This window comes from Phocoena phocoena, chromosome 14 (genome assembly GCF_963924675.1).
Source record: "Phocoena phocoena chromosome 14, mPhoPho1.1, whole genome shotgun sequence".
NCBI lineage: Eukaryota > Metazoa > Chordata > Mammalia > Artiodactyla > Phocoenidae > Phocoena > Phocoena phocoena.
The window spans coordinates 26,549,231-26,621,319 of NC_089232.1; the positions used below are offsets into that span (position 1 = coordinate 26,549,231).

The 72,089-nt window shown below is 39.3% G+C and overlaps 1 protein-coding gene and 1 pseudogene across 1 annotated transcript; both read left to right on the forward strand.

Moving 5' to 3' along the window:
• The first annotated feature begins 19,789 nt into the window (after positions 1–19,789).
• LOC136133539 (uncharacterized) lies at positions 19,790–26,636 on the forward strand. Its single transcript, XM_065890802.1, is given in 6 exon segments — positions 19,790–20,301; positions 20,349–23,341; positions 23,344–23,779; positions 23,781–24,234; positions 25,792–26,058; positions 26,550–26,636. Coding segments are annotated over 6 exon segments (4,749 nt in total).
• A 3,977-nt stretch (positions 26,637–30,613) lies between these two features.
• On the forward strand, positions 30,614–33,753 carry LOC136133993 (UDP-N-acetylglucosamine--peptide N-acetylglucosaminyltransferase 110 kDa subunit pseudogene; annotated as a pseudogene).
• The last annotated feature ends 38,336 nt before the right edge of the window (positions 33,754–72,089 follow it).

Consider the following 72,089-nt stretch of genomic DNA (forward strand, 5'->3'; position numbering starts at 1 on the left):
AAAAAATTGCTAGAAAATGGAAAATTGTAAAATTCTTAGTGGATTCAGGATGCCTTCACCTACATACCTACTCACTTTTAAACCAACCTCTATGTGTGCTTTGCACCTAACACTTCAAATGACTTCGCTTTGCTAAGATCTGATATCTAAATTTATTTGATCTAGCAACAACATTCAATACAGTTGAACTCTTTTTCCTTTTTTTTTTTTTTTTTTTGCGGTACGCGGGCCTCTCACTGCTGTGGCCCCTCCCGTTGCAGAGCACAGGCTCCGGACGCGCAGGCTCAGCGGCCATGGCTCACAGGCCCAGCCACTCTGCGGCATGTGGGATCTTCCCGGACCAGGGCACGAACCCGTGTCCCCTGCATCGGCAGGCGGACTCTCAACCACTGCGCCACCAGGGAAGCCCCTTTTTCCTTTTTAAAATACATTTCTTGACTGGCCTCCAAGTTTGTACATTTTTTTCACAGTCCTCCTACATCCTTGTCTGCTCCATCACTATCTTCTATGAAAATACGGCCGCCTTTCCAATGATCCCAAATACTGAATTTGGGGGTCTTCAGTGTATAGGTGGTATAGTTTACTTAGTTCTTGGAAAAAAGTGTGAATTGAGAACAGTTGTATATATCTATATCCAGACCAACATCTATATCCAGACCAAATTTAATATTCAGAATTGCTTAGAATGGAAGATTCTATCTTTCTCTACTATAATGCTGGCTGCTTGAATCAGTAAGAATAGCCATCCATCTCCATGGCTTCCTCTTTCCCATGGTAGGGAGAATAATCATGAGTTACTCTTTCTGTAGTCTCCAACCCAGCCCTTACTAAAGTGTTCTAAATAATCCATATGTATTTTCCCTAGAACTCCTTAGCCCTAAGCTTCTTGCATTATTCTTTTCAGGCCATCGACCTCATGGCAGAGTTCTCTACCACAGCACAGAATTTAGAGTATTTCCACACATCAGACATACATATTGGATAACTAAGTGTATTGCTTGTATCTTTGCCTATTCGGAATATTTCCCATCACCAAAACCCTGGTCATCCCAGGGAGAGAGGGGGCACTGCAATGAGATAGTAGTTAATTTTCCATAGTGGCGCTAGACCATGTCAAACTTTCAACCAGGCCTTTGTCTTTTCCACCTCTATCTATACAACTTCTGCGTGTAGAGAATCCCTTAAAACTCTGCCTAGCATCCTTACCTAGCTCAGATATATTTATTACCATCAGATCTGCTGGATTATATACCTAAGTGGTAGGCTGCAATATCATGTAGCACCCTCTCTATGCTTCACTCAAATCAAGTTATCTTCTAAAATACCACATAAAAACACCAGAACAGTAACCACAAGCCCTCTAAAATTCAAGTGGTCCACTAAAAACCACACCTCATTTATTATAGGCTGGAAGTTCAAAGTATAACAAGTATTATAAATTAGGAGAATTTCCTCTAATGTCACAGAGCCCTAGACTCACAAAAACGTCACAAATAACTGCAGATGGATGAATCTTTGAAACTTTATCTCTCACCCTCTGGTTTGCCTGTGTCTTAGTAGAGAAGACCGCATGCTACTTACTGCTTCCCTGGTCTAATGAGTATATCACTAATATAGTGAATCAGCATGTTGTTTTCTGGAACATCAAAATGGTCTAGGTCCTAGTGAACTACAGAGCAAGAGACTTAACAGGGTCTGGTGAAAGTTAAAGGTTTGAAAACTGAGTGGTAGAAGTAGGAAAATTCTTATCAACAGTCTTATGCCTCAAGAGATGAAATTCTCATCACTCCATCAGACAAATGAATGAGAATAAAAATGTTGTCCAAAGGTGACTGAAATCTAGAATGAATGGTAAAGGAAGTATAAGATAAATATCAACTTTGATTCCAGGATCACCTGTAACATCAAGGACTATATTGAAGGATATTGACATTGACCTCTACTCTGAGGGATTGTAGTTGCTCCTTCTTTCTTGAGATAGAATTCAGGGCCTCTTTTACTAATAACAGATTTGTATATCATAAGAGTGTATGCTATTTAATTGGCATGAAGGGTAAACTGTTACAGACTGTCAATACACCACTCATAGTTACTTGGGTCTCATTCATTTCCCTCACTTCCAGAGTGAAGGCAATGATTTTAAAATCCTGGCTTCAGTGACTGCCTCTCATCTCTGAACACCGTAAGTTGTCCCAGGGTGCCAAAGGACCAGGGATGGATATTAGACATGAGCACCTCTGTGCCCTCCAAGGCATGAGCTACAGCAGCTCCAGCATCCAGTCCACCTGAGCTGGACTCATGTCCAACTGAAAATTCCTGCCTTCCTAGTGGTCCAGTTTAGGTGAATTAATGCCTCACAAAGATTTTGATTACAAGAGACAGGAGGTGGAAAGCAACTAACAGAAATGTCTTTCCTTTCTTCCTTCAAGGAACTGCTCTATGTGGTGCTGTGTAATCTCAAGGAGATGTTCCATAACTGAGCAATCGTACTTGTTTTTTTGAAACTATGTTCAGTTTGAGAAAACATGACATTTTATTTCCTATCCCTCTTTTTCTACACTTTTGCTTTCAGTTGATTACCACTCCTCCAACAATAATTGAATATGTAAGATTTTCCTCATGTCCTGATTTCTAGGAAACCAAGGCTAAAACATGATGCTTATCAGACAGCTAGGTGAGATAAAATTGAGGGCAAAGTAGAAACTATTTAAGCATTTTATAATCGTATGATTATCTGAGGCACAGAATTTGTGCCTTTAGTTACACTTACATTCCAAGCCCCACAATATTATTGAGACTATAGGCCATACCTAAAACAGCAGAACTATGAGTCTTTACTACAGGAAAGACTTTTACAATTATGTTTTCCAAAAACAGTTTTTCTAGTGTGAACAGATGCAACAATTTAATTTTTCTTCTTGTAAATCTATAAAAATATTGCAAATAACCTGTCAGTTATGACCTTTAGAATGGTATTGACCTTTTCATCTCATAATGGTGAAAAAGTGATAAAGTATAGCTGCACATAAATTGTATTTCAACCCTACCCACCCATGAGAATTGATAAAACAATAAGCAGAAAAATACAGAGTTGTTCAGTACAATCACATACCAGGAGTAATGGACACTGAGAGTGTTTAATGGGCAGTTAATTATTTTTCACATCCAGAAAAGAAACATGTGTGTGAGAATCTTGTTGCTCTCGTCTGTATATAAACTAGGTTTTTGCACAATGTTCGGCAACACACAGACCTAAGTTCAAGAGGCCTGTACTACGGTTAGAATGAATGTGAAGAAGACAGTGTTAGAATGAAAAATATATGAAACAGTGAAAAGTTCATGCCTACTTAAAGGCAACCTTATATTACATTGAAGTTTATGTACCAGTACTAATGAAAAGGGGCAATAAAAGAGGTTCTTTTATGCTAAATTGAAGAATAGATGTATATCAGAGACTCTTTCTTGTTAATGCTTTAGCAGAGGATCACCAAAATGATCTCTCTTTCAAGAGAATACCTGCATTACACATAGTCAGCAACTGGATACCTGTATAACTATGCTAAAGCTCCAGACATGTTTCCCTCAAGTTCTCTGACAAGGATAGAGGCTCTAAAGCCACCTGTTTGAGCTACTAAACCTCCTTTATGTCGCACCAGGTTCAAGGCTCTTGATCAAGTAGCCAGTTACTTCTGGAAGGTAAAGGAATTGTGCAACGATGTAAAGGGTGCTTATACCTTTCTGCTCCCAGCCTCTTAAACTTCAGAATTTTTTTTTTTTTTGCCACACCGCGTAGCATATGGGATCTTCCCCAACCAGGGATCAAACTCGTGCCCCCTGTAGTAGAAGTGTGGAGTCTCAACCACTAGACAACCAGGGAAGTCCCCAATTTCAGAATTAAAGCCTTGTTCCAACCCACAGTCCTGTTTCTAGCATCGTTGACTTAATTCATAGATATTTTAACCAGTGAGTCAGGGAATTTTTAAGAAATAGCCTTATAGACTTTGGGGTAAAAGACCTGGAATCAATGAGATATGTGGTGTTAAGTCTTTTCTGGATGGAAAAGTAGGTAGGGGCAACTCAGTTTGAACTCTTGGCCATGTTTGAGTGTGATACGGAAATAGATGAGCCAGACAACATTCAGGGGTTACCAACTAGTAAGGAGCCCTGTAATATAAATAAAATAATCTAATGTGATATCAGTGAACTGCTTTACTCTTATAAAAATGACAAACTGTAACTTAGGCCCACTCTAACCTAAACAGAACACGTCATTAAAAACAATTAATGTTCTTTGCTAACTCCTATTTCTTCTGTTGGCCTTTCACATTTCCCAGTCTCAATCTGCATAGTCATGCAGAGCCTGATTCCTACACCAGCCACTAACAGAAAAGAGGAGCCAATGGGCACAGTCATTTTTAATTCCCAAACATGTTTAACAAGAATGAATGGTATATTTAATTATTTACCTTTAAACCATTACTATGTTTTATGAGAAAAATATATCAAATAAAATGCAAAGAAAAATTAAGAGAATATGGAAACTGCAGTCAAGTTTAAAACATTTTCCTACTGAGGTAAGTCCAATTACAGTTACAAAAGAAAAGAAAAATGGCAAAAGCAAAGTTTCAAACTTACCAGTAGAATAAAATTTGGGACCCTGCCTATGTACGTTACCTCTAACTTTAATGAGTATGGGTGTTTTCTGACTCATGCGTTACATGTATTAATAATGGATAAATACAAAATTATAAGCAGTACCAAATAAGCAAAAATGCTAAGATACACTTAAATCTCTTAAGTATTTATAAAGGAATTGTTATAGTAATTTCATTAATTGAAAGTCAATTTATCCATACTCCCACCAAATGAATTTTCAACACTATCAAAAGACTATGAGTTTGAATTAGGATTTTTAAACTATTGTGCTATGACAAAGTTAACTCATAGTATGTAATCCAGGAAGCTCATTGTTTCTATGAAATACTTCTTGCCTACAGCTCCCATATTATAATGAGAACTACAATTGCAATATTCCTCTTACTTATCCCTTGTCATCTATACATGCTTATTTTTTCCCTACGAAAGTGATGACTTCTTCTGCTGGCCTAATCTTTTAGTTTGTTTAATTTGATATGAATGTATCTTTCCTTATTAGATTGCTCTAAAAGACGATATTTTATGTTACATTTCCAAATTGTGTGTGTGTGTGTGTGTGTGTCCTCAATTATCCACATAATTTCTAAGGCCAGCAAACAAACCCTTGAGTCATCATCTGACCCAAATTCTAGAAACACCTCATTGTCATTTGATGGATCATAATATTTTATACCAATGACTATAGGTTGTTTTGTTGTGTATGTTTTATTTGTTATATACATTATGTGAAGTATGATAATGATTATAAGGCATGATAATTTTTTATTAAATGGACTTTTCCAAATGTCATCATTAATAAATCAATCTATAGATTTAACACAATCTAAATTAATACTGCAGAAAAATATTTATTATTTTTGTAGCAATTGACAAGTGATTTTAAATATTTTATGAAAATGCAGAGGACCTGGAAAAGCCCAAATGACTTTCAAAGAGAAAAAAAAAGTTGGAACACATGTACTACCTGATTCCGAGATTTACTTTAAACATACTTTATCACATTGGTATGGTAGTGGTGCAAGTATAGAAACATAGATTAATGTAACAGAGTATCAAGAAATAGATACACTCATACATGGTTAATTAATTTTCAACAAAAATGCCAGTGGAGAAAGGGATGCTTTTAGAACAAATCCTTTTGGAACAAGTAGATATCCATATGAAACAATAGGTAAATAACCTCAACTTTTACCTTAATCAAACAGAAAATTAGTTCAGAATGGATCATAGACCTAAACAGTAAACACTAGGAATAACAAGTAACTTTCTAAACTGGATAAGCTACTGCTAATATTTTATGTCATGGTGAAATTATAAAATTTACTCTTATGTTTGGGCACAGGAAGGTTTTTCCACTCTCACTAATTCTATTCAAAAATAAACTAGAAATACTAGTTGGTGGAATTAGGCAAGGGAAAGAAATAAAGGCTGTGTAGATTGGATAGAAAGAAATACAACTCTCTTCATTCACAGCTGACCTGTTTGTGTACATTGAATACCTTAAGGAATCTATTTAAAAAGCTACTAGAGCTTGCAAATTTGTTTAGCAAGGAAACAGAGTACAATATTAATATACAAAAGTCAATTGTTTTTCTATATACTAGCAAGGAAAAGTTGGAAATTGAACATTTAAAAAATACCATTTAGAGTAGCATCAACAAACATGAATACTTTGTGATACATTTGATAAAATATATCTAAGTGCTGAGGACTAGAAATTATAAAACATTGCTGAGATAAACTAGAGAAAACTAAAATAAATGGAGAAACAATATTATGAAGTTATCTCCAAGTTGCTCTATAGACTTAATGTAGTCTTTTTACAAAGAAATAATCAAACTGATTCTAAAATTTATATATAAATACAAAAGATCTAAGTTAGCTAAAACCATTTTGGAAGAGAACATACCCTACATAATTTCAAGATTTATTATAAAGCTACTATAATTAAAATAGTGTAGTAGTAGCATAAGGATAAACGAACAGAATAGGGAGTCTAGATATAAACTCATATATATATGGCCAAAAATGCTGAGATTGTTCAGGGAGCAAAAGATGATGCTCTAGCACATGTGATGATGGAAGATAGGAAAATGCAAAACACACATAAAATAGGAACTACTTTGAAGCTGGTAAGATATTAACATACATTTTCGGGAGTGAGTTTTCAGATCTTTATGTAGGTGTCAATGCGGCAGGCTGGAGGGATTCGTAGGAGGAGAAGCACATGAAGGACATGGAGTAACAGAAGAGTTAGAATAAGCTGCCTTTCAAAAAGGAACAATACTCTGTCAGACCAAAGGCACTAAAGGCATGGTTTGATTATTTCACAACTTTGCGTAGGATTGATACTCTGTAAAGGTTAAAATCTTTAGGAAGAAATCAGATAAGCAGTGTTGCAAATACCACACCAATCTACAATTTACTGACTACAAGCTCTGTGTTTGTGGAAGCGTGTGTGTGTGTGTGTGTGTGTGTGTGTGTGTGTGTGTGATTGAGAGAGAGAGACTATCAATGATATTCCCTTCTAGCTACTTAGAAGACATCTTAGAAACTTTGGGTCATCTCTTAGGAGTATATATACCGTGGCATTGGCAGCTAGAGGGTAATGTGAAAAAGAGGTGTGAAAGATGAAGCTTTCTCCTGAGAGCTAACATTTTCAGAACAAATTGGGCAGCTGAGAAATATTCACTCTCCAGACCTCAGAAGATAGTTAAAATCAGTGATCTCAGGGTGGTCAAAGAAAACAAACACCAAAGGCTGACTCAGAACCCAAACATTTGTTGTGACTCTCTTCAAAGAACTCTTGGGTGATATTTTTATTTAAATCAATGTTTACAGATTTTGTCAAGTTTTCTGAATTTGTCTGCCGAGTACACTCATGTACTTTTTCAATAAATAATTGGAAAATTATTTATTTTCAATGTAAATGAACAAAAATAGGCCAAGATAAAAATAGAAAGAATAAAGCATGATTTGAATCAAATCCATATATTCTTTAGTACCTGGCATGTATAGTATATATAGTTCAGATTGTTTATTCTTATTCATATATTTTGTTTTATTTTATTTCATTGAATTCTTGCAACAACCACTCTGCTCTTTATCAATAATTATTTTCCATTTAATAGGAGAAGGAATGATGAATTTCTAAGTATAATCTTATTTATCTGCATGTTCCCTACTCTTCAAAGAAAGGAGTTTGTCATTTTTCCACTCATGTTACCTATTCAGGTTTAAGAACACAACAGAGAGGGTACTGAGAATAAATATTTAAGCATATTTATAAGATTTCTAGTAAGTTTGATACTCTTGGAAAAATAAATTTTTATACCAAATGGCATAGCTTGAATTCATAAGTGGAAGAACAATGAGAATTTGAAGTGTTGTTATATTTGTTCAAGGACATTACTCTTAAAAATTTGAGAAACAGTATTTAGTGTAATTGTTAAGAGCACAGATTTGAGGTCAGACTGTTTGGGTAAAATAAATACATCTGCCTTTTATTGGCTCTGTTTACTTGAGCAAGCTCTTTAATGTCTCTGGGTCTTTGTTCCTCATCTGTAAAATGGAGATAATATATTCATATCTGTTGTCAAGAATAAATAAATACACGAGAAACACTTCGAATGTAACCTTATCTACATTAAAGTACTGTGTGTTAGTGATTATATTTAAGTCTATTTTCCTATCCAGTGATAAAAATTTTCATTTCACATTTAATTTCCTAGGGGCATTTTATAACAACTAGAAACCACAATAAAAACAAAAAAGTTCTCAACACAATTATTTTCACTTCCGCAACATGCTTTCCGTATGTATGTGTTTCCCCCTTGATCGATCTACATTCTATAGTTGTTTAACCTACTTTACCGAAATTTCTCCCTGATGATATTGTCCTCTCAAATTTCATTTCAGACATTCCCTCCTTCATCCTAAAGCCCAATTAAATCCCCTGATATAAATGATCACCTCTCCATCTTAAGTCCCATAATAATTATCACGTCGGTGGTAGCAAAGATTGCATTCTGCTTTGACTTGTTTTCATCCTCATCCAGATCTTAAATAACTTATCTATGAGCTTTGAGTTGAATCATTCTCCATCACATGTATAACTTGAGCTTTTTCTTTGTTATTTCATAGGTAATTTTTAAGTTATAAAAGTAATGACTTTAGAATATTCAATGTAACTTAATACTTTATATGTATATGTAATACCTTATGTAATGTATAGTTAGAATTAAGATTCAATTATTTTCCAAATGCTTTTATTTGTGGGTATCTATATAAACATTTGCCTTTGCTCTGTTTTCTAATTTTAACTTTAAGAAAAGGTAGTACTTTTCCTCTGTATTTACTAGTGGTTTTACAATATTTTAAAATGTATTTCTCTCACATAGTGCTCATCCATAATATTACAAACATTGGGTATTGCATTAATATGACTAAGTTGCTGTAACTTAGTTTGTTAACAAGAATATATTTCAAGAAGTATACCGTCCAATTAGTTTTCTATTTGAATAATTTACAAACCTTCTGAAAATGGATAATAGTGAATAATAAAAATGTCATACAAATTAGTAAGGCCTCTCTAATTATATAACTATATAATATATTCTAAACCTTTGGGCCTTAAACACAAGATAAATCTAAAAAACCTTATAATTTAGATAAAATACATAATAACAAAAACAATAGCAAAGACAAACATTCCTATAGTTCCTACTATTTATCACACAATTTAAGAACTTTACTAATGCATCTATTTGACGGCAAACAAAAGCTTAACACTGACTATTTCTAGTTCTATTACCTGTGATTATTTCTCCTTATACTTTTTTGTTTTGTGCAATAATTTTGCTAACAAATATGTTACTTTGGGGCTGAAAATTTTTGCCTTTTATGCCTTTTTTCTTTATTTTATTTTTAAGAAGTTACTTTCTGTTTTTCTAAATAATTGCGCCAGAGTGGGTTTTTCATACATTCTGATATTCAGTGGAAGAGACTCTCATACACGAATGTTTTTTAATGATTTTATCTTAAAAAATCTTCTAGGATTTTAAAAAATTTGAAATATAGTTATTTCTAAGTTAATCTCAAGAGAAAGTTAAAATAACTGCAACTATAAGATGTAAGAAATAGGTATACATGAAATGAAAGAGAAAAAGAAATTCTTAAAATGAGCAACTATCAAAAAATCTTACATATTTACTATATACCATTTTCAACATACATATAATCTATGCCTCATTTTATGGAAAAAGTTGGCAATATTATATATAGTAAAAATGTAAAAGCAGCAGCGAGTTCAATGTGAGTCTTCTTTATTTATAGAAAAATTTCAATGAAATGATTTCAATCTCATGACCTATCCCTTTAAAGAGGTTCTCTGGTACCACCTTATCCCCACCTCCATATGTATATGTGTGTGTATTTGAAAAAGTTTTAGATTTTTATTTGGAAATAATTAAAATGGTGTGATGTGTCTCTCTAATATGGGTCTCGTTTTTCAGACTTTTATATACTTCAGTTTGAATGCAAGAATTATGGTCACTGGTATTATACTTTAAGGGTTTGGGGGCTTATTTTTGGATAACCGTGAGACTGGGCCCATTTTCACATTAGCAGTGACTTGAAAATTATTCCACTGGGTAACAGACATATTCAAAAACCACAATCAATAAAATTAATATTTTAGATACGATCATAATAAAATCTTATAAATAAGTGATTAGGTGTGGGGGGAAATATTTTATGTGCATTTTGTTAATAAACAAAATATAACATGCATTCACTTTTTTTTTTTTCCTTTTTCTAATCCTTTATGTTGAATTTCTTTTTTTTTTTTATCTTTTTTTTTTTTTTAAACATCTTTATTGGGGTATAATTGCTTTACAATGGTGTGTTAGTTTCTCCTTTATAACAAAGTGAATCAGCTATACATATACGTATGCTCCCATGTGTCTTCCCTCTTGTGTCTCCCTCCCTCCCACTCTCCCCATCCCACCCCTCCAGGCTGTACCAAAGCCCCGAGCTAAAATCCCTGTGCCTTGCGGCTGCTTCCCCCTAGCTATCTACCTTACTACGTTTGTTAGTGTGTATATGTCCATGACTCTCTCTCGCCCTGTCAAAACTCACCCTTCCCCCTCCCCATATCCTCAAGTCCGTTCTCCAGTAGGTCTGCGCCTCTATTCCTGTCTTATCCCTAGGTTCTTCATGACATTTTTTTCCCTTAAATTCCATATATATGTGTTAGCATACGGTATTTGTCTTTTTCTTTCTGACTTACTTCACTCTGTATGACAGACTCTAGGTCTATCCATCTCATTACAAATAACTCAATTTCATTTCTTTTTAAGGCTGAGTAATATTCCATTGTGTATATGTGCCACATCTTCTTTATCCATTCGTCCGATGATGAGTGCATTCACTTTTAAGTGAATAGCCGATAGCTCAAAGTACGGCCAGTATTGCAGTTTTGAAAGAAGAATTTCCCTTCACCAAATAAATGTTAGTCCTGGTATATTTCCTGAAACAATCTAACTTTTTATTTTCCAAGTTAGGTTTTTAGCCTATGAACTTCAGCATATTTTTGAATGTTCCTTTCTTTTTTTTTTAAATTTTATTTATTTAATTTATTTATTTTTGGCTGCATTGGGTCTTCGTTACTGTGTGTGGGCTTTCTCCAGTTTTCAGGAGCAGGGACTACACTTCCTTGTGGTGCGCTGGCTTCTCATTGTGGTGGCTTCTCTTGTTGCGGAGCACGGGCTCTAGGCACGTGAGCTTCAGTAGTTGTGGCTCGTGGTCCCTACAGCGCAGGCTCAGTAGTTGTGGCCATGGGCTTAGTTGCTCCACGGCATGTGGGATCTTCCCGGACCAGGGCATGAACCCGTGTCCCCTGCATCGGCAGGAAGATTCTTAACCACTGCGCCACCACGAAAGCCCAAATGTTTCTAATAATGGTGTACCATGAACTAATTCAACACCGATCATCTTTACATACTGGATTTTGTTGTTTAAAGCAATGAAAGCCACTTAACCACAAGGACATCCTTTATTGAGAAATAGGATACCACTTAGAAATGCATCACAATAGTTGCAGAATATATATTATCTAATATTCACTGGGCTCACTGTGAAACAGACTTGAGCTAGCAATAAAACAACCTATTTTATTAATTTTCATTTACTTAAGGGTCATTTAGTCCAAACTAAATATAAATTATCATTAATTCATTCAACAATATTTATGGAGCACTGATTTAGGGGCAGGTCCTTCTCCAAGCTATGGAATTTCTATAAGTTTCCAGAAGACATCAGTCCTAAACTCATGGAGCTCAGTCTTATAAATCTTAATTATATTAAAAAGTCTTTTGTAAAGAACTTTTGTTGTTGTTTCTAAAACAGACTCAATTCAAAGAATTAAAGATAAATTATATACTCGTATAAAATTTCAGGTTGATTTAAGTGAAGAAAAAAAAAACAAGAGAGAGAAAGTATATCTTTGAAATTTCAAAAACAAAATTTTCCATTTCTCATTAAAGCATTTACCTTGTGTAAAATAAGGATGCTTCAGCTTTTTCTCTCACTTCCATAGGAAGGGATATTTCTTCTTTCAAGAGAGAATTTCCTGGCGTTTTCCTTTTTTTACTAAAAAGAAACTATTCTTATATGTTTTACCGGATTTTCACAGCACCAGGACCTGGGGTAATCAAAGTCATTCACCAGAATGACCGTGCATTGTAACAAGGCCTTCTACTGCTGCCGTCTGTCAAGAATGGAATCATTTTTTTAATGTAGAGAAGCCAGGAAGAAATAAAATGAACATTTTTTTATTTAACATTTTATTTAACATTTCAGAACTGTGAAACTGATTCACTCTGCCCTATTCCAGTTAAATGTAATAGATGTATTTTTGTACTTGTTCAAACCACAGAGCTTCTGATGGGCATTCTTTTAAAATACTCCTGTAGATAGAATATATTCTTCCTCTCTGTTTATTTTCTTTGGAATGGCAGCTGCCTCAACTTAATGAGACTGAGACCATTTCTCTGAGGATCAGGTGCTAGTTCAGTGAGATTAATGAACAGTATGAACGCTTAGTTTGATATTTGAAAAACTTATTTGTTTACTTATTTATGACCACTACTCATGGAATTCTGCTCCATAACCAGTGAATTCTAGTTCCTCAGGCCTGATTCAGGGTAACGTGTAGACTTTAAAATATGACCGATACTATCCTGATGATATTTTGACATCCTTGACTCTCTAGTAGAATCAGTAGATTTTTAGCAACATTTATTACTTGTTCAGAGATTTAGAGTTCATTCATTTGCATTATCTGTCTTATCACAGTGCCTGAGTGAAGAATGATGGTGATGGTTTCTATAAATACACATTCTCAGTTGAAGGAAACATTTTTCTAATCCTTTCCTATGGTCATTAAAAATATTTTGAGGGGCTTCCCTGGTGGCACAGTGGTTGAGAGTCCACCTGCCGATGCAGGGGACATGGGTTCGTGCCCCGGTCCGGGAAGATCCCACATGCCGCGGAGCGGCTCGGCCCGTGAGCCATGGCCGCTGAGCCTGCGCGTCCGGAGCCTGTGCTCTGCAACGAGAGAGGCCACAACAGTGAGAGGCCCGCGTACCGCAAAAAAATATATATATATTTTGAAAGTAAATATTAAATATTTTCAATACCAGTTAAAATTAAAGTATTATATGTCTGTGTATCTATTAATATTGTAATTGCATTGTAGTAAGCTGAAAAATGTCTCCCCCCAAAATGTTCACAACCTAATCCCTGGAACCTGTGAATGTTACCTTATATTGCAAAAAAACAGGGGTATTTGCAGATGTGATTAAATTGAGATCTTAAGACAGAAAATTATGTTGGATTATCCTAAATGCCATCACATGTATCCCTATAAAAGGGACTCAGATTTTACACAGATGGGCGAGAAGACAATGTGAAGATGGAGCAGAGAGATACTTAAAGACACTGGAATGATGGGGCCACATTTGACGGGATGCCTGCAGCCACCAGAAACTGGGAAAGTCAAGGAGAAAATTCTCCTAAGAGCCTCTGGGGGGGCCATGGCCCTGCCGCCACTATGACTCAGATTAAGTAATACTGACAGAACTGTGAGAGAATAAATGGAACACATTTTGCTTGTTTTAAGCCAAGTTATCTGCTGAATTGTTACAGAAACTTTTTATGACTTGGAAAAATTATTCTTACGTTATCTTCTTGATTGAGGGCTTAGCTAATTTATTTCTTGGTTTTTAGTTAATTCTTGAAACATCAATGTCTTTCTGAGAACTATTTTTATCATATTATATATTCATCAGCCCATAGTCCATACGGTTGCCATTTAAGCAAATTTAGTGAGATTTTTCTTAGTGCCCATATTCTATGTCTGTAAAACATTATAGATGTTTGAATAGATTGAATGTTATTCATATCGTAGACACATATATTATAGGTTAATATATAGAGGGGTATGGATAGATACTTTTTAATATCAAGTAAAACCAAGTTTTACTATGATATAATTCCTTCTTTGTTTTTACCTCTTAGTTTTTTGCTTGCTTTGCTATATTTGAACAAAACTGTTTTCTATTGACATTACTTACACATGTCATACAATTTGTAATGATTTCCTGTGAATTTAAAATATACATTGTTATATCTTTAATTAATAGACCTTTAGTTAACCAGTTTCTACCTATAGGTGATATGTTGTTTCACCTGTCATATAAGGTCTTTAAAACTGGCCTTAAAATGCCCTAAGGCCAACATTGTCACTGTTTTTTTAGCTAAAGACTTTTGTCTTGTGGTGGAAATAAAGGGGAAGCCTCAGGATGCATATACTTGTCCCACCCACATGGCTGTGTTCCCCTCTCCAGTCTGCATCACTAATAAGCATTTCTAGTTGATCTTTCAGACCTTTACTGTGAGAGACCAATGGATTTAATGAAGAAAGAGTCCTCCAGGGCATGCAGACTCCCCCAGTTTCTTCAGTGCAGGGTTGTTTCACATGGCATTCCCAGCCTGCAATTAACCTTCCTCAAATGTCTGTCCTTCTAACTAAATTCTTCTTACCAGCTTCCTGCTGTGTCTACCAATTTTGTTTACTTTTGTGTTGTTTTAAGAACTTGTTTTATCTGTATGTAACAGTACTATTGTAACAGTGAAGAGCTAAATTGGACTCCAGGTTAGATCTGTTTCTTTGAATTTAACCTTTGCTTTTCGTTGCTTTTATTATTATATCATACATAATGGCCTGCCTCAAGGAACACTGCCCCTCTGCCTGAATGTTAAACTAAGCTGCCTTTGTTCAGCTCACAGGGAGCCGATCTGACCCTGCCGACTTGTGAATGGCTGCAGATAAAGAAGAAATTAACACATCTCCTCCTATTTTGCAAGATAAATGGCCTTTTTTACTTTACTTCTTCACCTTCTCTCCCTCTCTGTTCTGTAAAAGAAACTGGCGTCCAGACCCCGATAAGATGGTTTCTTGGGAACCCTAGTCCGACATCTTCTCGGTCTGCCGGCTTTCTGAATGAAATCGCTCTTCCTTGCCTCACCACTTCCTGTCCCGATTTATTGGCCTGTCGTGCAGCGAGCAGAGCGAGCTTGGACTCGGTAACACTATTGCATTATTTGGAACATTAGTTACCTCTTAGATGTCATTTTCTACGAAAGACAGCGTCACATCTGACTCTAACAAATTGTAAATTCTTAAGTATGTCTTAACTGCTAGAATTTTCTATTTTCTATTTCTTATTCCACTATTTAGAGTATTTCCCTCATTCACAAGTGTGTTATATTGTGCAAGTTTTACACACTTGTGATGTTTCTCTGTTCTTGTTTATCATACTTTTTACTGATACAAAGCAAACCCCTTGATTTTTAAAGCATTTTTACTGTAAATTCTATTTTGACTGAGATTTACATTGAAAATCTTGCTTAAAATTTCCAGGTCTATAGATGGAGATACTTTTAAATGTCTTAAATTTTGGTTTTGATTTGTCTATTATAAATAATATAGTGATAGAATTTTAAGTAGTCAGTCTAGGAAAATTTGTCTTTTAATGCAAGCTTTATATCAATTCACAATTATTATGATCCATGATATACTTCATCTTATATCTGGTTTTCATTGAAATTCTTTTGCTTTTTCCCTTGTTTCTGCATTTTCTTGTATTCCAATTAAAAACTTTTCTAGAAATAGTTTGTATTTTATATTTGTGGTTCTTATTTTTCTCTAATACTTAAAAATGTCTATCCTCTCTTTATAAATGGCACATGTGAAACCGAGCAGGGCCCTTTTGAGGCTCCCGGGCACAGAGGTCTCTTTTTTGTCCCCTATTTCTCGTCGGCGAGACTCCAGCCTCCTTGACCTTCCCTGAGTTCCAAAGGGCAGATTCAAACAGTTGCTAATCAAGGGAGGAGGAGCCAAAAAACCACTTGAGGCAAGATTAAAGGGAGCAGAGAAGCTCATCTAGATTAGGAGACCCGCCACTGAGACCCTGCACACACCCTAATCTTGTCAGCAACCCCACCTTTGGGAAGCATTGTTATAAAACTCCTTATCAAATCCTCCTGGGTGGGGACACACAGTTTCTTGAGGCAGAAGCCCCCTGTGTCCCCCTTTGCCTGGCAAAGTTATAAAGCTATCCTCTTCTATCTCATCCAAAGCTCTGTCTCCGAGGTTCGATTCGGCACTGGTGTACAGAGAAGCTGAGCTTTCGACATCACAGGTAACTGAAATGACCGTATCTAAATGTAAAACAACTTTAACTGCAACATAAACATCTATGTATATATCCCTAGTAAAACAAACAAATAACAAAAATATCACTATGCATAACTTCTCCTATAACATAGCAATACATTTTGCATGGAATTTCTTGATCCTTCTCCCCTCCCTACCTCTAAACCCAAGGGTTGGTCCTACCATCTAAAATATCTCTTCTTGTTTATAAGTTTTTATATATACAGACAAAAACAGCAAACAACATGAACGTTCTTAAATGGTAAAAATGCTGAATAAATGATAGTACATATAAATACAGAAATATTACCGTTTTTATATGTGACTTGTATGTCTGTCCTCACATGATATCTTGATTGATGTTTAAGTGGGAAATGCGGGTTTCAGAGTACTGTGCATAGTTTGCTTCTATTCTTTATAGAAGTAAACAGCAAACACATCTACATATGTGTTTGTGTGTATGTATGTTTTCGTATGGGTGCGTGGTATTGAAGCCGAATCCAGCCTCTGTACCCTGACACCGAATTGAATCTCAGAGACAGAGTTTTGGGTGAAGTAGAAAAGAATAGCTTTATTACTTTGCCAGGCAAAGGGGGACACAGCGGTATAATGTCCTCAAAACTGTGTGTCCAAAAAGGGAGGGGGGGTTGTGAAGAGTCTTATAGTCAAGGAGGCAGGGTTGCTGATAAGGATCGGGCTGCGCATTCCTTCAATCCAAATATCATCTGGCGTCAGGTGGTGATGGGCAAACTGTTACCTTCTCTGGAATGAAGAGTGCTTGGTCAAGTAGTTAACATCTTCCATTTGGTGAGGGTTTTAGTTCTGCAGAAGAGCTCAAAGATATTGTTATGAATATCCTTTGCGGGGGTGGGGGGTTGGGGGGGGACCAGGACCCTGCCCTCAAGGCTGTACTATTGTTTCTAGACGGCTCCTCCCTTGTCTCTGCGTCCCCCACCCCCTCTCTTGATTAGCAACTGTTTGAACCTGGCCTTTGGAACTCAGAGAGGGGGATACAGAAAGGCTTTTGTGCCCAGGAGCCGCATAGGGTCCTGCTGGGTTTCAGTATCTTTTTAAATTCATGAGGAAAGATGTAATGTCTATAAAAAACTCATTGCTTGAAGGAGCTAGAAAATGTTTCATGTCTGTGATTGCATTGAACTTGTATTATTTTGCAATACAAATATTTAGTACTTAAATCGCATTACATTCCAAAGTAGTGTTGCCAAAAAGTATTTATGTTTTAGTCAGTTTTCTCCAGAAAAACAGAGCCTGCAGCAGATATAAAGATATGCAGAGAGAATTTTTTTATGAAGGTGACGTGATTATGGAGGCTGAGAAGTTCCGCGATCTGCAGTTGGCTTGCTGGAGGCCCAGAACACTGGTGACGTAGTTCCTCTTCAAACCCAAAGGCTAAGTGGAGGGGAGCCAATGGCGTAGGTCCCAGTCTGAGTCTGAAGGCCTGAGAACCGAAATCATTGATATCTAAGGGCAGAAGAGGTTGCATATGCACTTATTTTAAATTCCTACGCTCCCTTAAAGAAAAGTTTCATATTCATATTTTGCAGGAATGCTATCTTCTCAAACATTACTAAGCATATTTATTAAGTTATTTGTGTTTATTTTTCCATTAATTTCTTTCCTTAATAGATAGTTCTTTCATTAGCTCCAGCCGGTGTTCCTCTTCTATGTTCCCCTCAGATATTTGGTCATCACGGATTTTCCTGTGTAAATTTATAACAGTAGTTAGCATTGATCAATAGTAGTTGTTGAAGTGGCTTCTTTTTATTCACTCAGCACAACACTAAATATTTTTCTTTTCCAAACAGCAGATGCACTTTTACTTTATGTGATTTCTAGCTGTGGTTGTAATTATGAACTTGAGTCTGGTCTGGTTTTTCTGTTGAACAGGAAGAAATAGCCTTTTCTATGGTGATGACCAGAAGTTTTCCTCAGCACACCTCTCAGCTTCTCCTTCCAGCTTCAACACTCTGGGAACCTGCCATACTTGATCTCTTTGGAGAGGTATTCTGGGACAAATCCTCTAGATACAGCAAATGTTAAGAGGTAACTGGCGCAGAATTAACAGCTTTCATACTTGGCTACAAGACAGTCTTCTCTAGTTTCCCATATATTTCTTGACCTGATGCATTTAAGGACGTTTGAAATCACATTATTTTGAAGTGTCTTAATTTTGCTTATATTGGGTTGTGGAAGTTTCAGATTAGGTTTATCCTCTCAAGGCAATCTGATCTTATTGGCTCTGTATCCTTCAGAAATAACTGAATAATTGATTCTTACTAGGGACTTCTCTTGGTTTTTCAGGACCTCCAAGTCTTTAACTGTTTATTTACTATATTTTGTGATTTCTATAATCTCAATGGGCTTTTTGAAGGAAGAAGAGATTAAAACATGCCCTTAGTCAGCCATTTTGAAACCCCAAGTCTCTTTTTTTTTTTTAGGTAATATCACAGTGTGAAGGGCCGCAACTATATCCACACCCCTATTTCCCTATCAATACCCAAACCTTTCTGGACTTTCCAGCTGGTGAGTAAGATACTGAAATATCCCTTTGGGCAAAAACAGTTCCGAGAAAAAGGGGGCTCAAGAAATAATAGTTCCGAGAAATAGGCTTGAAATACAGGACATGCCCTAACCGCAAACTGATGAACAAACAAGTACAGCTGAGGCAAGAATGCATAAGCCAATAAGCTTAAACGTCACCCTATTTACCCAATCATTATGAAATATACCCGCCCAATGAGTGCATAAACCTATAAAAAGTATGTGATTCCGCTTTTAGGGGTTCTCCATCGGCCTCCTGCGTGAGGTTCAGGGAACCCCGGTGCATCGGCTCCTAATAAACCTCTTGCGTGTTGCAACGGCTCTCGACTCTTGGCGGTTCTTGGGCGAGTTGGAATCCCTCGGAGACCGTTTGGGTCTAACATCTGGGGGCTCGTCCGGGATCCCCAACTCGCCCCCGGGTCACAAGAACATCGGGAGTCGGAGGTATCAGGTAGGCTTGAGCCTAATTGTCTGTTTGTTTGTCGCCCGTTCTTTGCTAGCCGCCGTTAGGAAGAAGCCGTGTGAATCGGTTTGCTGTGAAATCTGTATTGGACTCCTGGCTAGGCAGACGTGCCGATAGCTGGTGTCCACGGACCCCGGGGGACGCCCTGGTGGTCCATCTGGAAGGAGAAACAAATCTTGTCTCCCCTTCATCTGGTTCTGGCAGGTTATACAAGCTGCCATCTGAATTTGAGTTGGTTTCAGTTTTAAGCTTGCGGCGGCAGTATCAATGTGTGTCTTCTGAAAGTTTATTGTTTTTCTGTACTATTATCTTTCTTTCGACGGACGACAATGTGACAAACTATGACGACTCCTCTTTCTCTCACCCTAAGCCACTGGACCGAAGTTAGGGCTAGGGCCCACAACCTTTCAGTAGAAGTAAGGAGAGGAAAATGGCAAACGCTGTGTACCTCTGAGTGGCCTACATTTCAGACAGGGTGGCCACCCGAGGGATCTTTTTTGTTAGATAAGGTCAGGCTAGTCAAGTCTAGGGTCTTTAACGCAGGACCCCACGGACACCCAGACCAGATACCATATATCCTGGTCTGGGAAGATCTGGTTCTCTCCCCGCCTCCGTGGGTCCGGCCCTTTGTTTCCTCAACAGGCACGTCTGCATGCGCTCCAGCACGGTCGGAAATACTGGCCCTAAAAAAAGCCCCAGACGCCGAAAAGCCATTTGCAGCCCCGGACCCACCAAAGGCGATATATCCAGACTTGCAGTCCGATCTGCTTCTTTTCGATCCCCCACCACCTTACCCTCCAGCCCTAAACCCCGTACCGCCTCCCAATCCCCCAGCTCCACAACCCTCCGCACCAGTAGGGCCACATGTTATAGCAGAAATGGGGGGGGGGGTCCCTCGGCGGGCACCAGAAGCCGGAGGGCTGTTTCCCCGGACTCTACCGCTTTACCCCTTAGAGAATATGGCCCCCCCGATGACCACGGGAATAGGCCCCTTCAATACTGGCCCTTTTCCTCTGCAGATCTTTATAACTGGAAGATGCATAACCCTACTTTCTCTGAAAATCCACAGGCTCTTACTGCTCTAATAGAGTCTCTTGTCTTCTCCCACCAACCCACCTGGGATGATTGTCAACAGCTCCTCCAGACTCTCCTCACAACTGAAGAGAGGCAACGGGTTCTCCTGGAGGCTAGAAAGAATGTGTTAGGCGCCAATGGGCAACCTACCCAGTTGCCCAACGAGATTGATGCTGGTTTTCCACTCGTCAGGCCGAATTGGGACTTTAATACCCCAGAAGGTAAGGAGCGCCTAAAAATGTATCGCCAGGCTCTGGTGGCGGGTCTCCATGGAGCGGCCAGATGCCCCACGAATTTGGCTAAGGTAAGAGAAGTAATTCAGGGGCCCCAGGAATCGCCAACCGTGTTCCTAGAACGCTTAATGGAGGCTTTTAGACGATTCACTCCTTATGATCCAACTTCTGAGGAACATAAGGCCACCATAGCAATGGCCTTTATTGACCAGGCGGCCCCAGATATTAGAAAAAAATTACAAAGGCTGGATGGCCTGCAAGGTTTTTCCCTCCAAGATTTAGCAAAAGAGGCAGATAAAGTATATAATAAGAGGGAAACGGAAGAAGAAAAGGAAGAAAGAAAGCAGAAGGAACAGGAGGCCCGTGAATTAAGGCAGGACAGGCGGCAAGAGAAAAATTTGAGTAAGATATTGGCCACTGTAGTCAGAGGAGAAAATATTAGAGACAGAAATAGACAGGAAGGATGGGCAATGAACAGACGGCGACCATTAGGCAAGGATCAATGTGCTTATTGTAAAGAAAAATGTCATTGGGCAAGAGAATGCCCTAAAAAGAAAAACGGGGGAAAGCCAATCAGAGAAAAAATTTTTACCCTGGAAGAGGAAGATTAGGGAAGTCAGGGCTCGAACCCTCTCCCCGAGCCCAGGGTAACTCTTAAAGTGGAGGGGGAACCTGTCCAGTTCTTGGTGGACACCGGAGCTCAGCACTCAGTCCTCCTCCACTCAAAAGGCCCCCTTTCAACTAAAAGGTCATGGGTCCAGGGGGCTACAGGAAATAAGCAGTACTCATGGACCACACGAAGGACAGTAGACCTTGGGGTGGGACAAGTAACCCACTCATTCTTGGTCATACCTGAGTGCCCATACCCTCTACTAGGCAGAGACTTACTCTCTAAGGTGGGAGCCCAAATCCACTTTCAGCCAGAAGGGCCCACCATAACTGACAACCAAGGGAGAATACTTCAAATTTTGACCATGAAGCTGGAAGATGAACATAGGATATATGAAGCACCCTCGCCTCCACAAGTTGACATGCAGGATTGGATGACCAGGTTTCCACAGGCTTGGGCAGAAACTGCCGGTATGGGAATGGCAAAATATCGGCCCCCCGTGGTGGTAGAACTCAAAGCAACCGCCACCCCGGTGACGGTCCGCCAGTACCCCATGAGTAAAGAAGCCCGAGATGGCATCCGTCCTCAAATACAAAAGTTGCTGGAATTAGGGATCCTGGCAAGGTGCCAATCTGCATGGAATACCCCTCTTTTGCCAGTTAAAAAGCCAGGAACTAATAATTACTGACCGGTACAAGATCTAAGGGAGGTAAATAAGCGGGTAATGGACCTCCACCCCACAGTACCCAACCCCTATAATCTTTTAAGTACTGTTCCACCTCAGCACACTTGGTACACTGTTTTGGATCTTAAAGATGCTTTTTTTTGCCTGAGACTCTCCTCTCTCAGTCAGCCCTACTTTGCTTTCGAGTGGAAGGATCCAGCCTCGGGGATGTCAGGCCAGCTGACTTGGACTCGCCTGCCACAAGGATTCAAGAACTCCCCCACCATTTTTGACGAGGCTCTCCACCAGGATTTGGCATCTTATAGAGAATCCAATCCCCAGGTAACTCTACTTCAATATGTTGATGATATTCTTTTAGCTGCTGAAACCCAAGAGGACTGCATCAAGGGAACTGAGAGGCTGTTAACAGAACTGGGAACATTGGGATATCGAGCTTCAGCAAAGAAAGCACAAATATGTCAACGACAGGTTAGTTACCTGGGGTACTTGTTAAAAGGAGGACAGAGATGGCTTTCGGAAAGCAGGAAAGACACCGTTGCCTGGATACCGGCCCCCAAGAGTCCCAAACAAGTTAGGGAATTTTGGGGGACGGCCGGATTTTGTAGGCTATGGATTCCGGGGTTTGCTGAATTAGCAGCCCCTTTATATCCCCTGACCAAAAATGGCATCCCTTTTGCTTGGGGTGATAAAGAACAACGGGCTTTTGACCGAATTAAATGAGCCCTACTATCAGCCCCGGCTCTGGGGCTACCAGATGTTACTAAGCCTTTTCATCTGTACGTGGCCGAGAATAAAGGCATCGCAAAGGGAGTACTAACTCAGAAACTGGGCCCCTGGAATCGCCCGGTTGTGTACCTATCAAAGAAATTGGATCCTGTGGCAGCAGGATGGCCCGCCTGTTTAAAAATAATCGCCGCGGTGGCCGCTTTGGTCAAAGATGCTGACAAACTGACTTTGGGGCAGAACTTAATGATAACAGCCCCCCATGCATTAGAAAGTGTGATTCGCCAGCCACCCGACAGATGGCTAACAAATGCCAGGATGACTCATTACCAAGCCCTGCTGTTAAACTCAGATCGTATTAAGTTTACCTCAGCCACAGGACTCAACCCGGCCACCTTGCTACCCGACCCCGACTTGGAAAGCACTACCGTCATCCATGATTGTCAAGAAGTACTGGCTGCAGCACACGGTAGTAGACCAGACTTGATGGATCAGTCCCTCCCCAATGCCGACGTTACCTGGTTTACTGATGGAAGCAGTTTCCTAGAAGAAGGTAAGCAGCCGTAGTAGACGGGAAAAAAGTCATCTGGGCAGCCGCATTACCGCAAGGGACATCGGCCCAGCGGGCTGAACTAATCACCATGACCAAGGCATTGGAACTAGCAGAAAACAAAAAGGTAAACATCTATACAGACAGTAGGTACGCATTTGCTACTGCCCACATTCATGGGGCCATCTACCAACAAAGAGGGTTGCTCACCTCGGCGGGCAAAGAAATTAAAAACAAGGAAGAAATAGTGGCCCTGCTAGCTGCCCTCATGCTCCCCACTAAAGTCAGCATCATTCATTGCCCCGGGCACCAGAAGGACAATACCCCGGTGACAAGAGGCAACAACATGGCAGATAGGGTGGCACGAGAAGTGGCTCTACGGGAAATCATACTAGAACTGTCAGACAAGAGTCCTGGGAAACCAAATGATAGGGGAGCAATTACCCCAGCCATAACCAAAAGGAACATTATCTCCTCAACAAGCAAAATCCATGCTACAACAGATTCACAGATGGACACACTTGGGAACCAAGAAGATGGTATCCCTATTACATAAGACAGGTTATGATACCTCTGGATTAACCAAAATAGCTGAGCAGATTGCACGAGAGTGCATTCCATGCCAACAGGTAAACTCCCATAAAGGAAAACTTGAGGTCGGAAAAAGGCTCAGAGGAGACCGCCCAGGAGCCTATTGGGAGGTCGACTTCACTGAAATACGCCCTGGAAGGTACGGTAACAGGTATCTTCTAGTTTTTATAGATACCTTCTCAGGATGGGTAGAAGCTTTCCCGACGAAGAAGGAGACAGCTAGTGTGGTGGCCAAAAAGATCTTAGAAGAAAATTTCCCCCGGTTCGGGGCACCAAAGGTAATAGGATCAGATAATGGTCCCGCCTTCGTCGCCCAGGCTGTTGGGACTCCAGTTGGTCCAAAAGGAGGTGTGGTCCCAGCTGGCAGAGGCTTACCGACCAGGAACACCAGCAGAGGCTCATCCCTTCCAAGTCGGAGATTCCGTGTACGTCCGTCGGCACCGAACCCAGACTCTAGAGCCTCGGTGGAAAGGACCATACATCGTCCTGCTCACCACCCCCACGGCTATAAAGGTAGACGGCATCACTGCGTGGATCCACGCTTCACACGTGAAGGCCGCGCCAGCATCTGCATCATCGGAATGGCGAACCCAAAAGACCAGCAACCCGTTCAAGCTCAAGCTCCTGCGATCATCAGACTTATAACTTTAACTTTGTTACCCCTACTGACTGTGAGTAATTTTAGTCCTCACCTGCCCCAGCGTTTAACCTGGCAGGTAATTTCCCAAATTGGAGATGTAATATGGTCTGTTAGCCATACCGCTGCCCCTTGGACCTGGTGGCCAGACCTTTTTCCCGATGTTTGTAAATTGGCCCTGGGAGCCCCCTCTAACTGGGATCTAGAAGGATACTATAATCAACACGCTGTCCCGGCCCAACCTTCCCCGCCCGGGCGCCAAGGATTAGACCCTTGGGGGGGTTGTTCCACCAAAGATCGGAGAAGCATGCTCAGGGCCCTTTCCTTTTATGTATGCCCTGGGTTCCATCGTCACCGATCTCTAAATTATCAATGCGGGGGAAAGGAACATTTCTATTGCAAAAGCTGGGGATGTGAAACCACAGGAGACACCTACTGGAAACCCACTTCTGGCTGGGACTTTATCAAGGTAATGGCCAACTACACTCATCAGAAAACCAGAAGCCAGGGAAATCCCCAATGGGCCAATGTGCCCGAATGTTCAAAATGGTGCCATTCCCTTAGAATTTCTTTTAGTGAACCAGGAAAAAAAGATAAAAACTGGATAAATGGCCATTCATGGGGTATCAGGTTTTACAAAGAACAGTATGATGATGGATTACTGATGACCATCAAATTAAAAATCGAAACCCCTACTCCAGTTCCTATAGGCCCCAATTCTGAGATAGGGCACTCTCTGCTACCTTTGGCCCCTCCCACAGTGCTACCAGGGATAAGAAACCAGACTTCTGGGCCAAAAGGAATAATAATCAAACCCAAAACCCCCCGGGACCAAATGCTCTCATTGGTCCAGGCGGCTTTTGAGGTTCTAAATGCCACAAATCCGGAGGCTACTAAATCATGTTGGCTCTGCTACGCTGCTCTTCCCCCTTATTATGATGCTATAGGATATAATTCTAATTATAGTAATGTCAACACTCCAGATCAATGTCGATGGAAACAAGAGGGAAATAGTAAATTGACCCTGGCCTCAGTATTAGGAAACGGTACATGTGTAGGAACGCTCCCCTCGTCCCATCGACATCTTTGTACCAATTTAAGCTTCCCACAGGGCTCAGGGTATCTCCTCCCTCCTCCGGATGGATGGTGGGCATGTAACACGGGATTAACCCCCTGCATTTCTTTAGAGGTCCTCAAAGCTTCAACCGATTTTTGTGTGTTAGTTCAGCTGGTCCCCAGACTCATTTATCATTCAGATTCATCCTTTCTAGATGAATACGAAGGCAAAAGAAGGTTTAAGAGAGAGCCCATAACCCTCACCCTGGCTGTACTCCTAGGACTAGGAATGGCAGCCGGGGTAGGAACAGGTGCAACAGCCCTCTTTCAACAACCTCACTACTATGATGCCTTGAGACAAGCTGTAGATGTCGACCTCCGGGCGTTAGAAAGTTCCATAACTCAGTTAAAAGAATCCCTCACCTCGCTTTCAGAGGTGGTAATGCAAAACAGGAGGGGATTAGATCTGCTGTTCCTTAAGGAGGGCGGACTATGTGCTGCACTAAAAGAAGAATGCTGTTTTTATATTGATCATTCTGGGGCTATCACCAAAACTATGAACAAACTCAGGGAACGCCTGGACAAAAGACAACAGGAAAGAGAAAATCAAAAAGGATGGTTCCAATTATGGTTTGATAAATCTCCCTGGCTTACTACTTTGGTTTCCAGCTTGTTAGGACCCCTTATTATTCTGTTGTTGCTCTTAACTTTTGGACCATGCATTTTGAATCGCTTGATAGTCTTTATTAGACAGCATGTCAGTTCGATACAAGTGTTAATGCTAAGACAACAATACCAAAACTCGCAGAAAGAAACTGAAATTCCATGATTGAAATTAGTTACAAAAAATAAAAGGGGGGAATGAAGGGCCCCAACTATATCCACACCCCTATTTTCCTATCAATACCCAAACCTTTCTGGACTTTCCAGCTGGTGAGTAAGATACTGAAATATCCCTTTGGGCAAAAACAGTTCCGAGAAAAAGGGGGCTCAAGAAATAATAGTTCCGAGAAATAGGCTTGAAATACTGGACATGCCCTAACTGCAAACTGATGAACAAACAAGTACAGCTGAGGCAAGAATGCATAAGCCAATAAGCTTAAACGTCACCCCATTTACCCAATCATTATGAAATATACCCGCCCAATGAGTGCATAAACCTATAAAAAGTATGTGATTCCGCTTTTAGGGGTTCCCCATCGGCCTCCTGCGTGAGGTTCAGGGAACCCCGGTGCATCGGCTCCTAATAAACCTCTTGTGTGTTGCAACGGCTCTCGACTCTTGGCGGTTCTTGGGCGAGTTGGAATCCCTCGGAGACCGTTTGGGTCTAACAAGTGAGGGAGCAGGAAAAAGAGTTAATAACAATCAGAGTTTAATACAGAGTACGGTTCTATGAGTTATACATGGACATATAAACAGCAGTTGAACTCTAATCCCTATTAGAAGGAAATGCACATTCTTAAATGTGATTATTTTAACTTCATTATGATTAATTTTAATAAAATTACATACAGTTTTCTGGAATCCAGTTTATCATTAATTAAAATGAAAGGTATGATTAATACATCCACATTAAAAGTGTTTTTTAAAATTAAGCAAGAAAAAAATACACTAATAAAGTAAATGTGAATTTTATTAGTAAATAAGGAAAGTTAATTGGTTTGAAATAATTAGAAATAGACATATCCTAGATTTAAATTGGGTGTAGAATAGAAATTCCACAGAGAATGTAACTTTAATTCAAAAGGTAATACAGTGAGTTTTACAAATCATAACTTGAGTTTGGGTGGAAAATCACCTCAGTTTCTTTTTTTGTTTTTTGTCCTTTTTTTGCGGTACACGGGCCTCTCACTGTTGTGGCCTCTCCCGTTGCGGAGCACAGGCTCTGGACGCGCAGGCTCAGCAGCCACGGCTCACGGGCCCAGCCGCTCCGCGGCATGTAGGATCTTCCCGGACCAGGGCACGAACCTGTGTCCCCTGCATCGGCAGGCGGGCTCTCAACCACTGCGCCACCAGGGAAGCCCTCGGTTTCTTTTTAAAGTGTGCATTCCTGGTCCTCATTTCCAAACATCCTAATGAGATTCACAAGAAACTAAATTCCTAACAAGAATCCTCAGGTAAGTCTAATGAGAGACACTGTTCCAAGAGAGTATGTACTCATTTTACCACTCAATAAAAGAGCTCAACAGAAATAGTTAATCAGATTTGATAATGCTGCAGCAATGCTAACTATGAGAGTAATAGTAATAATAACAATTACAAGAGCAAACAAATTAATAGCTTTATAGGTGTCAGTCTGCTATGAACTTTCTTTTAATGGTTTCTACTAATCCTTATAAAAATCTGAGTTCCTACAAATTAAGTTTATACTTCTGATAAAGAATTTAGTCTAAGAAAAGAGAAGCTATTTGTCTATGTCCTGTAAGTAGCAAGCACCAGCACTCTCTGACAGCAGAGACTTCTCCCATAATCCTCCCTGCTAGACACTTCTATTTAAAATCATAATTTTAATAGTGCAAGTTGAAAACAACATATATTTATATAATTACTATGGACCATGTTAATGTATCACATGACTAATAGAAAGACACCTTTCTGATGTTGATTCTTCCCATACAAGAACAAGGTATTTACTTCCATTAGTCATATCTTTTTTGAAGACTCTCCATAATGCTTCACTATTTTATCTATTGAATTTCTAAACTGTATTGAATGAGTTATTTCTAAATATGTAAATTTTTGTTCTATTGCAACAGAGTTTTTTTTTTTCTTTCTATGATGTTTCTTATCAATTTTTATTAGGAGAAGTAATTTTGGTATTGATTAGATCACCAATTTAACACATTGCTTATTTTAATTTTTTGTTACATTACTAAAATTTTCTAGGTAATGTATCTGTAAATTGTTAAAATTTTATACCACTTATGCCTCTCATATAATCATATGATAATTGAAAAAATGTATATTAATCAAGAACTGTGTCAAGCACTGCATTGAGTGTTGGAGTTAAAAAAACAAAAAGCAAAACCTTGCCTCATTAAACTTACAATTTACTGGTAATCTCAGGCATTTGTCAAATAATCATACAGAAATATAATTCCAAATTGGATAGGTTCCATTAAGAAAATACAGAAAGTTTTTTTTCAATAAATTTATTATTTTATTTATTTATTTTTGGCTGCGTTGGGTATTCGTTCTGTACACAGGCTTTCTCTAGTTGCACGCAGGCTTTCTGTAGTTGTGGCGAGCGGGGACTACTCTTTGTTGTGGTGCGAAGGCTTCTCATTGCAGTGGCTTCTCTTGTTGTGGAGCACAGGCTCTAGGAACGCAGGCTTCAGTAGTTGTGGCTTGCGGGCTCTAGAACGCAGGCTCAGTAGTTGTGGTCCACAGGTTTATTTGCTCCGCATGTGGGATCTTCCCGAACCAGGGCTCGAACCCTTGTCCCCTGCATTGACAGGTGGCTTCTTAACCACTGCACCATCAGGGAAGCCCCTGGAGTATATTCTTGACAGAAGAAAATTTCCGTTTTGACTAAGCATTGATGAGAACTGAATCTTTGACTTATCTTTCACATGCCTGATGATTGAAATAATTTTCCACAGAATAGTTTCTGGTTTTGTACTTTTCAGTTCTTTTTTTCTTCTTCAAACGCACATGCTTTGAGAGCTGTGAAGTGCAAGACATGGCTATATTGTAAGGTGGTTTTTGTCCTTATGCTTCTGTGTCTTGTGCTAGGTTAAGTCAGTAGAGTAGTCAGTATGAGTACTGGAAGTTATTCCTGTAATGGGATAGTATATAGTCAATTACATACGGCGGTGTCTGAAAATCACATAATAGCCTGACTTAAAACATCTCCTTAGGGCTTCCCTGCTGGCGCAGTGGTTGAGAGTCCACCTGCCGACGCAGGGGACACGGGTTCGCGTCCCGGTCCGGGAAGATCCCACATGCCACGGAGCGGCTAGGCCCGTGAGCCATGGCCGCTGAGCCTGTGCGTCGCGAAAGGCCACAACAGTGAGAGGCCCGCGTACCACAGAAAAAAGAAAATCTCCTTAGCCAGATTTCAAAAAAGCCTGTGGCCATTCCAATATGATCCAACATAGCAGAATATGATAGAAGGAAAATTGGCAAAGAAAGAGACGCTGGTCTTACCTGATGGAAGTTAAAATATCTCACTTTTGACAATTTTGCAAAAACTTATAATTCCATGAACTAATTTCTAGGGTTCTTCATAGGACCTAAAAAGGAACCCATAGAGTTGTGGAACAACAATAGAAGCTGCTGTGATGAGAAGCCCGGGCACCGCAACAAAGAGTAGCCCCCGCTCGCCGCAACTAGAGAAAGTCTGCACGCAGCATTGAAGACCCCACGCGGCCAAAATAAAAATAAATAAAGATAAATAGATTTATTTTTAAGAAAATAATACTCAGGTTTGAGGCATGAGAAATATGATGAGGAGAAATTAGCTAATCCTTTCAGAACTTTTAAAATATCAAACTCAGTCTCTAAGATTTTAGCATTATATACAACATTGGTTACTTATTAGTGGTTTGGGAAGGCCAATTTAAAATTTTCTAATCTTACTGTATTGAAATTCACGGCCGTAATGTTTTCCACATTGACTATATGAATGATGAAGTAAAGTCAATCATGTATTTCCTTTCCAACTGGACAGAAAACAAAAATTTAAAAAGTGTTTGGACTACTGACTTTTGATTTCTTCTAAGGCAAGTGTATAGGTAATTTTTATTCCCTGATCAGGAGAAAAATGGTGGAAGAGGGCAGGGTTAAGAATTAAGATTTCAAGAGCGTGAGAGGTAGATGGCCAACCAGAGTTCCTAAGGTTCGGTGCCTGTAACTGTTGCCGCCGCTTAAGCCTGCCAAAGCAGTGGTACGCCTGCTGCCCTCGTATTTGCTACCTCTAGAAACATTCTTGCCAGTAGTGGCGGCAGCGGGACTCAATTACCCCCTTTTCTCGCTCTCTCCAGAAGCTCCAGATGGCGTCTTCTGTGGGCAACGTGGCCGACAGCACAGAACCAACGAAACGTATGCTTTCCTTCCAAGGGTTAGCTGAGTTGGCACATCGAGAATATCAGGCAGGAGATTTTGAGGCAGCTGAGAGACACTGCATGCAGCTGTGGAGACAAGAGCCAGACAATACTGGAGTACTTTTATTACTTTCATCTCTACACTTCCAGTGTCGAAGGCTGGACAGATCTGCCCACTTTAGTACTCTGGCAATTAAACAGGACCCTCTTCTGGCAGAAGCCTATTCGAATTTGGGGAATGTGTACAAGGAAAGAGGGCAGTTGCGGGAAGCAATGGAGCATTACCGGCATGCATTGCATCTCAAACCAGATTTCATCGATGGTTATATTAACCTGGCAGCCGCTTTGGTAGCAGCAGGCGACATGCAAGGGGCAGTACAAGCTTACGTCTCTGCTCTTCAGTGCAATACTGATTTGTACTGTGCTCGCAGTGACCTGGGGAACCTGCTCAAAGCCCTGGGTCGCTTGGAAGGAGCCAAGTCATGTTATTTGAAAGCAGTGGAGACGCAACCGAACTTTGCAGTAGCTTGGAGTAATCTTGGCTGTGTTTTCAATGCACAAGGGGAGATTTGGCTTGCAATTCATCACTTTGAAAAGGCTGTCACCCTTGACCCCAATTTTCTGGATGCTTATATCAATTTAGGAAATGTCTTGAAAGAGGCACGGATTTTTGACAGAGCTGTGGCAGCTTACCTTTGTGCCCTGAGCTTGAGCCCAAATCATGCAGTGGTGTGTGCCAACCTGGCTGGTGTATACTATGAGCAAGGCCTGATGGATCTGGCAATAGACACCTACAGGCGAGCTATTGAATTGCAACCACATTTCCCTGATGCTTACAGCAACCTAGCCAACGCTCTGGAAGAGAAGGGCCGTGTTGCTGAAGCAGAAGATTGTTATAACACAGCTCTGCGGCTGTGCCCCACCCATGCAGACTCTCTGAATAACCTAGCCAATATCAAAGGAGACCAGGGAAATATTGAAGAGGCAGTTCGCTTGTATCGTAAAGCATTAGAAGTCTTCCCAGAGTTTGCTGTTGCCCATTCAAATTTAGCAAGTGTATTGCAGCAGCAGGAAAACTGCAGGAAGCTCTGATGCATTATAAGGAGGCTGTTCGAATCAGTCCTACCTTTGCTGATGCCTACTGTAACATGGGAAACACTCTAAAGGAGATGCAGGATGTTCGGGGAGCCTTGCAGTGTTATACTCGTGCCATTCAGATTAACCCTGCACTTGCGGATGCCCACCGCAATCTGGCTTCCATTCACAAGTATTCAGGGAATATTCCAGAAGCAATTGCTTCTTATCGCACTGCTCTGAAGCTTGAACCTGACTCTCCTGACGCTTATTGTGATTTGGCTCATTGCCTGCAGATTGTCTGTGATTGGACAGACTATGATGAGCGAATGAAGAAGTTGGTCAGCATTGTGGCTGACCAGCTGGAGAAGAATAGGTTGCCTTCTGTGCAGCCTCATCATAGTATGCTCTATCCTCTTTCTCATGGCTTCAGGAAGGCTATTGCTGAGAGCCATGGGAACCTCTGCTTGGACGAGATCAGTGTCCTTCATAAACCACCGTACGAACATCCAAAAGACTTGAAGCTCAGTGATGGTCGACTGCGTGTAGGATACGTGAGTTCTGACTTTGGGAATCATCCTACTTCTCATCTTATGCAGTCTATTCCAGGCATGCACAATCCTGATAAATTTGAGGTCTTCTGTTATGCCCTGAGCCCAGATGACGGCACAAACTTCCGAGCGAAGGTGATGGCAGAAGCCCATCATTTCATTGATCTTTCTCAGATTCCATGCAATGGGAAAGCAGCTGATCGCATCCATCAACATGGTATACACATCCTTGTAAATCTGAATGGTTATACCAGGGGTGCTCGAAATGAACTCTTTGCTCTCAGGCCAACTCCTATTCAGGCAATGTGGCTGGGCTACCCTGGGACCAGTGGCGTGCTTTTCATGGATTATCTCATCACTGATCAGGAAACGTCACCTGCTAAAGTTGCTGAGCAGTATTCTGAGAAACTGGCTTATATGCCCCATACTTTCTTTATTGGTGATCATGCCAATATGTTCCCTCACCTGAAGAAGAAAGCAGTCATCGATTTTAAGTCCAATGGGCACATTTATGACAATCGGATTGTGCTGAATGGCATCGACCTCAAAGCATTTCTTGATAGTCTCCCAGATGTGTAGATTGTCAAGATGAAATGTCCTGTTGGAGGAGACAGTGCAGACAGCAGTAATACAGCTCTTAATATGCCTGTCATTCCTATGAATACTATTGCAGAGGCAGTTATTGAAATGATTAACAGAGGACAAATTCAGATAACAATTAATGGATTCAGTCTTAGCAATGGACTGGCAACTACCCAGATCAACATTAAGGCTGCCACTGGAGAGGAGGTTCCCCGTACCATTATTGTAACCACACGTTCTCAGTACGGGTTACCGGAAGATGCCATCGTGTACTGTAACTTCAATCAGTTATATAAAATTGACCCATCTACTTTGCAGATGTGGGCAAATATTCTGAAGCGTGTTCCCAATAGTGTACTGTGGCTGTTGCGTTTTCCAGCAGTAGGAGAACCTAATATTCAACAGTACGCACAAAATATGGGCCTTCCCCAGAACCGTATCATTTTTTCACCTGTTGCTCCTAAAGAGGAACATGTTCGGAGAGGCCAGCTGGCTGATGTCTGCTTGGACACTCCACTCTGTAATGGACACACCACAGGGATGGATGTCCTTTGGTCAGGGACACCCATAGTGACTATGCCAGGAGAGACTCTTGCTTCCCGAGTTGCAGCTTCCCAGCTCATTTGTTTAGGCTGTCTTGAGCTTATTGCTAAAAACAGACAAGAATATGAAGACATAGCTGTGAAACTGGGAACTGATCTAGAATACTTGAAGAAAATTCGTGGCAAAGTCTGGAAGCAGAGAACATCTAGCCCTCTGTTCAACACCAAACAATACACAATGGACCTAGAGCGACTCTATCTACAGATGTGGGAGCATTACGCAGCTGGCAACAAACCTGATCACATGATTAAGCCTGTTGAAGTCACTGAGTCGGCCTAAATAATGACTGTGTGCACAGGAGAATTACCCTGTACCTGAGCCTCAACCTTCTGGGGGAAAGGCAACTACTTTCTCCTTATCTGTACAATACCACGTTGCAGATGGGTGACAGACAATGATAAGAAATAGCACAGCCAGACTTGCTTCCTGCATGATCATGATCACGATAGGGAGAGACACAAGAGATGGGCAACTGCTGTTCCACAAGGAGTCTCTGTAGAATTTTGCAGCAGCCAGGTGTCTGGAAGGTCTGGAAGGTAAGTCTGGAAGGTCTGATCTCCCTTGGTCTTCCATGGGTTGGATGGTTAGTGTGGAAGGGAGATAGAGATTGCCCAGCCGTTTTGTGATTATCATGGATTGATTGAGTCTTCTGAATTAATATTTTTCTTTATATTTTGGGTATTGGAGCTTTTAAAAATGTTTGATTTCAGGTATTTTTATTCATGTGAAGTGTATATGATTCTCTTGAGATAAGGTTTTAAGCTAAAATATTCCTTGTTTTAGTTTCTGAACTCTACAGATAAATGGGGACTTTGCTGGTGTAGTCTTTTTATAGGTTTTATAAACCACTGGAGCCTATATCAGTCATTTTAGTGTCTGACATAATGTTTGGAACTATCAGTGCTTTGTTGGTTTATAGATGATGGCTTAAATTCTTTCCCTGGTCCGTTTCCTTCTTCCCTTCCCCCCACTTAAAAATTCTCCTGTAACTTGGCTAACAAAAAACCAAGTCTGATTCAAAACCTCCCAGAGTGTTTCTCTTAAACGCATCATCTGGTGCCAAGTGAAGCTTCTTAGGAGTGATTATTAATTCTGAAGGGCACAGTTGTGGTACTGTCACTGATGATAATAATAACGGATTTTTGGCCTAGAGTTTTGACCTATTTCACCAGTGTTTTACTGTTGACTGCCCCTCTATGCTGCTTCCAAAAGTAATAGTGTGTGTTAAGATTTTTACTTTCACTTCTAAAGTTTGTTTTTTTTTTTTTTTAGTGAGTCCTGTTCTTCCTTTTTTTTCAGCAGAAATGAAATCCCAGGTAAGTATAAGTATTCAAATATTTGATCAGTAAGTCACAGTTATCTCCAGTACATTAAATAACTTTCATCAAAAAACATGTTATAGGTAAAAAGCTCTGAAGGACCAGCTATGTATATGATAATTATGTTTCACACCTTCTAGGGTATTATATATAATAACTTGTCTTCTGGACGTGGTCTTGAAGTCTTTATGGATTCAGCCTCAGTAGTAGTGAACTGCACTGCTACTTGGTTTGGAGTACAAATTAGACCTTAGCCCTCCTGGAGGTTGAGTTTTTGGTATTGAAAAGCATAGGAATGAAATGATTGTATTTCAACAAAGGATCGAGGGCTTGAGGGTTAAACAAGGCAACATATGTGTGGGAAGCAGTCAGCCTTGAGCCAGGCATGCGGCTGCTGCTCGAAGGGACTGTCCCTACTTGTTCCCCTCCTTGTTCCATTCCATGGGAGATAAATCACCAGGGCCCAGAGATCAGAAAGAATGTAAAATGAGACAAGCAAAGCTGTCTCCCCCCTGCACATGCAGGTTATTTTTGATGCTTCTGGGTTTATGGGTTTCCTCCCAGGGAAGTTAACCTTGAGCTGAGACAGTCTGTAGATAATGTAAACCACCATCTGGCAGCCTTCCGATTTCTAGTCTAGATAATCAGCAACTGTAGCATAATAAAATTTGCCTTGCAACCATCAGTTGTCTTGGTCCTCCTGACTCCATTCGTCGGTGCTACTTCAGTTCCTTACCCCTTCCCTTCTGACCCAGGGCGGTGAGATCCTCTTTCTCCGGCTGGTCCGCGGCAAGGGGCACTCGAACAGGGACCTGAAGCGTGAAGGCAATTAAAAGAAAAAGAAAGTGCAGGTAAGAGAACCCTTAAGCAAAATATGTGTGGCCACCAGTAAAAGTGAAACTAATAGAGGCATAAGGCAATAGTCAGAAGTAAAATAAGATGAGGCAAAAAGGCTCAAAGGAGTGTGAATTATTTGCTCAGGTTTTACTTTCGATGCTTAAAGCTCGGGGTAATAAAGTTTCTACCTCACGGTTGACTGAAATTTTACAGCATATCCATGGTGTATCTCCCTGGTTTCCTGATGGCGGCTCTGTTGACATAGAAATCTGGCAGAAAGTTGGAGAAGATTTAAAAAATTATTATGAGTCTCGAGGGCCTACTCATACTCCTGTTGTTACATATAGTTTGTGGACTCTGATAAAAATATGTTTAGATTCTTCTCATGATAGTGTTGATTTGAATGTAAAGTCAGAAAAACATAAGCCTCTGACAGAAGGAGAGACTGTATTATCAGCTACTGTGTCGCCACTTCCTAAACTGAAAGAGCTAATTAATTTAAATATTTTAGATGAAGAGGAACATTTTGACTTAACAGATGAGGCTTGTAAACATAAAAGAGAGAAATATCCTGAGGATGACTTTCTAATGGCTATGATAGATAAGTCAGTGAAAAAGCTGCAGGTTAATAAGGACTGTCTTCGTCAAAAATCTACATCTGTAAAAATGCTCAGTCCCTTGCAGCGCGCTGTACAAGGAGCAATAAAACTAGGAGAAGATCCTATTTTCTGTTGTCCCGTCATAGAAAGACCTGATCCTAATAATCGTCAACAAGCTACTAGAGAGCATCAGGCTCTCCCTTTTAAAGTTTTGAAAGATTGAAAATCTGCCTGTGCTCAGTATGGGCCCACTGCTCCTTTTACTACTGCTATGGTTGGCAGTAGAAGCTCTTCCCCCCGCCGACTGGAAGTCTATTGCACGAGCTTGTTTAAATGGTGGAGATTACTTAATATGGAAGTTTCATTTTTATGAACGGGCTGCTGAACAAGCAGAAAAGAATGCCATGAGGAGATTTCAATGGAAAGTATTGCCTCAGGGCATGGCAAATACTCCTACATTATGCCAAAAATATGTGGCTCAGGCCTTGACTCCTGTGAGAAAAAGATTTCCATGGTTATATCTCATACATTATATGGATGATATACTTTTAGCCACTGATAATATTTCTTTATTAGAGACTGCTTTTCAATTTTTACAACAGTCCTTACAATCATTTGGCTTGGTCATTGCCTCAAAAAAAATTCAAAGACAATCTCCATTTTTATATTTGGGAAAATATATTGATAACACTACTATTAGGCCTCAAAAACTGCAAATTCGAGTTGATAATTTAAAAACATTAAATGATTTTCAAAAATTACTTGGAGATATTAATTGGCTAAGGCCTTCCTTAAAACTTACTACTGCTCAATTACAGCCTTTGTTTGATATTCTTAAAGGTGACTCAGCTCCTTCTTCTTCACGCTCTGTGACTCCAGAAGGATTTCAGGCTTTACAAATAGTCAATAGATCTATCAGTTCTACACAATTAACTAGAACTCATACTCGCCTTCCAATTTTCTTAATGATTTGTCCAACTCCTCATGTGCCTACTGCCGTCTTATGGCAAACTGTTGGAATTATTGAATAGATTCATATGAAAACTACACCCTCTAAAGTTATTAACCCTTATTATGAACTTATTAGTAATTTAATAATGCAAGGTAGAACTACATGCTTACAACCTATAAGTATAGAACCTTCTCAAATTATTATCCCTTATTCACTTAGTCAACAAAATTGGCTTTTTCAACATAGTAATGAATGCGGTCTTGCTCTTGCAGGATTTTCAGGTACCTTCGAATGTCATTACCCTGCTGATAAATTGATCCAATTCAGGAAACTTAACTCATATCTTTCCTTCTATAATTAGGCAACAGCCTGTTCCTCATGTACCTTTGGTTTTTACGGACGGTTCTTCTTCAGGAGTGGCTACTGTAATCATTGACGACGGAACAAACCTCATTAAAGAGACTTCCTTGACTTCAGCTCAACGTGTTGAACTGTATGCTGTCATTATGGCTTTTAAACATTTGCCTTCTATAGCTTTTAATTTGTTTTCTGAGAGTAAATATCTCATTAGCTTATGATTTCTTCTGGAGACTGCGACCATAGGACATACTAATGACCCTGAATTATCATCCTCTTTTCGTTTGCTTCAACAGCTTATTCATTCCCATGATGGTCCTGTTGCAGGTCTGTATATCCGTGCTCATTCTAACTTGCCTGGTCCACTGACTAAACTTAATGCAACTGCAGATGTTTTAACTCAATCTAAACGTGATCTTTACCCTGTACATTTGCCTCCCAAGAATAGAATTGAAGTTACTCTTCCTCCTCAATCTCTTTTCCCCAAAGCAGGACATGTCCCAATTTACCGTACTCCTCCTTTCCTGTCGTCATGCTGTCAAGGATGGCTAATGTACTGCATTCATTATCTTCATACTGTTGATACATGGTCCATGTCCTGGACACCCTCATATTATGGTAAGTTATGATCAAACTGCTTCACAAGCAGCACAGCCATTGCACGCTTTACACCGTCAGTCGGCGGCTACATTACACACACAATTTTCCCTTACTCGTGAAGCCACCCGACAAATTGTTAAGTAATGCCCACAATGCTTACCTCACCTTCCTGTTCCACATTACGTTGTTAATCCTCGTGGATTATTACCTAGACATTTATGGCAAATGGATGTTACTCATATCCCGTCTTTTGGGAAATTACAATTTGTTCATGTCACTATCGATACTTATTCTGGTTTCCTCTGTGCTACAGCACAGACCGGAGAAGCTACTAAACATGTTATCACTCATTTATTACACTGTTTTGCTTTCATGAACCTTCCCAAAACTATTAAAACCCATAATGGGCCCGCTGCTTTTGCAACATTTTGTAATTCATTACAAAATTACCCATATTACAGGCATTCCATATAACCCTCAAGGACAAGGTATTATAGAACGTGCAAATAGATCTTTAAAGCTAACTATTGAAAAAATAAAAAGGGGGGAATTGTCTAGAACAACGCCACATAACCTTATAAATCATGCTCTGTTTATTTTAAATGTTCTCATTGTTGACAAATTTGGCTGCTCTGCAGGGGGAAGGTTGGTGTCTGAGCCAAGATTGGCCTCTCAATCTCCGGAGGTCCTCTGGAAAGATCCGTTAACCAGCACTTGGCGTGGTCCTGATCCTGTGTTGATTTGGGGGCGTGGTCACGTGTGGATCTTCCCCAGATCAGCGCCTGGACCTTGCTGGCTTCCTGAGCGCTTAGTCAAGCAAATAGATGGCTCGCCACAGCTCACCTAGTTCAGAAGATGAAGAAACTCTGCACCTCTCCGGAAAATTTGACAGTGTTGATTCAGAAAAAGAAGAAGAGGAGAGCACTTGCCAGGACGACTCAAAGGAGTGATGTTCCAACTTGGGGACAAATTAAACAACTGGTTTCATGAGCTCAAGAGTCAGTGAAACAACAGAATAATCCTGTTACACCTGTAACTTTATTTTTGGCTATGTTGGCAACCATTTCATGTGTTCCCTCTGTTAATGCAGCAACTTACTGGGCCCATGTACCTGATCCTCCACTATTACAACCCATATCTTGGTCTGAAGCAGAGTTTCCTGTATTTTACAATGATAACTGTTTATGGGCCTCTTATTCGGAATATAAAACAAATCATTATGTCTGTAAATTATACTAACTGGTTTAGTACCTATCCTGTCTGTCTTCGCCCATTGCATCTGGAAACTGGTTGTGTAAAGGCTATTAGTTATGAGCATACAGATGTTTATGAGGGAACGGATCAATCAATTAGTTTGTCAGGCTCTCCAGGCATCCTTCGTTTTACAGGAACCAACATTACTCTTATATGCCCGGCTACCAGCCGACGAGAGGATCTTAAGGATACCATCATTTGATATAAAATGGGCAACCTATTAATATTAGAGCTCGAATCTCATACGCCTCACCACTTAGGGATTCCTAAGAGCCAAGGTTACAGGTGATTATTCAGGAAATTATTTCTGTATGAAGCGTTTACTTGGAGGACAAGTGATACTGATAGCTGTACATAAGGTTACTATTCTTAAGAGAAAATCAAAAATTCAATTTCCTCCTTTTATGACCGTTAACTTTCCTGGATCCACTTTTGAACGTTGCAATGCATCTTGGAATAATAACCAAATATGGTGTACTATAGATTATACCAAGGTGTCAATTCTTATCTCTTCTATTCCCATCTTAGATAGGTTTATCACATTTCAAAAGAACGGGGATATATGGAAACTAGCTCTAACTTATTCCAATACACCTGTTATAACTAGTGTTGCTCCTCCATATACACGTTTGTGTGGTTCTATTAACATTGGTAATTCTTCCAAAGGAGGATATAATATTAGCTGTGTTAATTGTATTTTTAGCAGTTGTATGTTCCCTTCTGCAGGAACGCAATCTGTGCTTATACTAAAGCAACCCATGTATGTTATGGTGCCTGTACATCTGCGAGAACCTTGGTATGAAGATAGTGGAGTACAGGCATGGGTGGAACTCTCTAAAGCCTTGCAGAGAAGGAGACGCTTTCTTGGGTGGCTAATAGTAAATTTACTCGCCTCAGCTGCTCTGTCTGCTACCGCGGCTACTGTCGGTCTTGCTCTTTCACAGAGTATTCATCATGCTCACTTTGCTAATCAGTCATCTCAACATACCAGTCTTGCTTTATCTTTACAAAGTCACATAGATTTACAGATTAATAACAAGTTAGGTGAATTTAAAAACGCAATTTTGGGGACTGGAGATCAGATGGCAGCATTAAAATTGAGGATGCGTTTAGCTTGTCACGCAAAGTATACACGGATGTGTGTTACTCCTTAAAAGTACAATGACTGTATTTGGGAATGGGAAAAAGTAAAAATGCATCTGCTGAGTGTTTGGTCAGATAAATATTAGTCTTGATCTTAAGAAATTAAATGCTGAAATTCAGGATATACAAAATGCACATCTTGACGATATTTCACCAGAAGATGTAATTCAAACTTTACTGGACCATTTAAAGTGGTTAAATCCTCAGTCTTGGATTACCGGAAGGTTGTCAGGATTAATTACCCTGGCCATAATTTGACTATTATTGATATTAATCTTCTCATGTCTGTTTCGTATCCTCATGCAAGAGTATACTACTCTCGGCACTAAACTTCATGGAATTATTTTGCAGCAAAAGTTAAAAAATAAAAAAGGGAGACCTGTGGGAAGCAGTCAGCCTTGAGAGCAGGTAAGGACATGCCAGGCATACCGTTGCTGCTCCAAGGGACAGTCCCTACTTGTTCCCCTCCTTGTTCCATTCCATGGGAGACAAATCACCAGGGCCCACATATCAGAAAGAATGTAAAATGAGACAAACAAAGCTGTCTCCCCCTGCACATGCAGGTTATTTTTGATGCTTCTGGGTTTATGGGTTTCCTCCCAGGGAAGTTAACCTTGAGCGGAGACAGTCTGTAGATAATGTAAACCACCATCTGGAAGCCTTCCTTTTTCTAGTCTAAATAATCTGCAACTGTAGCATAATAAGGTTTGCCTTGCAACCATCAGTTGTCTTGGTCCTTCTGACCCCATTCGTCAGTGCTACTTCAGTTCCTTACCCCTTCCCTTCTGACCCAGGGCGGTGAAATCCTCTTTCTCCGGCTGGTCCGCGGCACACATGAATATATGTTTTTGTCTTGCTGTACTGCACCTGTGCTGTCTAGTAACAGATATTTTGTCTGCTAGTAGTGTTCTAGATTATGTCTTTCCAAAGCGCTGAGGCAGTGCACCTATTCTGTAGTTGCAGCTGATGCCTGAATGTATCCTAGCTGACAAATTATTAATAAGAACTTGAATTTCTGAAAGATTTGTACTGTTAACCAAAATCTGAGCAAGGAGTCTCAAATGTAATTCTTAGCCAGAATTACATGTTAATGAACCATTTAACAGTGTGAATCAAGGAACATCAGTGTAAGGATTTCTTTTAATTTATTTTTTACCTGCTTGAAATATCAGTTAAAGTTTGCCAGCTTGGTTGCAGATGAACGGACGTTTGAAGTTCACCAAACTACTTAATGTGGGATAGGATAATAGACTTCCAGCGCCCTCAAGGCTGTGACCTTGCAGCCATTTTACATAGCACATCCTCCTCCTATAGGGATGAACCTTCCCCTGGTCCGAAAAGTAGCAGCTCTGTTGAAGCTTTGCTTATTGTAACAGGCTTTTGTTTCCAGGTTACATGTCTGTGGAAGACTCAGTTCTGAATAGAGATATAGATATTACTGGAAACTAACTGTTTTTTCTATTATACTCTGATTTATCAAAAAAGTAAAACATTTAAATTGTGCTACAGAAATTTCAGAAGTTGTCTTGCAATCTTTAAACAATAAATGAATGAGTTGCCCTTAAAATAAAAAAAAGAATTAAGCAGTTAAGCTGTTGTTGGTCCCACATCAGACAAATTATCCTTATACCTCCTGTCAATATTGTTAACAGAGACTGTTATTTTATTAATCCTTATGATCCCGTGATTCTTTCTTTCATGTTTCAGGGCACAGCAGGTGAGAGAGTGGATTTGTTAAGCTGGGTGGGTTTATCCTTCTTTTATGCGTTCATTCAATTTTATGTTCCTTTACTTATTGTACACACATGGCAATAGAAGCTGCTAAAGCAATCACTGCTATTCTGCAAAACAACAAGGCACAGAAGCAGATGTCTTATTTCTGAGATTTCTCCCCCCAGGATTATTATGATTAAAGATCCTTTCCCCCCACTCCCTGGAGAGGACAAGGGGCTGCTCGCTGGAGGTTTTTTAATGACTTGGGGAAAGGCTCAAATATCCCCCCATTATGGTAATCCACCCCAGGGGCAAACCACACAAGAATATTATGAATTTATTTTATTTTTCTATCCTTGCAAAGGTAATACTCAGCTCATTAGAATATGAAATCTATACTGTCAAATTTCAGAATTACATGGATGAAGAAAATCACCAAAGTGGCATCGCATCACGTGTGTTATCGTTGTATTTACTATATTGACTATATTAACTATGTTGTGTTAACAATACATTGTATAACTATATATTGAAAAGGCAAAATCCTGTAACTTATTTCAGAGAAAATAATTATGTTGGCAAACCCCAAATTGTACATTGTAGACAGGTCCTAGGAAAAGAAGATTTAATTCATAGTGGACAAGAGGTTGGCTTCTGTTTTCAGCCATGTGCTATTTCAAGAATTAAACGTCATGAATAATACAGGATATAAGAGGAATAGTCTAAAGACGGAAAAGCACATTTTGATTAGGAAAGAGAACTTAAGGCTTAAGTCTTTTTTTTTTGAGGAAAACTGCCTTATTACTATGAGATAATAAAATTGTTTCCTTCTTTTCTTCCTTGCTTTCTTTTTTTTTTTTTTAACCTTTTTAATTTTGGATGTTTGACCTCTAAGCTGAGATGACTGAAAATGCCTCCTCTGGGCATCAACCTTTTTGAAAGACTTTTTCCCCCTCCCTAAGGGCTATTTGTCTCTTGGAGGCATTGCCTACATTACTCACCAAGAGGCAAGCATTTGTCCTTGCACTAAATGCTGACATCTCCTGATAAGAGGGAAGCTGCAAAGTAGAAGAATTGAAGGTCAATATGTTGATATTGGTCTCAAGAGCATTGATGTACATTTGTGTATTGGGGAAGGGGAGAGAAGCTTGAGAGTGGGCCAGTGGGGAGGGGTAAATATTTTGTGATGCTGTCTACCTATGGGCTTATAAAGTTTACAGCTGCATTAGGAGGACAAGCATTACCATTAGCATGAAAAGTGGGGCAGACCTCAGTTGCAAAAGCTTCTAGCCATACACATAGGGCAATACGTAAATGATACACCTTATTGCATTCACCCATTCACCCTCCCCTGTTCATGCTAATTGGAAATTTCAATCCATTTCAGAGAAGTAACAAAACTATCGATCATTTTCCCTGGCACGAATCTTCCTAGAGCTCACACACTAGCCCATGTGTCTTAGATTTAATATCTGATCACTAGCTGGATTGAAGCCAAGAGGTGGTTCCCAAAGTTGTTGCACATTAGAATCACCTGGGGAACTCTGCGACCTCCCTGTGCCCAGGCTCCTCCCTAGACCTACTGAATCAAAATCTCTGGGGCTGGGACCCAGACACCAATGTTTTTCTTAAAAGCTCTTTAGGTAATTCAAATGAGCAGCAAAGCCTGAGAAGCAGCTCAATAACGGGAACAAACTTATTTCACACAGATAAAGTGGGGCAATTCATATGTTAAAAGAACATGAATATATGTCCATGCCTCTCTCACGCTTTGTCACAGTTTACCCTTCCCCCTCCCCATATCCTCAAGTCCATTCTCCAGTAAGTCTGTGTCTTTATTCCTGTTTTACCCCTAGATTCTTCATGACATTTTTTCCCTTAAATTCCATACATATGTGTTAGCATACGGTATTTGTCTCTCTCTGACTTACTTCTACACTGTTGGTGGGGATGTAAATTGGTGCAACCACTATGGAAAACACTCTGGCAGTTCCTCAAAAAGCTAAAAATAGAGCTACCATATGATCCAGCAATCTTACTCCTGGGCATATATCTGGACAAAACTATAATTCGAAAACATACATGCACCCCTATGTTCACAGCAGCACTATTTATAATAGCCAAGACATGAAAACAACCTAAATGTCCACTGACAGATGAATGGATAAAGAAGATGTGATATATATAAAATGGAATACTACTCAGCTATAAAAAAGAATGAAATAATGCCATTTGCAGCAACACGGCTGGACCTAGAGACTATTATACTAAATGAAGTAAGTGAGAAGGAGAAAGACAAATACCATATGATATCACTTATATGTGGAATCTAAAATATGATACAAATGAACTTATCCATGAAACAGAAACAGACTCACAGACATAGCACACAAACTTGTGGTTCCCGAGGGGAAGGGGGAGGTGGGGGAGTGATGGATTAGGAGTTTGGGATTAGCAGAGGTAACCTATTATATATATGATGGATAAACAACAAGGTCCTACTGTATAGTACAGGGAACTATATTCAATGTCCTGTAATTAACCATAATGGAAAAGAATATGAAAAATTATATATATGTATAACTGAATCGCTTTGTTGTACAGTATAAACTAACACAACATTGTATATCAACTATACTTCAGTAAAATAAATGTTTTAAAAAAGGAAAAAAAAAAAGAACATGAATACATATATATACATATATATATATATATATGTTTTTTTTTTTCCTCTTTATTCTGTGTTTCAAATAGGCTTTTTTTTTCCTTCTGCAAAAAGCGTTATTGTTTCCATTTGGTCCAAGGCTTGGGAAAGGGCTCCAGGGCGGTTACAAAACTGCCTAGTAGCTGCAGAGCAGGGCTTCAGGCAGAAGCTCTGATGCCAGAGGGGCTCCTCAGAGGCCGCTGGACTTCAGAGACTCCTGTTTGTGCTCGAGGGTGAGCCTTTCAAAGAGATACTCGCCCAGCACAGCCTGCGGACCAGCCAGCCTGCGGAGGTTGGTCAGGTGGTCGCCCATCTTCTTGATGAGTTTCACCTGCTCCTCCAGGAAGCGGCTCTCCAGGAAGTCACAGAGGTGGGAGTCTGCGCGGGCGGAACCCAGGGCGCGCAGATCTGATAGTGCCTGGTGCAGGCTCTTCTCCCTAAGAATGGCGGCTTCCACAGCGTCCTGGGTTTTACCCCACTCATCTTCAGAAGGCTTCCGCGCATCCTGGAAGAGGGCGAGGCCACAGCGCTGGTTTTGCATTTTCAAGAGACGCTGGGCGCCCTCACACTTCTCCTCAGACAGTTGGTGAAAAATGTGGCCCACACTGTCCAGAGTCCCATTGTTGCTGTCGAAATAGAAGCTCAGAGAGAGGTAAGTGTCCCCAGATTCATGTCGAACAGGCGGTGGACGGCGGCCTCCACCTCGATGGAATAATTCTGACGAACCTGGGAACTCGTGGTTGATCAGTGATAAGGATCTAAGCTCAAAAGACGGTGTTGGCCTGTCCTGGAGGCTGAGGATAGCTGAGTGGCTGATTCCAAAGGTTGCGACAGGAAGAAAGGTTGGAGGGTGGTCGGGGGCTGGAGCAAGGAGCGTCCCTGGGTCTGTTCATTCCAAACACTGTTGAAGCAAAAGACAGAACTGCAGGACTGCCGAGCGCACTGCCTCAAATAGGCTTTGATATAAATGAACAAGAAGTCCAAGCAAGGACAAAACTTACCCTTCCCCCCACCAAAATAGCTGGCGATACTAGAATCTAGACCTGGGAAGGGATTCTTCCATTACTTTCTGAACATTCCAAGCCACTAGAGCAGTGGTTCTCAAAGTATGGTCACCTTGTAACCAAGCAGTACCCTATGGGGCCTTCCTGGGACAGACCCATCCCCCATATCCTCTGCTGTAGTTCCTCTCTGAAGTACTCAGATAATAGTATCTTAGGCATATCTCTTGAGTTTTCAGATGCTAAAAACCACCACCCAGTGGAAGAAATTAACTCCTTGATGATCACGAGCACGTAGCCCCCAGACCTTCTGGCACCTAAGGATGGATAATGTCACCTGCCCCGTGGCCTCCACATCAACCAATCAGAGGATTGTGCACGAGCTGATCACATTCCCTGGGACGTCCCTCCCTCTCCTGGCCTTTAAAAATGCTTTGCTGCAATCCTTTGGAGATTTCAGGGTGTTTTGGAACACGGGCCACCCCTCTCCTTGCTCGATCCTGCAATAAACCTTTCTCTGCTCCAGACTCCAACCTTTAGTTTTGTTTGGCCTCACTGTGCTTCAGACACACGAACCTGCATTCGGTAACAACCTGACCAGTTTTACCAGCGTCCCCTGAGAATGTGTCACATATTCAAGTTTTAGGGCCCTGTCCCAGCCCTATGGAATCAGCAACTCTGGTGGGGCTCAGTGATCTCTGTTATAACAGGCCCTCCAGATGATTTTTATTCACCTTAAAGTTTGAAAATATCTGCATTGTCAGCTGGCCAAAGCGTCCACCAGCAGGTGAAGGGGAGTGGTGCCTGGAAAAGATAGGGACCAGCCAAGGCAAGTACAGCAGCATTTGCCGTGGTAGTGATGGAGAATGCCTTTTCTCCACTGGTTGGCACAGACTAGGATCTGGGAGCAGTGGCAGGGTTATTTAGGATGCTTTACATTTCAAGGTAGAGTGACCGCTGTCCTGGTTTGCCAGGGACTTCCCCTGTGTGAGCACTTAAAATCTCATCCTGGCAAACCCCTTAGCCCTGGGTTTGAAAAACGTAGGGAATAACATGAAATTTAGGGGAAACATGATCTAGGTTTTGGGCAAGTCACAAGTGCTAATTAAAGCTAAGCAAGTATGGACAGCATCTAGCGTTCTTTAGCCCTTTGCGGGGAGGTAAATCTGATTGGGTGAAAGGACTTATTGTTAAGAGATCTTTGTAGAAACATCCCCTTCTGCTCAGTCCGCTGGTTCTCAGTTCTGGCTAGACATTGGCATCGTCTGAGGAGATTTAAAATGATTTTATTGGTCTACGATGACCAGCCGTCAGTGTGAGGGTTTTAAAAAGTGCTTCAGATGATTCTAATGCGCAACGAAATTTAGGTGCCACTGCTTAAGCTTTTGAACCGCTGCTGCGTATTTTCACCTCATCTTCCTATGAGAATATCCAACTGTAGTTGAGGTTTGTTTTTTTTTCGTTTTCTAACTGTCTTATTATAAGATTTACTGTCTTAAATAAGGTTGAATGTACAGAAAATCTTGCTAGTCCATCTGGTATAGCTGGATACTTAGAATAATATCGTTAAGATATATACCATTTAAGTATTGTGACTGGCCTTTTTGAAATTAACATATGCATTGAATTAGTATGTTCTCTTTTGAAGTTGTTATGTTGGGGAGCTATACCTCTAATCTGCCATTGCTAAATATCTGGACACCTCTTATTAGGAATTGCTTTTAGAAATCTTTAGGGATTAAAACCAAGATTGCTGTATTATTTGTACTGGAACCACAAAAACCTCACAGAGTTCCCCCGCTGTACCTTCTACCCCCATCTCTAACCCTTGGCAACTTCTAATCTGTTCTCCATCTCCACAGTTTTGTTATTTTAAGAATAATATGTAAACATAATCATGAATTACTTAATCTTCGGAGATCGGCTTTTCAAAATTTTTCCCTCGGCATCATTCCCTTGAAGTTCATTTCAATTTTTGCATATATTAATAATTTGTTCCTTTTTGTTGCTCGGTAGTATTCTATCATAAGATTTTATCACACTTTGCTTCAACATTCATCCACTGAAAGACATTTGGGTAGTTGCCAGTTTTTGGCTATTATAAATAAAACTGCTATGAACATTTATGTGTAAGTTTCTGTGGGAACTTAATTAAGTTTTTGTTTCTTTTGGATAAATGCTCAAGAGTACAATTACTGCGTTGTAGGGTGAATCTACTTTTAGGATTAAAAGAGACTGTCAAGCTGTTGATCAGAGTGGCTAAACCATTTTATTTTCCCACCAGTGATGTGATATAATTTTTCTACGTACTCGCCAGCATTTGATGTTGTCACTATACTTTAATTTTAGTTACTCTCTGACATCTCATTATGGTCTTAATTTGCATTTCCCTAATGGCTAATGATGTTGAGCATCTTTTCATGTGCTCCTTTGCCATGTGTATATTCTCTTCCATGAAATGTCTGTTCCTGTCTTCTGCCTATTTTCTAGTTGGATTTTTTTAAGTTGTTTGGAGAGTTCTTTGTATATTATAGATACAAGTCATTTGTCTCATATGGGATTTTCAAATATGTTTTCCTACTGTGTAATTTGAGTTTTCATCCACTTAAAAGGATCTTCTATGAAGCATTTTTAACTCACTTTGATGAGATCCAATTTATCAGTTTTTGCCTTTATTGATCATACTTTTGGTGTCAAGTCTAAGAATTATTCCCCTAGTTCTAGATGCCAAACATTTTCTCCTATTTTTTTTCTAAAAATGTCCTGCTTTTACATTTAAGATTATGATCCACTTTGATTTAATTTTTGTGTAAGGTGTGGAGGTTAAGGTTCATTTTTTTTTTTTTTTTTTTTTTTTGTGGTACGTGGGCCTCTCACTGTTGCGGCCTCTCCCGCCGCGGAGCACAGGCTCCGGACGCGCAGGCTCAGCGGCCATGGCTCACGGGCCCAGCCGCTCCACGGCATGTGGGATCCTCCCGGACCGGGGCACGAACCCGCGTCCCCTGCATCGGCAGGCGGACTCCCAACCACTGCGCCACCAGGGAAGCCCAAGGTTCATTTTTTGTTTGTTTGTTTTTGTCGAGGGATGTCCAACTGTTTCAGTACCATTTTTTGAAAAGTCTATTCTTCCTTGATAGCTTTTGCACTGTTGTCAAAAACAAGTTATATGTATTTATGTCAGTCTATTTCTGGGTTCTCTATTCCATTCCATTGATCTATGTATCTACCCTCCATCATTACTGCAAAATCTTGAAATTGGGTAGATTAATTCCTCCCATTTTCATCTTCCTTTACAAGTTGTTTTAGCTATTCTTCAGCCTCTTCTTACCATATAAATCTTAGAATAAGCTTGTCTATATCCACAAAAACCTTGAGGGCATTTTAAGAGTAATTGTGTTAAGCCTCTTAACTTGGGGAGAATTGACATCTTTATCATGTTGTGTTTTCTAATCCATGAACAAGGTATGTCTCCCTATTTGTTTGGGACTTAAAATTTTTTCTTCATCGTCATTTTGTAATTTTCAGTATAGAGGTCCTATAAATGTCTTATTGGGCTTATATTTAAGTATTTATTTAGGTCAGTTGTAAATGGCATCACATATTTTTAGTTAAGCTTCTACACATTTGTTATTAATATATAATTTGATAAAATTGTGGTGATCTTGTACTCTAAATCATTTACAAACTAATATTATTTCTCAAGCTTTTTGTGGATTCCTTGGTATTTTCTCCATTTAGATTATCATCTCATCTTCAGGTACAGTTTTACTTTTCCTTATTCAGTATAATAGGATATATTACTATTCAACATTCAGTAGGATATGTTCCTTCCTATGCAACGTAGTAGGAATAGTCCTTTTATCTTTTAAACTTTTTAAAAATTTAACTTTTAAATTTATGTATTTATTTATTTTTGCTTTATTTTCTTACTAGAACCTCCAGTGATATATTTAATAAAAGTGGTGAGAGCAGATATTGGTGCCTTGTTTCTGATCTTACAGAGAAAGCATCCAGTCTTTGACAGTTAAATATAATGTCGGTATAGGTTGTTTGTAGGTCATCTTTATGAGTTTCAGTATGTTCCTTTTCTATTCCTAGTTTGCTTGGAGTTGTTTTCTTCTTTTTTTAAAATCATGAATGGGACTGGATTTTGTCAAATGCTTTCTCTGCATTAATGGATAGGATCACATGACTTTTCCCCCTTAATCTATTGGATATGGTGGATTACACTGTTTCATTTTCAAATATTGAACCAACTTTGCATAACTGGAATAAATACCACTTGGTCATGGTATATTATTCTTTTCATATATTTCTGGATTTAATTTGCTAATATTTGGCTGAGGGTTTTTCAGCCAATTTCATAAAAAATATTGGTCTGTAGGTTTCTTCCTTTTATACTATCCCTGTCTGGTTTTGGTATCAAGGTAATACTGGCTTCATAAAATTAATTAGAAACTGTTCCCTCTACTTCTGTTTCTTATCAAATCATGTAAAATTGGTGTTAATTCTTTAAGTCTTGGGTAAAAGTGAAACATCTAAGCCTGAATATTTCTTTTGGGAGTTTTTAAATGAAAAACCAGTGTTTCTAATGGCTACAGGAAAATTGAGATTATCTATTTCATCTTGGCTGAGTTTTGGGTGTAGAAACATTGGCCCATTTCATCTACATTTTTGAATTTATAGTGTAGACTTGTTCATAGTAACTTGTCCCTCATTAACCTGCAGGATATGTCATGGTATCCCTGGTTGCATTTCTGATATCTGTGATTTGTGCCATCTCTCTGTTTATCTTTATCAGTCTTGCTAGATCTTTATTGGTTAGATTGTTTATTTCAAAGAACCAGCCTTTTGTTTCATTGATTTTCCCCTCTATTTTCCTGTTTTCAGTTTCATGGATTTCTGTTTCATCTTTATTATTTCCTTCTTTCTGCTTGTTTAGTGTTTTTTCCTCTTCCTTTTTTACTATTTTAATATAGAAAATTAGATTATTGCTTTGAAATATTTTCTTTCCCAATTTAGTGCTATAAACTTCCCTTTCAGCATTGCTTTCACTTCATTCCGCAAACTTTGATCTGTTATATCTCCATTTTCTTTTATTCTATGCATTTAAAAATGTTTCCTTGATGCTGTCTTTTTTACCCATGAGTTATTTGGAATTGTGATGTTTAATTTTCATGTGATTGAAGATTTTCCTGTTGTCTTTCTCTTATTGATTTCTAGTCTGATTCCATTATGGCTAGAGAACATACTCTCTATGATTTTAATTCTTTTAAATCTGCTAATGTTTTTTTATCACCCAGTATATGGTATATGAGTGAATGTTCCATGGACACTTGAATATGTATTCTGCTCTTACTGAGTGTGTTCTTTAAATGTCAGTTATATCCTGTTGATTGATGATGTTTTCAGTTCTTCCATATCCTTGCTGATTTTTCTCTCTGGTAGTTGTATAAATTGCTGTGTTGAAGTCTCAAATAATAATTGTGGATTTAAAACTTTCTCCTTTTACCTTTTTCAGTGTTTGCTTCATGTGTTTTGAAGTTCTGTTGTTTGGTGCACACACATTTACTATCACTAGGTCATCTAGGTGGATTATTCCTGTTATCTTTATGTAATGACCCTCTTTGCCCCTAATAATTTCCTTTGTTCTGAAGTCTACTTTATCTGATATTAATATAGCCATTCCTGCTTTTTCTGATTAGTGTTCACATGATATATCATTTTCATCCTTTTACTTTGAACTACCTATACCATGATGTTTAAAGTAAGCTTCTTATAGACAGTATATAGTTGGATCATGCTTGCGAGTTTTTAATCTACTCTTCCAATCTCTGTCTTTGACTTGGTTATTTAGATCATTTACCGTTAATGTAATTATTGCCATGTCAAAGATTTGGTCTACCATGTTATTTTTTGTTTTGTCTTTTACCTTAGTTTCTCAATCCTGTGTTTCTCTTATTTTGCCTTCTTGTGGGTTACTTAAACATTTTTTAATAAGTCCATTTTAATTTAATTCATTTATAATCATTTGTGCATACTGTTTGTATAGTTTTCTTAGTGGTTGCTTTTGGCATTACAGTATACATATGTAACTTATCATAGCCTACTGGAATCAGTGTTTTATTACTTCAAGTGTAGTTTCAAAATTTTACTTCCATTTAGGTCTCTTAATATTCCCCAGTTTTAAAGTATGATTTTCTGTAGTATTTCCTTTCTCTACATTGAGAACCCCATCAGACGGTGTCATCATTTTTGCTTTGACCATCATATAGAATTTAAGAAACTCATGAGGCTAATGATAGTCTCTTATATTTACCCCATTTGTTTTCACCCATTCCATTGTTCCCCTTTTCTTTCTGAAGTTCCCAGTCTTCTGTTATTGTTTATGTTTTCAAAACAGTAGGTGATATCTTGGATTTCCAGTGCAACTGGATATGAGTTTCAGGAAACACTGAGCCTGGCTCACTTAATGCTACTGAGTTGGAGGGTTTGTATATGTTGGGCCTGTTGGCACAGCAGATGCTAGCAGATTAGACTAATGTTGATGGGACTAGTGCCACAGGAGGATGGGTTCCCATTCAGGCTATGCTGCTGCTACAGTAGATCAAGTCCCCCTCTACCCCAAGTGTGGGGCAGTGACCTGCTGCTGTCACTGCTTTGTATTAGGCTCCTTTTGCCTCAGGTGTGTGGTGGGATCCCTTGGAAGCTGCTGCTGCTGCTGCTGCTGTCAATCACAAGGTTAAATTCATTTCAGAAATACTTAAGTATAAATATATAGCCTGGCTCTTGTAGGACCTCTGTATTTTTTTTTAATTGCTTTCATACAAATTATCCCAAATTTAGTGACTCAAAACAACGTAAATTTATTACCTTACAAGTCTGACATTGGTCTCAATTGAGTAAAGTAAAAGTGTTGGCAGGATCGACAGATGAATGGATAAAGATGTGGCACATATATGCAATGGAATATTACTCAGCCATAAAAAGAAATGGAATTGAGTTATTTGTAGTGAGGTGGATGGACCTAGAGTCTGTCATACAGAGTGAAGTAAGTCAGAAAGAGAAAAACAAATACTATATGCTAACACATATATGTGGAATCTAAAAAAAAGAAAAAATGGTTATGAAGAACCTAGGGGCACGGCAGGAATAAAGACGCAGCCATAGAGAGTGGACTTGAGGACACAGGGAGGGGGAAGGGTAATCTGGGATGAAGTGAGAGAGTGGCATGGACATATATACACTACCAAATGTAAAATAGCTAGCTAGTGGGAAGCAGCCACAAAGCACAGGGAGATCAGCTCTGTGCTTTGTGTCCACCTAGATGTGTGGGATAGGGAAGGGAGGGTGGGAGGGAGATGCAAGAGGGAGGAGATATGGGGATATATGTATATGTATAGCTGATTCACTCTGTTATGAAGCAGAAACTAACACACCATTGTAAAGCAATTATACTCCAATAAAGATGGTTAAAAAAGAAACAAAAGTGTTGGCAGAGCTACATTCTTTTCTGGAGGCTCTTAGGGGTGTTTCTGTTCCCTGGACTTTATCCACTTCCAGCGGTCACTTGTAGTCCTTGACTCAGAGTCCCCTTTCTCCACCTACAAAACCCGAAATGTTGCAACTCTCTGATTCTGCTTCTATTAGGACATCTCTCTCTTTCTCTTTCTACAGTTGGGAATGGTTTTCTGCTTTTAAGGACTCATGCAATTAGATTTGTTCCATGAGGTAATCCAGGATAATCTTTCTATCTCAAGGCCTATAACTTCAGTCATATCTGCAAAGTCCTCTTTACCATGTAAGGTAACATATTATTAGGTTCTAGGGATTAGGGTGAGGGCATTTTTAGGAGCCATTATGCTGCCTACCACACCCTTAACAAGTGACCTTGAGCAAATTACTGTGATTTTTAAAGCCTTACTTTCCTCAAACATAAAATGGAAAGAAAGATAACTAGTTAATGTCATGAAAGTGAAACAGTATATATGAAATCAACTAATTCAAAAAATAAGATTTCTTCTTTTTCTTTATGATTTGCATGATTCTCAGAGTTCAGTTACTTGAAGAGTTACTTTTTTTTAAACAGAACTAAGGAATTTCAGGGTTCAGGTGCTGTAAGATTGTCTGAATTATCTGAGTAACAATTAGCTAAGCACAGGTGTAAAGCATTTGATTTACTCCCTGGTGTCCGTTATCTTCTCATCCCACTAAATCCATATCCCTTGTCTAGCTCCAGCCAGTAGAGTCAGAGCTTGTTTTACTGTTTAACTAAAGTTCAATTTAAATTTGCTCTACATCTCCAGATTCTCAGCCCTGGTTGCATATTATAATCACCTGGGGAGATTTCAAGACCTACTGATGCCAAAGTTTTACCTATCATGGATATTTGAGGAGGGACCTGGAATGAAATGCTCTAGCTCATGGTTTGGGGAGCCAAATCATAGTCTACACTGAGCCAAATCATTTGTGAGATCAGCTCTAAAAAGGAATTTATCTGTGGTGACTAATGCTCTTCCTTTGTCAGTATGCTTGTCCCTCTTTGGGGGAAAAGAAGAAGGGGAAAAAAATCCCAGTGGCTGGGCTCCCTGAATTATAACCTGATGCTGTGGAATTAGTGTTGGCTCAGAGCGCACATCTTCAGATACCCATTCTCTCTCCTGCTTCCTTGCATGAGCTTATATCCTTGGGCAGTTTTTCATCCACCACCCTCTTTCACTTCTAATCTTAGCAAGTAAAGTCTCTCCTTAATGAAACAGCATTTCATGAGACTTACTGGGAGCATAGGTCTGTTCCAGACCTATCCTATGTTAGCTAAAGCAGATATAAGTGATGTATTTTTGGCATTCATCCTTGTGGGTTGGAGAGAGAAGACAGAATTTGATCCTTTAAGGTGTCATCTGACTGGGCAAATGGGCTCATTCCCTTTACTGCCTACCATGTAAAATACTGAGGGTGTTACCTCTAGAAAGTATCTTCTAGGTATCAAAATAGTTCAGATAAGTCATATTTCTCAGTAAAAGGTGACAAAACTATGGCTTAGGTGGTGAATTTTCCATGTCAATTTGTCTGGGCCACCATGCCCAGTTATTTGGTCAAATATTATTGTGGATATTTCTGTGATGGTGTTTTTGTGTTTTTAAAAATTTTTTATGTTTTATTTATTTATTTTTGGCTGCATTGGGTCTTCGTTGCTGCACGTGGGCTTTCTCTATTTGCAGCAAGCGAGGGCTACTCTTGTTGTGGTGTGCGGGCTTCTCATTGCGGTGGCTTCTCTTGTTGCAGAGCATGGGCGCTAGGTGCACGGGCTCAGTAGCTGTAGTGCATGGGCTTAGTTGCTCCACGGCATGTGAGATCTTCCCAGACCAGGGCTCAAACACGTGTCCCTTGCATTGGCAGGCGGATTCTTAACCACTGTGCCACCAGGGTAGTCCCTGTGATGGTGTTTTTGGATGAAATTCATAATTAGATTTGTGGTGGACTTTGAGTAAAGCAGATTATCCTCCATAATATGCATGGGCCTCATCCAATCAGGTGAAGCTCTTAATAAAACAAAGACTGACCTCCCTGTCGCAAAAAGGAATTCTGCCAGAAGACTTACAGAAATTGAACTGCAACTCTTCCGAGAGTCTCTAGACAGCCTAACCTGCTGATTTTGAATTTACCAAGCCTCTATTATTGTGTGAACTAATTGTTTAAAATCTCTCTCTCTCTTTCTTTATATAGACATGGATATAGATCTAGGTATCAATATTGATATCTAGATCTATATCTATCAGTATATATGGGCACATTGTATACACATGCTGTTGGTTCTCTTTTTCTGGAGAACCTTGACTAATACAGTGGCCCATATAAATAAAAGGATGAACCCAAGTTCACCCAGGTAGAAAGTAGTACAATGAGAACTGGAACTTAAGGCCTCATGACTCATTCAGCTGTGAACACTGACCCAGAAATGGGGTCCGCACACTCTGGCCCACTGATCAGATCTCGCTTGACTCCTGGTTTTGTACGTAATGTTTTGCTTGAACACAGCCGCATCCATTCATTAACGTATTGTGCATGGCTGTTTCTGTGCTACAGCAGCAGATGGGCAGTTGCAATGGAGACGTATGGTACAGAAAATCCAAAATATTTACTATCTGACCCTTTACAAAAAAGATCTGCTGACCCCTGCTCTAGGATGCCATCTGATTTCTGATAGCACCGAGGAGAATAATTCATGCACATCGGGATAGATCGTTAATCTCATGTCCTCCTTAGGTCAAAGATCTCTTAAATGCTCACCCTTGCAATAGCCAGCTTGGGGAGCACTGTCTGAGGATGCAGAAATATTTCTTGCCAGGTCTTTCCAATCCACACTGCTCCCTGACTATGGTTCTTAAAACCTATTTTTTTGGTAAATTTTTATTGGAGTATAGTTGATTTACAGTGTTGTGTTAGTTTCAGGTGTACAGCAAAGTGAATCAGTTATACATATACATATATCCACTTTTTTTTTTTCTTTTTTCAGTATGCGGGCCTCTCACTGTTGTGGCCTGTCCCGTTGTGGAGCACAGGCTCCAGACGCGCAGGCTCAGCGGCCATGGCTCACGGGCCCAGCCGCTCCGGGGCATGTGGGATCTTCGCGGACCGGGGCACGAACCCGTGTCCCCTGCATCAGCAGGCAGACTCTCAACCACTGTGCCACCAGGGAAGCCCCACTTTTATTTTTTTTTTTAGAGTCTTTTCCAAATAGCCCATTACAGAGTACTGAATGGAGTTCCCTGTGCTAATAAGAAGAGCAGGTTCTTATTAGTTATCTATTTTATGTATAGTAGTGTGTATATTTCAGTCCCAATCTCCCAATTTAGCCTCCCAGCCACAATCCCCTGGTAACCCTAAGTTTGTTTTCTACATCCGTGCCTCTACTTCTAAAACCTGTCTAGTGTAACCAACTACCACTCATTGCTTACTGTCTCTGGCTTCATGTACTTGATAATAAATCTACTTCTTGTTCTATCCTGGATGACATGTTCCAAGGACTGAGATAATATCTTATTCTACATAATTTGTCCTTGATATTGTCTATCTTGGGGTGTTCATCTATGTCCCAAAGAAGACAGTCACTCTGTCTTCTAGTACTACTACTAATACCACATTTTATGGCATGAATTTGACCCCATAAATTTGAACTATCCCTTTAGAAGCTGTATGCAACCTGTCACTGGGTTTTAGAACAGGGGTAGAACTCAGATTAGTGATCATATTTAAACAAATCTACTTGACCAGAAACTTTTTGTCTCACCATTTATTACACAAGTAACTTCTGTCTTTGCATCTATGATGTAAATATTTTTAATTTCCTAAATTATCTGAAAAATTATTTAGAGCTTCCGTTTCAGTAGGCATTGGAATTGCTGTGTTATGACTATTTCATTATTTTATTTCCAAATGTTAAATTAGGCTTCAAGCTTTGGCCAAGAGTAGACAGGAAAGCGTTTCAAAGAAATGAAGAGTGGGAAAGACTTCTGATGCAAGGGAGACTTAATAAAGATTTGATTTTGAATCAATAATTTATAATAAAGGTTTGAGTTTGAATCAATAATTTATGTCATTGCAAAATAGCTCCCTGGTAAAATTCCATTCATTGGTAATCATTAAGTACAGAAATTAACAATTAAAATATACAGTGATCTTCTTCATTTTCTAAAAACAAACCTATATCTAGATGAGAGGAGAATTCATCTCATAACTCAGGCTCTGGACTTACGACTCCAAGTCCTGTCTTCTTTCAACCATACCTGCTAAGTTTCTGTCTAACTTCTTGAGCATGAGGTAATGGCGTCAGCTTTCATCCCCTTCCTCAGTATAGAGCTTGGTGAGTATGAGTAAGGGATCTAAAACTTGAGAACCTGGGTTCAAATCTTGACTCAAAATTTACTTGTTGAGTACTCTTGAGCATGTTATCTGTTTTTGCCTCAGTTTTCTCATCTATAAAATAGAGATACCATTACTTCTCTCAGGGAGTTGCTATGAGGGTGAAAGAGAAAATTCATACAATGCAAGAATTTATCAGTCCTTGGAACACAATAAGTACCGAAAAATAATGTTAGCCATTATCAAGGCCCCCTCATTTTATGGATAATATAGATTAGTTTATATAGGTCTAATATTTACATATACATAAACATTTTGTACCTATGTGTGTGTGTACGTTCTTCTTAGAAATTGAGCAGTCAACATTCACATCTAAAAATCTGTGCTCTGTGAAATGTAGATCTCCTGTGTACAGACACAGTGCTACATTGCTACATAATAAAGAAGTCCAAACTTAGTGGTGAAATAAACAAAAATTTTAATATATGCCCAGATTTTGTGGGTCAGCAATTCAAACAGTACACAGAGGAGATGGCTTGTCTCTACTCCATGACTGATGTCTGAAACCTCAGCTCATGAGGATTCAGATGGCTGGGGCTGGAATCATCTAGATAATTTTAATTCACATGTCTGGCCCTTGAAGACTGGGCCCAACAAGGACTGTTGACTGGAGTGTCTATAGATGGCTGCCCATGTGGCTTGGACTTCTCATAACGTGGTAGTTAGGATTCAAGATAGAGTATCCCAAGAGAATGAGTGTCCAGGGTTGAAGCATTCCATGAGAATCATGCAAAAGCTGCATGACCTTTTATGACCTAGTCTTAGATGTTACATAGCATCACTTTCATTATATACTATTGCAGGCGTTGGAGACCTTTTTCCATAAAGTGTCAGACAGTCGATATTTTAGGCTTTACAAGCCATACAGTCTCTTTTGCAACTACTTAGCTCTGCTGCTGTGATGTGAAAACAGACACAAACAATACATATACTAAGGAACATGGCTGTGTTCCAATAAAGCTTCATTTATAAAAGCTGGTAGAGGCCTAGACTTGGCCCACCAGCCATAATTTACTGACCCCTGCTCTATTGGTTGAAGCCATGGAAAGCCTGCCTAGATTCAAGGGAAAATGCCCACATCTGGATGCGAAGAATGGCAACGAATCTGAGACCCTGTATTAAAACCACTACAAAAAAAAAAAACAAACAAAAAATCCACTACATATGGGATATTTATAAGAGGATCTGTCTGCATACCTTGTTTCTCCCATGTGTGGTGGATATGAGGTATTGGGACATCTTATATCTCTGTAAGCCTGGGTCAGGGTCAAAGTTGGAATCTGAACTCAATGACCTTGATTTCTGGAATAACTGGTAACTCTAATTATGATTTGCTTACACTCCTTACCCCAATAAATATACCACAAAAGATAGATTTCAAGTAAACAATTGCTTTATGGCAGATTTTTATTAAGTCTCCATTGACTGAATTATTCCATTTTGGTTGGAAAGCATGAGCTTTTTTCTTTCCTAAAGAGATCTGCAGCTTTTCAGATGTGGCATTTCATTCTACTGAGAGGGTGATGTAGGTTTTTATAAACGGAAAAAGCAGGGCAGTCTGAGTTCACGCAGATCATACTAATGCTTACAGGAATAACCGAAACTGGAACACAGGCTTCCAGGGTTTCCTGTCCTGTGCTCTTTCCGGTAGGTGCCATTGTCTGCTGGGTCTGGCAGTAATAATTTCTGACCTTTACTCTCTACACTGTTGTGAAGTGGTTTCGGGCTTTGTTAGCTTTCTTATGAGTTTGTACTAAATTGTGTCCATAAAGTAGGCTGAATTCCTCAGGGAAGGATGATAGCTGTTACTGTGTTATTACTGCAAATGTTGTGTTGGTTACCTTTTTTTCTTTTCTTTTGTCCAGTTGTATCCTGAACTTAAAAGTTATATTATCCGAAATGAAAGATGTGCATCTGGTAGAAAAGACTAATTTAAGGGATGAAAATTCCTGATGATTGCTTCAGTCAACCCTTAATACACACTGAGCTTCATGAGTAAACAGACAACTCTCAGACCATTCCCTTGGAAGAGGTCGCATAATCAGGCTTTGTGTTGATTTCGCATTCTGTTCCGTAGGAGGTCGCATAATCAGGCTTTGTGTTGATTTCGCATTCTGTTCCGTAGAGACAGAACAAATTAGAATAATTAGCTGGTACAGGAAAGCACAAAGAACTTTCTTCTGTGTTTGTGATGCATCCCGTAATAAGGGTTGAAAATGAGACTGGAGGTAAGAATGTGAAACTCAAAAGAGCAAAGGAGAGAGGATATTGTTTCTTTGAAAATATTCTTTTAGTGTTGGCCCAGAAGAAATATGACGCTGAGGAAATTTGTTTTTTAAATGATGATTTTTGTGTTAATGATGTGAGTTTGGAATTAGTAAGAATCAGGAAGCAAGCATCCTTTTCCACCAGGGACTTGGGAGCAAATGAAACTATAAATACTCCCGGCTCTTGGAAACCCTTTTGGAGCAGTAATCAGAGAAGGGTAAAGGCAAGGCCTCAGGGCAGAGGTATTCAGAGCAAAGGGATAGGAGGAAAACAAAAGGAGACTGGATATGTTTAGAGCTGTCATTTTGAAATTTACCTGCTTCTGATTCAGTGCTGCTTTGCTGCTGTGTTGGTCCAGTGGAAATCTTCAAAGCAGGAGCAGCCGTATTTTAAAATAATAAGGTTAGAGCAAGTGACTTTAATCCAGGTCTCTTTAGCTGAAGAGCACAGAGAAGAGTGTGAGGAAAGAGTGAGGCCACAAGGAATTGTTCACTGGGTAATTTTCCCCAAACCTCACTACCTGGGAGAAACTGACCACTGGATTATGTGCCTTGAAGGAAAGCAAAAATGTTCAAAGCAAGGAGTGTGGAGCTTGTTTAGAAAGCAAGCTGTATCATTTGGTCACCTGCTGATGATAATAGCATTGGCTGAGAGCTGACCATTTACAACGAAGGCACTTCTGTAGGTACTAAGTTCCAGGAGGGCCCGAACTGAGTATGTCTCTTTCAGCATTTAGCATGGTTTAGCATCTGAGAGGCCGGTACATTATTGGCATATAGTAGACTTAAAAATGAATATTTGTGGATTGTCTGAATGAGTGGATGTGTGTGATCCACATCCTATTTGCGTGTCCTGTGCCCTACAGTGGATTTTCAGTGTCAGGCTGTGAAAGTATTTATGACGGGGATTGGCATTGTTCCCTATCTATGGATAAAGATTACACATGAAAGGACTTTACACTGACATCCCAAAAGCCTCATAGGAATTACTTAACAAAGATATAAAATTGGATTCTGTATAATTTCTAATTTGTAAGCTGGCCAGAACACTGGTATTTCAGCCAGTCCTCTGGTAGTTCCGATGACGTCCCCATGATCACCCAGGCATAATCAGAATGGCTTTAGGATTTGGGAGCCAAAATATTCCTCAGTATTTATGGCTATGCTAGTCCATTTAAGAAAATGGACTATTGAAAAAATAGCTTCAGACACAAATATGGCATTTTATGATTTAGCATGAAATCTGAGAAATATAGAGGTTATCGGAAGCCTGCAATGGTAACGTTCCCTCTGCTATTGAAGTTATTGTCTTTAAACAAAGATTCTACATCAGTAATGCTATATATATATAGGAAATAGGAAATTAAACTGAATATCATAATATATATATATATACGTTAATTTCCTATTCTAAGGAAGTAATTGGTTGGTTGGTATGAGAGATGGTGTGGCTTCCAAAGGTGAAGAGTATTATTTTGTTGTAATTTCCAGCTACCTAAGGTAAGGATGGGAGTGGCCCAGGACACTGCAGTCAGTATATTATGTGGAGTAGGTTATATTGTGGTTTCTTTATGAACTTCTACATGTTTATTTTCTATGCAAGTTTGTGTGCTCCTTTTTGAGTTTTGGTAGATAAGTGATTTGTAACTTTGGAATACTTGGAGTTATATATATAACTTTTATATATATATATTTTTAATGTAGTAGTTAAAGCCGTGGAGAACCTAGTCTACCTAGGTTCAAATTCTGGCTTTACCCTATGACTTCCCTGTGGCTTCCTCTGCTCACCTATTAAAAAGGAGGATAATAAGACTGCTGTGGTGAGTTACATACTAAGTGCTATTTAAGCATTTGCTATAATGATCATGTATACTCGAAGGCAAGGAACTTGCCCCTTGATCGTCTCTGTATTCCTAGTGCTTAAGAATTCCTAGTGCTTTCCTAGTGCGTTGTCTTAGGATAGAGATAGCTCAGTATAGTTCTTCTCACTATAAAGTACATAAAGTACTGTTACGTTGAAAGCTTTTGCTTGTGTACTAATAATCTATGACATATCTGCTGAGGACAACGAAAGGAATGGTTTTAAAACTGCAATGGATAACAAAATATTGTATGATGTAATGCCTTTATTATGTAATTATAAAACTAACAAATGATCATGGTGAAAATTTGAAAAACTCCTAGACAAAAGAGAGATCAACAACATTTGGAGTAACTTTCAGAGTGTAGAGTTGTCCATGAATATTAGTGCTTTCATATTTTCCAGGACTTTAAGTAGACTCTGCTTCTTAAGAGTCTATTCATGATATTTTACTTTAATGATGTTTTCATCATGGGGACACACACACAGAGAAATCTGTTTAAAAAAAACAGAAAGGCATGTAAATCACTGATGTTTCAGATAGCCACATGAAATAAAGTGAGAAAGGTCAACAAGCTGAAAGAATGTGGAGTAGCATCTCCTTAATTGCTTACATAATTCTGATAATTACCAGTTTGTGGATAAAGTAATTAATGGGGAATCTAATTCAAGAAAAATGTATGAACTTCAAGCCTTCTCCAAGCCAAGTATTTCTTTCCACAAAAGGTTACTTTCCACGGCCGTGCTTCCTTATTACCTGACAGGGAAAGTGTATTGTATGGCAAAGGATCTTCCTGAAGGAGGGTGCTTCCCACACTGATTGTCATAAATGACTTCGGAATTACTGTTGCTGTATTACCAAAATCTTAAACTAGGATATTTTTGACAAATGCGGTCCTTAGTTAATTTTTAGAGCTACAAACTGTCAGATGGCTCTGAAATAACAATTGTCTGGCTATTCTTCAGGGTGATCACAATATGGTAATGACCTTGAGGTATCACTAAAAAGCAGGAAGGTGTGAGTCTTCCTTTGGTGCCAGAGTGAAATGCGAGTTGGGGTTGGAGTTGGAAAAGAGGCCCACAACCAAGTGATAGAGTAGGAAATGTGAGGTCATTGGTGAAAAACCAGGTTGAAGTTAAGGTGAAGAGGCATGAGGAAATGGGCAACTGTTACAGTATTACAAAGATCATCAAGAAGCATATCCATGAATGTGGTTTGTATTGCAGTCTGCTGAAAAAGAGACAAATATCCTGGCCTGGCCTTCATGGAGATTATATTTTATTGATTCTGATAATAGATTATTGTTGAAAAGGGCCTCCTATAAATTATAACCATGGAAAGGCAGCAAGATAATTTTTTTTTCTTTATGTATGTGTTTCTCATTCCTACTCACTTCTCTCTTACGGGAAGAGAAAATCACACACACAAAAAAATGTCAAGTCTCAGCTATTCCTTTTCAAAATAATTTTTTTCCAAATTCCAGTGGAGGCAATAGGTTAACTGTTAAGATTTGTAAGGCTCAAAAAGCTAGATTTTTACAAAGTGTAGCCAAATTTTATTCTATAAATACTAGCTTTGTAAAGAATATGTGGTGATACAAAGTTGGGAAAAGGTGGTTTTTCTTCCGTGAATGGCTGCACTGTGTTGGGAGAAGAGGCACAGAAGAAATCAAAGTAATTAAACATGGGGTGAGTTTTCCTGATAGGGGACTCTAGTGCTTTAAAATAGACTAGATAACCCTAGGGATAATCTGACAGTAGAACAGACCAATGCCTCATTTCCAATCTGGTGCCCTGGAAGAAAACAGTGTATTTCCTTTGAAGTCTTGAGAGGTTTCTCTTCTGCTTTGTTTTGGTTTTGGTTCATTTTGTAATCAACCTTATTAAGGTATCATTTACATACAATAAAATGCAGTATCATTTACATACAATAAAATGCAGTTACAACCTTATTAAGGTATCATTTACATACAATAAAATGCAGTTGCAATAAAACCGTTAGTGAATGGTTCAGTGACTTTTAATTAATGTATACATTTGTATAACTACCACCCCCATAAAGATAGATAACAATTCTAAAACCCTAGAAAGTTTCCTCCTAGGCTTTTGCAAAAGTATCCCCATCTCCCACCCCAAGGCAACCACGGATCTGTTTTTTATCTTTAGAGATGACTTTTGGCGAGTGTAAGTTGAATAATACAGTAGGTGCCCTTTTGATCTGGCTTCACTTGCTCAGCATATGGTTTTTGAGATTCATTCATGTTGGGATGTTTTAAACCAGGACTTTAGCCTGGGTGGCTGATGTTGTCTGAAGGCACCTATAGGTACATCTGAGTCTCTGGCATTGTCACCGTCTGTTCTTGGCTCAGTATTTTCAACTTTACTAAGAAGCACAAGGTTGAAGTAAGGAAGATCATTGTCAGTATAATGGAGGTGAAGTGGGTTCTGTTATATAATATTCTCAGCAAAAACTGACCTGCTTGGAATCATTGTGTTGATAATCGACAAGGATTCTCTTCCTCCAAAAGCCTTGATACTATATAAAACTTCTAAAGGATGCTGTCCTAGGACCCTTCTTTTAGTTTTCATATTTTGGGAAACATTTCTGGAAAATTCAAATGCTCGCAACCTGAAAGAAGCAATTATTCACCTGAAGGCTAACTCTGCTAAAGTTGAGTTGTCCGACCTTTACATGCTGATAGAACCCAAATAGCCTTGCAAAACAATGCTCTCTTATTGGATATAAGCATATAGATTGTTTAAGATGGACGTGTATATGCAGTAAAGTGAAAAAACAAAGAATCTTTGAGTTTCCCTTGCTGGTTTCTTAAATTTTTTCATTTAAGTTTCTTTAGCGTATGCTAATAGCTCAGGGTAACCTCAGGTTAGTTTTAGTTCTACTCTTAACATAAATATTGAAGTACTCCATACCCACCTTTTTTCTACCTTCGTTCTTTTCTTCCATCTTTCCTTTGTAACTTCTTATAATCCATTATACTTAATCCTGCATTTGTTGAGGTGGCAATTACTGTAGGAAAATTGAAAGCACTGTGAAATTTTGCTGTTCAGAATGCATGTTGACCAAATTCTACATTGAGAAAAGGTCTGGACTTACCTAGAGTAACCCTTTCTCAGCGTCTTTGAATAAAGGCCATAGAAAGTGGGCTATATATAATATCCTGACAGGTATGTAGAATTCATAGCAATTGCCCTCAAAGAGCTTACCTAGCGTAGATGCATATGAATGCATTTAATGATTGCTTTATTGGCAGCAGTGCCAACATACACAGTCTGTTTTGTTTCCTATCATTCTCACTACCTGCTGTTTACCACTGTACACATTGCTAATGGCGTGGTTTCTATGGCTTGTGAATTTCACGGCCAAATAATATGTAATTTATTGCACACTTCAGTGTAGAAGATGGAGACTCCATAACTTTTCGTGTGCTCTTTGCCCCTTTGGAATGTATTACACTGAGATCAGGAAAAGTAATAAATTTATTTCAAATGTGCGTGATAGCTAAACATCAATTAGGACTGATGGGCAATATTTCTTCTTCCAGCAACATAACAGTTTTTAAAGACTAAGCCGCAGAACGTGCAGTTACTGAACATGGGAGTTAGTTCACTGGGATCCCTTCTTAGAAAAATAAAGGAAAACTTGGATTGGATTTGTGTGGCTTATTCAAGTAGTAACTAATCAGCTACATCTTGGTGAACTTAATTTGTCACAATCGTTTGGTATTTTATTAACTCTCTTCCCCTTCTTCCCCCGACTCTCAGGAGAACGGATCACGAGTATCTTAAAACATACTAAGTCGTCTTCCATCCCTGTTAATCTAACTACAAAAGCACACTTTCCTTATCCAATGTAACTTACTGTCTTTTAGAGTAGCTGGGGTTCTAATTCTCTACAAAATTAAAACCAGCAAAGAGAAACATTTTCAAGGAGCCACCACATTGTAGCGCTTTAGAAAGAAGACTTTAGAATTAAGGGCAACTATATCATTTTATAGCTAAAGCACCTGAGGCCTAAAGTAGGAAGGTAACCATCAAGGTCAGGGAAGGGGTGGAAGATCAGGTTTCAAGCTGAGGAAGAGTCTACAGGGACTCAATCTGAGCACGTCAGAAACTGAAAGGAGACCACGAATGTTCTGGGAAGGCTGGCATCTGGCCTCAAGTGTGGGATCAGACAGGGAGTGGGCCCGGGGGGAACTGCGCTTCTGCAGTAGGCGGAGAAGTCCACCTCATCTCCGGAAAGTGCCACTGACATCAGGGAGTTGAGGGGAAAGAGCAATGAATTCCAGTTCACCTGAGAAAGCAGGCCAGTCTGATTAACTCTGAATTTAGGCTTATTTCAGATACTTCTTGAGAAAGAACTTGGACAAGAGCAAGTCCCACGCAGCCTCTTTTAAATCCATGCCCAGTATTTTCTGGTGGAGCTGCTAAACCCTCCAAGTGACTCCAGTGACTCCCTTTACACTTAGTTTTTTGTTTTGTTTTGTTTTACTTGAAGTATAGTTGATGACAATGTTGTGTTTCAGGTGTACAGCCAAGTGATTCCGATATATGTATTTCTTTTTCAGATCCTTTTCCATTATAGGTTATTACAAGGTATTATATATAGTTGCCTGTGCTATACAGTAGGACCTCGTAGTCTTTCTACTTTATATATAGTATACACTTAATTTGTGTGATCCACGCTGGTCAGACCACATGATTGTTTTCACTTCTGATATAATTTTTTCAGGTCCAACCTCAAATCTTTGATAAGAAGATATTTTTTAGCATGTGTGTGCTCTAAATCCAACAGTAGTTAGTAGAGATATGGTTTTGCACTAGGTATTCTTCGCTTTATTGTTCTTGGCCAGCCAACTGAAAATTAGCTTTTATTTTCTGGTTGGTTTGCTAGATGTTTATGACTATAATAAAAGTCTTACATTTTGTCTCATATCTTAAAGCACAATCTGAATTAGCAATGGGTATTGTGCTATACATAGGCGCTGTGATATAAATATAGTTTCTAACTTCAAAAACATATAACGTAGAAGGGAACACAGACACATAAGCAGCAATTATGGCAACTGCACTTGTTTACTAAGTGAAATAGTACTGAGATGGATAAAGTGCTAGCGAGCCTTGAACAGCCAAATCAGCTTCAAAAATAGATGCGCAGTTCTTTAAAAATCTTTTTAACATTTTTCCAGCTACATGTAGAATATAACTTAGCATAAAAACGGTATGGGTTTTATTTTAAGTAATGTAGCATTTTGACATCCTCATAATGAAATTAAATCCAGAAGAAGGTTTCTCTCCATGATCTCTTGAAATGGTCCTTGATCATCCACAATATTTCCCATCATCACAAAGGTGGTACCAAGGGCAGGAAACTCCAGCATTATTAAAGTTTCATAAAGCAAAGTCAATTTTAAGAATATAATGTCCCCAAACTGAAAAAGGTCTTGACAGATAATTTCAAGGGAAGCATAAATTATTTTTTGTTTGTCAGAGGGCAAAAATATTTAGGTTGAGTTAATGAATGGTAGTTTTTGAGTAGAGAGTGTCCTTAAAATATTATGTAGATCTGTACTGTCAACAGATGCTAGCCACATGGCATTATTTATATTTAAACAAATTTAAAAATAAGATTAAAAAATCAGTTCCTCAGTGGCATTTGCCATATTCCAAAGATGTTTATTAGCTCCATGTAGCTATTGAATACTGCATTGCATGGTACAGATGTAGAATATTTTCATTATCACCAAAAATTCTATTGAGCAATACTAAAATTATACCCAGATATTCTCAGAGAAGGCAACCAAGTCTCAAGGAAATAATATAACTTCCCCAAGATCACACAGCTATGTTTTTAAAGAAAAAGAAAACGACACAAAGGAAGTAGTAACAGAGGCATTAACGAAACCCAGTAAGTTTCTGGAGCAGTCAAAGTAGGGTTTAAAAGTGCATACTTAGCTGTTAGCAGGGTTGAAGCTCTTGATGGTTGGTAAGATCTGCCTGCCTGAATTTGGACATTAGCATTTTATGCAATGAATTAAAAGCAAAAAATCATTTCAGCGAATGGCTGCCAGCTCCATAGTTTTAGCCACTGCCGTGCTTCCAGGTTATGTTTATCACTTTCATATACAGGGCACCACTGTGAAATGTGATGGTTTACCTGACCCCAGAGAAATCAAGAAATCTTGTGGGGGTTATGGCTATATTTGAAAAGGTTGATTTTTAAATGCATCATGCAGACTGGCCCTGTTTTAAAAGGGATTCCTGCCATCAAATAATCAAAATGTAAACTCTCTTCTCACCTTGCAAAACTCAAAGATAGCCCCTGCATCTTTATTATTTCGTTGAAATCCAAATATTATTTTTCCATTCTCTAACTTGTTTTCCTCACAGTGTGATCAACTATTGCCAAGGAAGGAAAGGTTAGATTTATCAAAGTTTGCTAAAGGCCCCCTAGGTAACTGAACCCTCAGGAGAAACAATCGTCATGTATTCTTTTTCTGTTGTTTCAGTATCTTCCTAAAGATTCATTTCAATATGTTTGGTTCTGTAGCAGAGGTTCTAGTGAAGTGCTTATCTTCCTCAGAGGTCCAGAAAGCCTGCGAGTCTGTCGGTAAAGATGGGTAAGGAGAGAGAGAGAAGGAGGCTAGATAGAGGCTCAGTGCTGAGATAAGGACAGTGTTCTAAAGCCTCCTGGGGGTGAGGCTGTGGTGCACAAACACCCACGACTAATCTAGACAGAAACTGAATAATCAAGGGGACGACCAGTGTGAAGTCATGTGGTCACCTCTCCGCCTAGAAATAAACATTGCCCTCAGTAAGTCTCCCCCCTGTCCCAGAAGAGCATTAGGAAGGTCTGGAGAGGGAGGTTATTGGCAGAAATGGAAAAAGCAGGTTGAAGGGATTAGCCTGGAGCAGAGAGCCCAAGAAACCCAAGCCAGGAGATGGAAGGCAGACTTTTCATGGAAGTCTCCAAGCCCAAGTCAAGTTCTGGGACCACCAAGTAGAAGTCAAAGAGTGCTCATTTAACCCCTTTGGGCCCCCACGGGAGTGGAGGAAGACTGGACAGAGGGGAGAAGGGGCCATTGAAGGTACAGTATTTACTATGGGATTTAACTCCTCAAAGGCCTCCCAGTAGCTTCAGATCTTCTCAAGAATCCTTCATGTCCTGCTGGTTTGCAGTGAGTGGCTCACAGCTTCAAGGCCTCCTCTGCCAGATGGAGAACTATTTCAAACATCCTGCCTCTATTTTGTACTGTAGCGATGCAGAGAGCAAACCTGACCCCATTTTCAGGTTCTAAAGAGAAATTCTAAGTACCTGAAAGACTGAGGAACATGGTGGCTTTTATTTAAGATGTGGAGATAGAGAGCACATACCTGGACTTGGGCCTGCAGCAGCACCAAATTGCACCAAGTGTTCCCTTTATTTTCTCTCGCATCTCTGTTTCTCCTTTTCTCTCTGCTGGATTAGCCACGGGGACTCCAAGTTCTTCATCGTGTGGTCCTGGTACCAAGATTCTCCTAGGAATTATAAAGCTATTCACCTTCTACATCGAGCACTTCTTATTTTTTCCCCAGCAACGTAAGTCATCCTTAAGAAGGGTCAGGGTGCTAGCTCTTAAATATATTTTAGTCATCCCTTTGTACATTAAATTCTCTTTCTTGGAGACTGCTCCTGACATGGTGTTCACTGTGCTCCCAGCTGGCCACCTGAAGTTCTGCCCTGCCTTCCCCACCAGGTACAGTTCAGGAGCTGCCTACCTCAGGGTGATAGGTTCTCTTCTAGTTGCTTTATTCCTTTCCCTTTTACATTTAGAGAGTATAATTTGAATACATAAACTTCTCTGTGACCACAGCTTTATTTGCAACCCACAGGTTTTGTTATGGCATATTTTCATTATCATTCAATTAATAAAATTCTAATTCCCATTGCGACTTTATCTTTGACCTACATAATGATCAGAAGTATGTCTTTAATATCCAACTATTTGGTAAAATATTGGTTATATAGGTTTAAATTTCTTGCTTATTCGGAGTCTTGTTTTATAACCAGAATATAGTCAATTTTATAAATGTACCACGTGCACCTAAAAATTTCTGCGTGATATATATATTCCATCATTGTTGGTACAGTGTTTTATGTAAATTTAAGTCAAAGTTTTTAATGATGGTATTCAGATCTTCTATAATCTGATTTATTGTTGTGGTTCTATGTTACTGATCTAGGTAATTCAGATTTTTCTATTTCTACTTAGATTTTTGGAATTTCCCTTCATATATTGCATTGAAGTTTAGATTTATAATATATTCCTTGTAAAGTAACAGTGGGTTTTATTATCCTGCCTTATCGCCAGTGATGCTTTTTGCTTTCAAATCTATGTTAACATTAAAAAAATCTTCTTCAATTTTGCTTATTGTTGTTATGACATAATTGTTGAATCCTTTCATTTTCAATCTGACTCTTGTCTCTTGTAGGTGGCATAGAATTAGGTTTTTTGTTTGTTTCAATAATCCTTGTCCTTTAATTTGAGTATTTACAGTTAATGTATTTTCTTACAGATCGTTTACTCCTTGTTTACTATTTGTCCCACCTTGTTATGTTCCTTTTGCTCTTCTTTCTTCCTTTGAGATTTCTTCAAATTCCATTTTCCCTGTATTAGCTTGTTATTTTTACATAAGTAGCAGTACCATGACATATTAGCTCTTTTACTGCTTCTCAATCAATGCTGAGATCTTAAATTTCTTTTACTATATTTTCCTCTTCCATTTGTTTTAATGCATTCTAATTTTTGATATATTTTATTATTACCCTTTTGTGTTGTTAGATTTTATTTAGGTTTATCCACTTATTTATCCTTTCTGTTATACATAATTATAAAGTCCTTATTTTCATCTGTGATAATCTTCCTTCTGCCTGCAGGTCTCCCTTTATAATTTAATTCAGTCAGTTCTGATGAGAACATATTTTTTAAATTTTGTTTGTCTGCAAATTTCCTTATTTCATCTTTCCTTCCAAACAACATTTTCTCTGCCTCTAGAATTCCCATTGGGCAGTTCTTTTCTTTAGCACTTAAAAATGTTATTCCATTATTTTCTAGTATCCATTCAGTTTCGCTGAGAGGTAAGCTGTAATCTTAACCCTATTGTTCCTTTGAAAGTAATCTCTTTTTCGTTGGGCTGCTTTTAAGATGTCATGCTTTTCTTTGGTATTCATGAATTGTACTGTGGTGATCTTAGGTGTGGTTTTCTTTGTATTTGTTCTTGTTACATTTTTTTAGTGCTTATTGATTTATGGCTCCATATATTCCTTTTAGTTTTAGAGAACTCTCAGCTGTTAATATTTCTGAAATATTGTTTTCATCCCAATCTCTCTCTCCTGTTTTCTTTGGACTCCAGTTTACACATATGATAAAAACGTTTACTGTGGCCCATATGTCTCAAATGCGCTTTTGTGTACTTTTTATTCTTTTCGTTCCCCTTGCTTTAGTCTTAATATTGTTACTACTCTGTCTTCCAGTTTACTTACCTCTCTTTACCTGTGTCCAATCCACTACCGAGTTTTAAATTTCGTATAATTTTTAATTCTATCAGTTCAACTTCAATCAGTTTCTAGTTTCTAGTTGTCAAGTTAAATTCTTCACCTTGTCATCTATTTTCTTGAACTTGATAATATTTACCAAAATATGTATGAACTTTAATGTTTAGGTCATCTATGATTCTGATTCTGTTTTGTTTTTTATTCTAATTCTCCTTTTCTTGGTAGTCTTGGTGGTTCTTCAGTGAATACCAGACTTGGGATATGACAAGCTGTAGAGAATCTGAATGACATTACAGTTGTCCTTTGGACAACCTGGGTTTGAACTGCACAGATCCACTTATACATGGATTGTTTTCAATAAGTAATACAGTACTACACGATCTGTGGTTGGTTGAATCCTCAGATTCAGAACCACAGATAAGAAGGGCCGACCATAAAGTTATATGTGGAGTTTTGACTGCACAGGGAGTCAGCGTCTCTAACCCCTACATTGTTCCCGGGTCAACTGTATTTTCTTGAGGAGAGAATTTCCT